General features: G+C 37.3%; 1 protein-coding gene across 1 annotated transcript; it reads left to right on the top strand.

Moving 5' to 3' along the window:
• The first annotated feature begins 22751 nt into the window (after positions 1-22751).
• On the top strand, positions 22752-53093 carry TMEM47 (transmembrane protein 47). The gene is made up of 3 exons (XM_002831504.5): positions 22752-23268; positions 40763-40903; positions 49678-53093. Exons 1-3 carry the CDS (start codon positions 23043-23045, stop codon positions 49854-49856), a joined length of 546 nt encoding a protein of 181 aa, XP_002831550.1. The 5' UTR covers positions 22752-23042; the 3' UTR covers positions 49857-53093.
• The last annotated feature ends 18996 nt before the right edge of the window (positions 53094-72089 follow it).

The raw sequence follows: 72089 nt of genomic DNA, 5'->3' as shown, positions 1-72089 counted from the left end.
ATCTCATCTCCAGTTGTAATCCCTGTGTGTCAAGGGAGGGATCTGGTGGGAGGTGACTAGATCTGGGGGCAGTTTCCTCCATGCTGTTCTCAAGATAGTGAAGGAGTTCTCATAAGATCTGGTGGTTTAAAAGTGGCAGTTTGCCCTGCACTCTCTCTCTCCTGACTCCTTGTGAAGAAGCTGCTTGCTTCTCCTTTGCCTTCCACTATGACTGTAAGTTTCCTGAGGCCTCCCCTGTGAGTCAACTAAACCTCTTTTATTTATAAATTACCCAGTATCAGGTGGTATCTTTATAGCAGTAATGAAAACAGACTAATACAGAGGCATTCCTCATTCTTAACTGCCTTAGTTAAAAAGTGACTTAGGCTACTCTCACTCATTGTCTATTGGCCAGAACTAGCCATACGGTCAAACCTAACTGCAATGCAGGTTGCAAAATATAGATGGGATAACTATTGAGCACCAACAGTTTCTCACCTACCCAACCTCCAATGTTTCTGAAAAAGTCCATTATGGCTCAACCCCTTTGTCTTATCATACTGAATCAAGGGTCTTTGTTATGTGATTCCATGATGCTTTTCATAAATCTATTCACTGTACCTATGTAATTTATGTTTTTGTCAGTCAGGCTAAACTACCACCCAACGATCTCCTTGAATATAGAGAAAATTTTTATTTTTCTTTTAATTTCAACCTTTTAGTTTTAATTTTTAATAAAAATTATATATATTTAAGGTGTACAATGTGATATTTTGATGCAGATATTCATAGTGAACTGATTACTACAGTCAAGCTAATTATCCTATTCAACCCCACATAGTTAGCATTTGTGTGTGTGTGGTTTGATATAGTCCCACTTGTTTATTTTTGCCTGTGTTTTTGATGCTATATCCAAAAATATTTGCCAAGGCCAATATCAAGGAGCTTTTCCTCTGTTTTCTTGTAGGAGTTTTATGGTTTCAATGTATTGTATTCTGAAAAATTGCTAAGATAATAGATATTAAGTGTTTTCACCACGATAAAAGATAAATGAGGTAATACATATGTTTATTAGCTCAATTGAGTCATTCCACAATACAAACATATTTCAAAATATCATGCTGTACACAAAAAATATATACAATTTTTATTTTTCAATTAAAATTTTAAATAAATACATAAATGTATAAATGCATAAAAATGCAAGGATCCAGTTTCATTTTTTTGCATGTGGATGTCCCATTTTCCCAAAAGCATTTATTGAAGAAGTTATGATTTCTTCATTGTGTCTTGTTTGTGGCCTTGCCAAAAACTGGTTGACCATATACGCTTGGGTTTATTTCTGGGCTCTTTACTCTTTTCCATCGGTCTATATTTCTATTTTGGTTCCAATACCATACATTTCCGACTATTATTGCTTTGTAATATAATTTGAAATCAGGAAGTGTGATGCCTTCAGCTTTGTTTTTCTTTATCAAGTTTGTTTTGGCCACTCAGGGTCTTTTGTGGCTCCATCCAAATTTTAGAAGATTTTTTTCTATTTCTGTGAAAAATGCCTTTGTAATTTTGATAGAAATTGCATTGGATCTGTGTATCATTATAGATAATATGAAATTTTAACAATATTAATAGATTTTTCTTATTGAGGAGCTTATCATTATTTTATAAAAGATTATTATTTTCACCGATATAATTCTATGCTCTTTTAGGCATATATCCCCTGGATGTCAGAATGGAAGTCAATGACTTGACAGAAATTAGAAAGAAGTTCAGGGATTGCATTTTCTCCATCTCTCTTTCATAGTACCTGTCCAATTACCTAACATTCCTGGTGAAAGTTAGAAGAAATATAACCCTAAAATAGAGATTATATTGTGTCGTTTTTGCTTATAGCTTTCAGATTCCCAACTTGGAAAATGGTTGTCCACATTTTATATTAATAACTGTGGTTTACAATTGGCTGGTTTCTAGTAGACTTGGGTGATAATATAATGGAATATTTTTCTGTGACATACTAAAATATTGTTTGTTTCCAATTTTACCAACAATTATCAAATTATCAGGATTAATTCTTATCACTGTTTTCTCTCTTCAAAGTAATCTTCTGGGAGAGGATAAAGGTTATACAATACCTAAACAATACTGTACACATAAAAGAGGAAAATAATGTACATGAAGAGAAAGAGTTTGTAAAGTGGCTCTATTTGAAGCCGTGTGGCTGATTTCAAACCCTGAACATCCCTTCTAAGAAAAACAGCAAAAAGTTGCATAAAATATGAACTTTTTCTTAAATGTCACCACTAATATGGCAAGAAATAAACAATGAAAAAATGACAAAAAAATAAAATGAAAGCATAAATATCAGAATGTAAGAGATAAATAAGTAAGCCTTTGTCCACAGGACATCTGTAAACCTTGGCAACCTTGAGCAGAGCATTATTTGCTGCTACAGAAGGCACAGAGACAAGAGAAGAGTCTAAGCCTTGCTCAAGGCAGGAGTCTAATACAACTCTGAGGATAAAGCTAGGACCCAAGAGGGAAAGACCTTCCATGTAACAGTAATAAAAAATAAACCTGACACACCAATAAGACAGCAAGAAAACTTATTGTCTTGTCATTCACCTTGTACAAAGGGAGGAAACAACCTCCCCTGAGAATTTTTAAACACAAACTAGTCTCATACAAGTTTGCAGCCTAAATTCGTGAAACCAGAAAACTCGAGAGGTGTATTTAAGATTACTGTTCTGAACCCCCAAATGACTGAAATAATAAAACAAATCCTCTTTGAGGGAAACAACTGCAACCCAATTATCAAATAATTTCCAGAGGTAATAATCTAAGGAACATGAGTTCACAGAAACAAAAATACAAAAGCCACAAGAAGCCATTCGCTATAACTGAGAGAGAGAATATGATGTGCAATGAATTCCAATGTTGGAATCATCAAACCCGTAATACAAAGTAACTACGTTCATACATTTCAAACCGTAAAATAGAAGTTTGAAAATTTAAACAATGAATAAGAAACAATAGAAAATACAAAAGCATATTTGAAATAGAATCAAAGGCATTTGTAGAAAGGGAAACCATAATAATTAAAATTAAAAATTTGATAGTGAGTTAAACAGTAAATTGTTCAGTTAAGAAGAAAAGAGATAAATAAAAGATAGATCCACAAAAGCTCTCAAAAATGCATCTCAGAAAGACAGAGTTGGAAAATGTGAAAGAGACTAAATAAATTATGCATGTATAAAGAATGTGTACAAAGTAAACTGAAACTCAATAGAATTTTAAAGAGTTTATGTGCAGAAACAATTCATGACTTGGGCAGCTCCAAACCAGAAACAGTTCAGGAGCTTCATGGAGGAAATACAAAAGGGAGGCTTTTATAGGACAGACACAGAAGTAAAGCAAAGAAAATATTTGATTGGTTAGTTATATGGTTGTCTTATTTAATCTATTCCATTGGAAAGTCCTCAGTTGTAGAATTACAAGTTTGTTGGTTGCTCCTGATTGGTTGAGCTTAAGTTCTGTTTTTCTTTAATATCAGCATTTATAGGAAATAGCTCAACTTAAATTTCACTTATGTTTGCAAATTCATCAAGTTTAGGTCGCTTATGAGGCCTAACTGGTTTTGTCTACTCAGGTAATCTTCAGTCATGGTCTCCATTTTAATTTATTTTAACAAGAGTTTTACAAGGTGAGAAAAACATTTAATTTGCAAGAAGAAAATTATTCTTAACTTATATGTGCCTAATAATATAGCCTCAAACTATATAGAGCACATATTGACAAAATTAAATGAGAGACTTTAACATATATCTGTATCAACTGATGAATCAAATAGACTGAAAAATTTAGCAAAATACGGAAGATTTGAACACCACAATGAATAAGTTTGATCTAATGAATGTATATGTAACACTGCATTCAGTGATTGAAGGATATATGTTTTCTGCAAAAACTTGGAGAACATTGTAAATGTTGACCGTGCTCTAGGCCACAAAGCAAATGGAAATATTGTCTTTTTGCTTGCTTTTTCCCCACATTGTTTATTCTCAACTCCACAACTATAATGATCCTATGAAAATCTTAGCTGGATGAGTCCTGCCTCTCTTCATATTCCCTCAGTGGCTTCTGGTTTTGTCTCTCTTACCTCATCATGTCGTCTCCTCCCCTCTCCCTTATTCAGTCTGCTCCAGATACACTGGCTTCTGTTGTTCCATTACCACATTAAACCTGATTCCACCTCTGAACTTTTCACTTGCTATTTCTTCTGTCAGGACCCTTTCTGAAAATATCTGAACACTCACTCCCTTGTATCCTTTAGGTCTTTTACAAAAGTTTTTTTTGTTTTGTTTTGTTTTGTTTAACTGAGGCCTTCACCAAACACCTTCTCAATAACTCAATCTCTATCCCTCATCCATACTTTATTTTTCTCCAAATCATTTCACACCATATACAATATTACATATCTTATCATCTGTCTCCCCTCTCTAGAATGTAAACTCCCAATTCCTATAGTTTTCATTCTGCTATATTTACTGTTATATCACTAATGACTAGAATAGTTTCTGGTACTTTCTATGTATGTGACAGATACTGGTTGAATAAATAAAAAATGAATGAATTTTGCAATTTAAAGCACCATTTTATTAACCTTTGAGTTAGAAAAAAATCATAAATGAAAAAACCATAATGAAATTATAAGCTATTTCAAACTAAATAACAAAAATTATACACATCAAAATTATAGGATATAGCTAAAGTTGTACTTAGAGAAATTTTTAAAGCCTTCAGTATGTATATTGGAAAACAATAATCATTTAAAAATAACTAACCAGGTATCCGACCTCAGAATAAAAACAACAACAGAGTAAACCTCACCCACATAATAGGGAATAAATAATAAAGATTATTTAAAAAATTAGAGCAAAAGAGGCCAACAAAGCCCACCAAAAACAGTTCTTTGAAAAGACTAATAAATCTTTAGTCATAATAATAAATCAAACAAAATAGAGAAGACAAAATAGACTATTAGAAGTGAAAGAGATGAAATAACCACATATACTAAAGTGATTAAAAAGATAAGATACTATAAATAATTTTGTCAATAAATTTAAAATATTAGATGAAATGGGGAAAATTTCTAAAAAAAATATAACCCACCTTAACTGGTTCAATTTTAAAAAAAATTAAAAATCATTAAAATACAGCGTCAATAGTTTATTCTACCAAAAACACAGACACACACACACACACACACACACACACATACATACACACACACACACTAGAATCAGATGGTTTTACAGGTAAGTAAAGAAAAAAAAGGAATACTTCAAATTATTCAATGATTCCATAAAAACCTTAATAGCAAAAATTTTTAAAGAATAGTGTATTAAAAATGTATAGGACTGGGCTTCCCTGAGAAATAGTTGATTCTAGGACTTGGGCTAGAAATGTACAAGATGAGCATAGAGCATCTTGTAGTGCTAGAAAGTAAGGAAGTATTTGAAAAAACAAAATGAAACGAAGTACAATGATTGTGATGTGTGAAAGGATCACAGGAACCAACATTTGAGCAACAAAATTATGTAGCATTGGATTGTAACCCAAACTATAAAATAAATATCTATGAGTCCATAGCTACATAAATAAGTGATTGAATAAATATTTGGAAGAAAATAAATAAATCTCTTGTGCAGAAGATTTACAAATAACTTATGTAAATACTCATCCTTCAAGGAGGTAGATCATAACTCTCCACTCCTAAGTGTGAACCGTGTATAGTGACTTCCTCCCAGAGTGTGAGATGCAAAGTTACAAGAACATTTCACGAATATAGATGTTTACTCATAAACAAACTAGTAGCAATATGAATATAGTCTTGTTTATTTTAAAAAATCATCATTATCAAATTGCTATCTAAGGAATTATTTAAATAGTAATAAAGTATTAGTGCAACTCACTACTTTAAGAGACTGTAAGAGGAAAAACCCAAGATGAACATATCAATAAATTAATAAAACACATTTGATATAATTCAACATCCTTTCCTGATATGAATTTTTTTTAAATTAGAAATGAAAGGGAATCATTAACCACTATTATTAACTATGGAAGGCAGATCCGCCATTGTCAGAAGGTTATTGACTGACTGCAAGGGAAAATGAGGAAACTTATAGAGTTGATGAAAATATTTTATATCATGATGAGGGTGGAGGTCACATGACTATACATTAGTAAAAATTCATTGAATTGTACTCTTAAAGTTAATTTTACTGTATGCATATTTTATTTCAATAAAGCTAATAAAAATAAAAAGAGAACTAATAACTCGATAAAGGATACCTATAAACGAAAAATAACACAAGAAATATAAAAAAATTTTGTACTCTCTTGTGTATCAACTCTCATTTCATCCCCTGCTTTAGCAACTGCTTCCATACTGTCTTTAATGAGCTTGCTCAGGAGTTACCTTAAAGAGCTCCCTCTCCTGAGGGTACACCCTATACCTCTCCTTTCCAGAATCCATGCTGTCTATCGTTGCCTGCGTGAACTCACCTGCATTCACATATATGAAACCTAAAACTACAAGGTAGTTAGTTAACAGCCCATGAGTCTATCTTCACCAGAAGGGTAGAAGAACCTGTGGATCAATCAGTCCTTCCTTCCTTCTTCCCCCAGGTGGACAATTCTGAGATGTTATTGCAAAAGCTTCTCGATAACTCAATGTTCATGAAAACATGGATCAACATAAAATTTATTTCATGCAGTACTGGTAGAAGTATAAATTGGAAAACAGTTCACTGTTGTCCAATAAAAATAAATAAGATTATACTTTATAACCCATAATTCCACTCCTGAGTATGTAATGCTTGCACATACACCCTAAGCAATGCTTACAAGAATATTCTTAGCAGCATTGTTCTTAAAAGCAATAAATGGAACTAGCTCAAATGGCCTTCCACAGAAGAGTGGACACATATTTACTCATTGTATGAATATACATTGGAATATTATACAACAGAAGAAATGAATGGATAGCAACTACCTGTATCACTATGGAAGAAACTCAGAAAAGGGTCACAGAAAAATGCGTGCTGTAGAATTACATTCATGTAGCACTAAATGAAGTAAAGCTAAATAGCACATTGTTCTTGTGGGAAAAATACAAAGTAAAAGCAAGAGAAAATTAATATAAAATTTTGTACTGTGGAACCTCTAAGCTGAATAGAGAGGGGAAGATGAAGAAGAGCATACAGGTGCTTTAAGGTGCTGATAATAATTCTATTCTAAATGTGGGTTGGGCACATGAGTGTTCCGTTAATTGTTGTTGCTTATATTTGTACACCCTTTGTTATAAGTATGCTGTGCTTCTATTAAGAACTAATTGGGAAGAAATATGGCTTTAAAGTTGGTAATTTGCTCAGAGGCAGAAGCTGCCCAATGTGAACTTGCTTCTTTGGTGTGGAGGAACTCATTTACCATCTATATGGTGATTTGGTATAACAACCTCTGAGGACCTACCTACACCAGGTTGCAATACCCATCCCAACCCCATCCCACGCCCAATGGTGTTTTCACAAAGTTAGAACACTGTGCATGAACCCAGTGGAAACTGAAAAAAAAATTTCTTCAGCTGAGAAATTACCCACCACTGTCCAAGCTATGTGAAAGCTAGTGACAGCTCCCTCCTGAACAAGTGTGAAGCCTTGTACATCTTGTAAAAATCCATGGCAGCTACTGCTTCTTCTCAGAGGATTTGTCAGTATTCTACCTCTCCACTTTTCATTGTGGACCCTCTAGATATCATCTCATTCCTTCAGTCCCATCTGGTTGCCATAGGCCTGGATTTTACTTCCTGGTCTGCATCTTAGGGTTGAAAATCTGTTGATGTGTTTTGCCGGGTTTCTCCCGAGGATGCAGTCCCTTACATGTCTTCAATTAGCTGCATTCATTGCACTGCTCATGAAGAAGTAATGCTCTGGCCCAGTGCCAGAGCTCTCTCATACTTCTTTTCCTTCTTTTTCATGAGGGAGGAAGGGTTATAAGCACCTGCTTTAGCTTAGGTGTTTTAACTACATATTTACAGAACATTTATGAAGCTAAAAACAAATAACCTGGATGGAACTAAGTACAAACATTGGCTCACTGCGGTAGCCAAAGCAAGAAAGTCTATGTTTTAACTATAAAGAATGTTTCTAGGGTATGTACCTATAAGTGGAATTATTGGATAAACCAAAAGCAAGAAAATAATGTTAAATGCAAGACATTATACAGGTTGAGTATCCCTTATCCAAAATGCTTGGGATCAAAAATGTTTCAGATTTCAGATTTTCGGGGACTTTAGAAGGGTTGCATTATACTTTAATGATCATCTCAAATCCAAAAATACAAAATCTGAAATGTTCCAGTGAGCATTTTCTTTGAGCACCTTTTTGGGGCTGTTCAAAAGTTTTGGATTTTGAAGCATTACAAATTTCAAATTTTCAGATTTGGGATGCTCAATCTATAATTCTTTTTTTATAAAATCATTGTTTCTCTAAGTCTGTATCTTCTTCCATTTGCAAATAAAGTGATACTAAATAATCTTTTGTAAAGATAGCTAGATTTACATTCAATCTAATAATATGTCCTAAAATCAGGTTTAATGTGTACAACCTTTTTCAGTAGGTTGAGATGTAAACACGGTCACATCTCTTTTATTTTTCCAGTGCATTGTTTAAAACCTCACATATCTTTATTAGCAGAACATCCAGTTTCTTCTTTTTAAGCCCTTTAGTTTGCAATAAGCAAAAAGATAATTTGCTTGATCCAAATAAATCCGTTTTCCTTTCAAAAGTTATCCTTAGAGAGGGCTAGAAAGTCCTGTTCTAATGCCATTGTGTTGTTGCCATAGGGATTCTAGTTTAACTCTGGTTCTCTAAAGTCTGATGGTTACCTGACCCAGGCCTTTGGTGATTTGGACCCTTCATGGGACACAGGGGTACCCTGACAAGGGCTCCAACTTTATCTTTGGGGTGTGTGTGTGTTTGTGTGTATGTGTGTTTGTTTAATGTCACACTCAAACATTCTCAACCCTTGTTCTTCAACATAAAATAAGACTTTCTCAGAGTATGAGCATCAACTGACAAATCGTGTGATACAAGCGCAAGAGACTTCCTTTGAATAAAGGTCCACGGATAGAAGTTCCTTAATATCTTTCATGAATCAATTATTATCCTTTTTGTTCATTTGTTTGTTTGATTTTTAAGAAGAAAGAAAATTTAGATCATTTGGAGTTATTCTGGATTTGGGCTGCATCTAGATTTTTGTCCAATTATTTCCAAAGCTCTACCATTTCTTTTTCCACAGTTAATTTAACAATTACTAGAACATGTGCAACATCACAATGCGGTATCACAACAAACACAAACCCTTCCTGGTAAATATCTCCATACGTGAGTGGGCCAACAATAATGTGGTCTACTAGCCACGCGTCTTGCATGAGTATGTCTTGGCTTGCTTTACACACAGAGTGCAGAATATTAAGTTGGCGAGTTGGATAAGTACAAATAGATTCCTTACATGAGATCATGATACATCAAAATGATATATAAAGTATTATAGTACAAAAGAAATCTGAACTAGGAAACAATAGTGTACTGACATCTATTATCTCTCACTTGAGACACATCCATTCATCTCTGGTTAATATACAGATTAAGCATCCTTAATCCAAAAATCTTAAATTGAAAATGCATGAAATCTGAGTCTTTTTGAGCAGCAACATGTGACCAGAAGTGGAAAATTCTACTCCTGATATCGTGTGACAGGTGACAGTCAAAAAGTAGTCAAAACTTTGTTTCATGCACAAGATTATTTAAAAACACTGTACAAAATTACCTTCAGGCTGTGGGTGGAAGAGATATATACAAAACATAAATTAATTTCATGTTTAGACTTGGGTCTCATCCCCAAGATATCTCATTATGTATATGTGAATATTCCAAAATCTAAAAAACAATCCAAAATCCCAAACAATTCTGGTCCTAAGCACTTTGGATAAAGGATATTAAAACTGTAGTAGTCTTACAAATTTTTTCTTTGTATGTGTATTCAGATCATGCTTTACATAAAATTAACTTGATGTGTGTTTTTTTGTAAATACTGCTTAGTCTAAAAGACTCAGTCTCAAGGTGGAAAGGCAATTAGCAATACCAAGGCGAAAAGGGGGAGTGATGGGAGTCAGTCCTGAGCTGGTCTACTATAGTTGTAGGAATAAAACAAAAGGCAATTAGCAGTGCTTGTCAATCCTTGTTCCCTCTGTATAACATAGCTTTTATGTTTTATCAATTTCAGTTTACATAAGATTAAAATTTCAGCTTTACTACTTAATTATGTGGCCTTAGGGAAGTAACTCAAACTTTGTGCGATTTGGTTCCCTAACCTGAAAAGAAGGGCTAGCATCTAGTGTACTTATGTTCGTTTAACAAATATAAGCACCTGTGTAGAACATCTAGAAAATGATGGCACATAGTAGGCATACAGTAAGTTATAAAAAATGATATTAGTAAAATAACGTGCAGTAAAATCTTATTAGGAGCTATTTAGATCTCACATGATGTTATTAATACACACCTGTGATAAGATTTAAATCTCTGACAGTTCTTCACCAGCCATCTGAGTGATGTTCATACTGTCCCCTCTCTTTTTCAACCTCCTGGCCAAGTTTGGCAGCACATTGTAACTGGGTGTCATAATGGAACTCCCCTTTCCTCAAATTTAAGTGAGGTGCCAAATAGAACAGATACCAAGACACCAGAGTGTCTTGATAAAGGTGAAACAGACCCCCTTTTTCCAACTGCTGAATTTACAAGCAAAACAAAGTGGGACCAATTTCATATTTATTGAACCCCTCAGCCTGATCAAAGACATAAAAATATCCCTAGAAGGGAAGCAGCACCCCTTAAAGAAAGGCTCAGCTTTATATGTCTGACCTGGATCAGGCCTGAGCTACAAAGAAGATTTAATGCTAAATCAAGTTTGAAGTTTTGATTAATGTATTGCAGCTAGCTATTCTAATCACTGAATTGAGATTGTATTTGCAAACTAAAGTGATCATGGGACTCTATTACCTGAGAGTGAACAGAACCCATGAGCTCTGTAAGAGATTTCAACTAGGAGTGTAGAAAAATTAGCCCATACTAAAAATGTTTAAAGTGACCTTGAGAGAGAATGAAAAATAAAGTTGCCTTTTGAATCAGGTTTTTTTTTTTTTCAAACAGACAGATTACCTAAACATTGTGGAATCATTTCCAACTCTTCACTCTTTAGCATTCACATATCTTGATTGTTTCCAAACAGGCTTTGCATTTTTTCCTATGCAATGCTTTTCCTAATGTCTCATTCTTATAGAATTGCTACCAAATCAATTATTCAGTGTTCAGTGAACTCTGCCCAATCTAGACTAACTTCTCTACTTCTGGCCTCTTTGCATTTACATCATCATTAATGATCACCACCAAAATATCCTCTTTTATGCACATATTCTACTTCTATCTTACATTATCCTTATTCTTCCCAGAACGGATGATGATAAGGCAAGACTTCCAAGACCAAATAGTGCAGCATTAATGCGTATGATGAGAAACTTGGGCATGGTCAGAAAAACATTTGGAAGTGTGAAGGCAAAATGGAGTGAGGACAAAGCCATTTAAATGCTTGGCTTCAATGGTAAAGAAGTTTGAGAGGAGAGATCAACGACAGAGTGAACATTTTGCACTGCAGATTTAGCAATCCTATGTTGCAAATTTGGCAAGACATGCCTGATTTTTAATATTTTGTCTAGTTGTTCCTTCGGAACACCTTGTCTAGTTTGTCACACCTTGTGTCCCAAATTTGTGTTTGATAAACATACTGGTTGGCATGGATCTGACTTGGTAATGGCAAAAGAAGCACTATATTCAGCAAAATGGCAGTAGAAATATTATCCCCAAATATGCAGATAGTTTTTAGTTTGGTGAAATGTGACTATACTCCAGAGAAAGATGGTTCTACATCTTTCCTGGGGCAACACAAGAATATTCACAAGGATGGGCTGTCACAAAATAATACAGTTTGGTCTGTGTGTATGGTGTATGTGTGTGTATATATATATATATGTGTGTGTGTGTCCGTGAATGTGTGTGTGTTTTCACACAATTTGATTTACTGCTTTCTTATTCCAAAAAAATGTGGATCATGCGAGAGACTAAAATAGGAGCAGAAAAAGAAATAAAAAGTAGTAAGATTTTTTAAATGGAAAAATTGTAAATTTGCATACGTACTTTAGGAATGCCTTTTGATTGTTTTTATCTCTTTCTGTCTCTGTTTCTCTCATTTTGGATTTGGAAAATGGTAGTAAACATTGAAAACTATCAGGAAAATACCATAAATGTAAACTGATATCATAAATGAATATAGAATTAAGCATGGAATAACTAAAACTATTTTGCAGCAAGTCTATAATTATAACCATATCCTTTAAAATAATCACCACTTTGGTTTTGCTGACTTTAAAGCAAAACTTTAATGTATTTATTTTCTTTTACATTATTTGATCCTGCATTCAGAAACTTGAGCAAATAATGAAAAACAGATTTGTTTTTTTCTCTTAAGAGGAAGCCTGTTTCTAAGAAAGAAACATATTCCAGGGAAAGCATGAGCAGTGCACATTAGTTCAGTCACTGAGAAACTAATGTTGTAAAAAATAAGAAGACTGAAGGCGTGCATACACACACACACACACACACACACACATATTATGTGCTCCCCTTCCCGAGAACACTCAAAGTATTAAAATGCATGACCAAAGGAATGCCCAGAGGTTGAAATGAAAGTGACAGTGAATTGATAAAAAGATTCAAAACCTTATGAGAAAAATTGTAATTGGCGTTGAATAGAATATATTGGAAAAATGTATTTCTCTGAATATATTTAAGAATCTGCTTTATCTGTCTAGCTTTATCAAAATTGGTGATATCTTGTCAAGAAATAATAAATGGTTATCAGCTATCACAGCTTTACTTAGTTCACTGTAGGGCAGTGGTGTCAAAACACAGAATGATGGTGTCAATCATCCTGATTCAATGTCAGCCATGAAAAGTTGATCCCTCCAAAGGTAACTAGCCTGTCCTTTAGTCTTAATTATCAACTCTAGTAATCAATGTTTTATTTCTCTTCTATTTTTTCTCCTAACCTATCAACCATTTATATATAATTGAACTTTTCTAATTCTATTTAAAGTAAATTTTACTTGGCTTCCACTTTAATTTTCTCGCCATCATTCTAAAAACCCTATATTCACTATCTCTGTACATCATGTCACCTGGATTCATTTTTCCAAATGCCATCTCTAACTTGCTTTGGCTTCCATAAGCAGCTTCTATTCACTGCACTGTTCATGGGCACACCATTTTTTGTTTGTCAATTAAGAAGACTATCCTAAAATCTGACAACTGGGTTGGCTAAAGATAAGGGATTTAAAAGGAGCTCAGAGAGCAAATGTCAACGTGGCCACAGTTTGAAACCACAATGCAGCTTCATCCTCTTACTTTAACTAGAGATATCATTTCCAAGTCTGTGACCCTTCCTATTTGATAGTCTTTATCAGTGAGGATTAGCAGCTTTTTTGTACTTTGTTTCATGATGTTCTTTCAGAGGACTTGGATAAATGAACTTTTGCTTTTTACTTCTAAATTTCTAGTAGTTTATTTATGCATTGTGAAGCTGTATGAATGTCACAAACTGAATTCACAAGAAGCCATATGTCACTCTTTTTATTCCTCTGTCTTAAAAGTTGGTGTTTTAGGTGTACCTAGAGAGACATCCTCATTTATCTTATCAGCCAATTAATACATTGTCAGAATCATGGGTTGCACTGAGAATCACAGCCCCCAGTAGTGGGAGCATAACAAAACAAGGTGGTTTAGAACAATTGAGTGAAGGGTACACTTATGTCAGCTAAAACAAAGCTGACTCATCATTGTCAACGGGACCAAAATGAGTGACAAATAGAGCCTGCTGAGAAGTGGACATGAAAGAAACACCATTCACCTGGTCACCGCATAATGTGTTGAAAGGTAGTGTATAAAATAGCGAATTTTTATTCTCTTAACTTTGATACAGCTACTGGGGTAGACGTTGAGCCCTAAGAGGCCTGAGAAGATGATGTGGATCAGCACTTTTCAATCTTTAACCTGTGCAAGAGTCACTAGGAATCCCGTTTAAACTACAGATTTTGATTGAGTAGGTCTGAATTTGTGGTGGGGCCAGAAATCTGCATTACCATCAAAACCTCCAGGTGATGCCAGTAATGATGGCATATGCACTTCATGTAGCAAGAGTTTATAGCACTAGCGATGGAAACTACTGAATGAGCACTGGGGAGAGAAAGGAGGAGAAGGCTGACAGAGAAGAGGGCGCAGATGTGGGTTCTGATGAGCCAAGCAAGATATGGAAGTCTTTCCTCTTCATTGTGTAGCAACCCTTTCTTATGACTTCTCAAGCAGTCAGAAAAGTCTTGTATTAACTCAAAACTAAATAGTGCCGTTTGATTTGTTTTTTTCCAGAAATTGGCAAAGGGGCTGGCATTTGCACCTAGGTTTTCAAGGGGAAGAATTCAGTGTAAGATGCAGAACCAAATAACAGAGACAAGAAGAAGTAAGAATTTTGGAAAGGACTTTGTACTCTGAAGGATCATAAAATTGGAGATTTGAGCAAAGTTTACCTAAATCTCCCAGGGACCAGGAGGCCCTCGTTGACATCTGGATTATAATAATATAATAATCATGGTTCGTGCATACCACATGCCAGACACTACATCTTATGTAAATTACCACATTAATCCTCACAACAGCCCAGTGACGCATCATATCATTTTATAAAGGAGGGAACTGAGGTTCATGGCGTGCTCAAAGCCATACAGTCAGTAGGTTCAAAAGTGAGTATTTCAACCTTGGTCTTGATGAATTTAAAGAGATTCCTATTCTTATTTACCAAAGATAAGAAAGCTTGAAAGGAGAGGGGGAAAAGTGTGAAACACGTAGACTAGAGAAAAGTCGAAAAGAAAATGATTCAGAAATGACATAAGCACAGATCTTCATATTGTTCTAACATTTTTCCACCTATGTTTGTTTGGACATGAATCAACTGACATTTTGAATTTTGACAGACTGTAGACACACCACGCAGTAATACTCACTTTACAGACTAATATTAAAAGGTGAAATCTAAAGGTGAGAGCTACACTGAAAAAAAATTCCTAAGAGAATCTTTATTCCACTATCCTCAATCCCCTGGTACTGCTGACATTTAAGACTAGCTTTTGGAAACTCAAGAGCAATAGCTTAGCTGCATTCTTCTAAGTTGGAATGTGAGTATAAACTGTTGTAGGTATTCTTTCTACTAAATGCTTTTTAATTTCAGCTTTTCCTTTAGTTGACATTGAGCCATCACTATACTTTAGATGTATGATTTGGGGTCACTTTTGACCCCATTGTACATGTGAGTCCTTCAGACCACAAAAGAGAGGAGGTACCCATACTTCCTATGAAGGAGAATTTTCTGACACTACAGATACAGTGTCCATCAGGAGAACACTGGGGAAGGGCTCCCAGCTACAACAGTTTTGAGATTTTCTATATTACGAAAAATAAGCACATGGCAGCGAATACAACAGTGCTGGTCATCTTGTCAATCAACATCTATTGCTAACGTGGGAAACTGACAAAATAGGACTCAAATTCAGGAAGGGGGTGTCTAAGCTGGAAATTCTTAGACTTTTTCCATCTATCTGCAAGCATCTTCCTTCAAAGGCACAAGGGCAAAACGTCTCTATGAAGACTGTCTATGAAAATTCACCAAGAAGTCCATAAAGATGGATTTGACTAAAATTTAAAGTCACAGATAAAGCTTAGCTAACCAGCTCCAAGAAGAGCAGTGGGGGAGGGCAAATAACTTCCTGATGCCTTCCTTCTCTACTCTGACCTCTTGATCTGTGTCTCAGTCAACACCTAAGTCATGAGTCTACACTTAGCCCTCCAAGCTCCAGGAAGAATAAGCTAAGCCTGCTCATTCTACCAATGTTTCAGCTATTCAGGGTAACTATTTCTGAGGCTATGGTGTTCCATTTTCCATTTAGTTCCCAAGCACAGGACACTCCAAAACAGATATAGAAATGATGTATCATGATGATGATGTCCAAGGATAACCAAAATTCCACCATGATGAGAGTAAGTTGGTAGACATGCACTTGCTTCAGTGTAACCAGAAGATTCAACTTGTAGCTGTAAAAACAAGGAGACAGAAAGATTAAAACTGCAGTAATGATGTGCTTGATATACATACACCTGGTCATTTCTTCACATAGCTTTAAATGAATACAAATACAATACAAATGTGGAGGAAGAGTTGTGCCTATATGTAACCATTGTTAAGGAAATGAATGCTTGACAAGGAAACGGAAAAGGCATTTAGAATTGGTCCCAATGAGAATAGTCTAAGTTTCCCATATTCCTACCTCCTGGTCATCTGACGCACACTTCTTTCATTACAATGAACATATTTATTTTAAAACTAATCATCGTTTCCCTCTCATATCTTTTAGTGTTTCCAATTCCATGATTTGTTTTCTTTTTTTGTGGACAACTATATTATTATGGTCATAGATCCTACTGTGAAACATCAATTAATCTGAAATCAAAACAGCATCTAATGTGAATAGTAAATTACATGATATTATTGACTGAAATCTAACTAATTCAACATTTTAGTACATTTTTAAAATAGAAAAGACATTAGAAAATAATAAAATTTTGATTTTTAGATGCAGGGTTATTAATTTTTATAAATGGTATTTTTTAAATAAAAGCAGAAACAGCAACTATCAATCACCGTCATTTATGATAATTTTAAGCCAAAAAATTTGCAACAATGCAACAAGAAATCCCAGAAATGAAACAGAATGGACCAGAATCTGGAACCCTCTTGACCTCATTAATTACCATAAATATCAGGTAGGCCTCATTATATTATGGTTTCACTCAAATCACAATCTTTCTGGAGTGGACTTCAAGAATAAAAGTATAGTAAAGAGAGTAAACCTCTAAAGTGCTCTTTTCCATTTCTTATTCCTAAAGTATCTTGTTGACCTTATTACTTGTTCCACTGGACAAGCAATGGGTACAATGGTGTTACCTTATTCACAGTTTTGCTTTCCTCGGTTTCAGTTACCTAAGGTCAACCACGATCTGAAAATATGTTAGTACAGTACAATAAGATATTTTGAGAGGGAAACAGATATTACATTCATATAACTTTTATTACAGTATATTGTTATGATTGTTCTATTTTATTATTAGTTGTTATCAATCTCTTATTGTGCCTAATTTATAAATAAAATTCTATCTGAGGTGTGTATGTATAGAAAAAACACTATATATATGGTTAGGTACTATCAGTGGTCTCAGACATCCACTGGGGTTCTTGAAACATATCCCTGAAGATAATGGGAGGACTACTGTATTTCTAATTTTTCAATGAATATTTAATTGTTTTTTTCTCTCAAGGAATCTGTTTGTCCCTCCATTCAACTTCTTCTCTCTGAGAGCAAAGAGGTCTAACCAGCGCATGTCTGGATGTGATCCCAGTGCTGAAATCTACAGTGTATGAACAACTTTCCAGGATCTGGGAGGAGAAGCACAACTGAAAGAGCCCAACCAGGTGGCCCTGTACCCAATGGACAGAGCCTACTCTATATGGATGGAAGTCGGAAAAACTGGAGGATACCTTCCCACTGCCCATCTAAAAAACGGGCTTAAGATTGGCAATGACCAGTGGCTGCTGTGACAGTGACAAATTGGGAACTTGGACAATGTATGAGATTTGTTGGGCTTGAAAACAGTAAATAATTTTTTCCTTCCTAATTGGTTAAGTCCTTAATGGTTTATCCCACATGACTGAACTTAAGTAGTTGCACATTTCAACTGTTAAAAAAACACAGAGATGGTGTACTTGCTGATAGGCTATAAGCTAACAGCATGACAGTAAGTTCTCTTTATTTTCTTAAGACCAGTTCAACATCTGAAATGTGTTCCCCACATCTCTTCCACACCTTCTACCTCCAGCTATGACACCTTCCACTTCCCTGATGAACTTTCCAATTTCTTCCATTTGACCTCAACCTCTCACATTACTGACCTGTTTCTGTGTCCTCAATGGTTCAAGCTTGGAGATTATCTCATCCTTTATTTCAGGGTTCAGAGAGGAACAACTTCCTGCCTTTCCCTGGCTACACAACTCATACACCCAATTTTCATGGAGCTCCTGTACTGTGTGACTCTAGTTGTAGCCTTTGCCCCATGAGGTCCCAGGACAGGGGTGATCATGGTGATATGGTGCCTCAGCTAGCCTCAGGTAAAGGAGGTGGCTTCTGGCCTTTGTGTGATGTGACAGTGCAGGGCAACAAAGCCATCCCTTTTAAGAGATCATAAATCTCCTTGGCTAGGGACTTGAATTTTCTTCACAGTTCAATCTCATTTCTCAAATCTGGGCCTATTTTAATTTTTGTTTCTGCCACACACACACACATATACGCACACACACACACACATATTCACATATATGATACATACATAAGATATATACATAAATCTTAACTGCTTCCCACCCCAACTACCACCCACTTCCAGTCAGATACTTTTTGGGGGGTAGGTTTTCATTCAATGTTTGCTAATTTTGGAATCTCCCATTCTACTTTTCCCATTTTATCTTTTTTTTTTTTTGAGACAGAGCCTTGCTCTGTTGTCCAGGCCAGAGTGCAATGGTGCAATCTTGGCTCACTACCACCTCTGCCTCCCGAGTTCACGCGATTCTCCTGCCTCAGCCTCCCCAGTAGCTGGGATTACAGGCATGCACGACCACACCCGGCTGATTTTTGTATTTTCAGTAGAGATGGGGTTTCGCCCTGTTGGCCAGGCTGGTCTCGAACTCCTGACCTCAGGTGATCCACCTGCCTCATCCTCCCAAAGTGCTGGGATTACAGGCATGAGCCACTGCAACAGGCCAAGTCTACTGTCTTTTATATGAAACTTTTGGGGCCAGCTATGTTGGGCAATTCATGATTTTTCAGATATTTGAAGAATACTATGGTGCATACACTGTAAATTTTACAACAGGATCTCTGCCTACATATTTCTTCACACTAAATGGATAAATTGAAACCATAGATAGCCTCACATCAGTTTGAAATATGTTTTCCCACTGTTGGGGATCAGAAAGCTCTAATCTGAGAAATAGATGCCTCTATATTAGCTAATATGAACCCTATGGTTAAGGAAACAAAATGACTTATGGGTCTAGGGTTCAGGGCCTAGCTAGCATGGCCAATTTCCAGATTCCTACTGTTCTGAACTTCCAAACAATAGGAGCTATCAGACTTCTACTAATTCTAAGTTACAACCTAGACCACTGCAACTCTGGACATAGTATGGGCCTTATAAACATTCTTTTCTGATAAGCAATTACAGACCTTAAGCCAGTTTCAGCCAGCTTATAGAGGCTGCATAGAAACTGTCTTTGTGTCATACAGTTCACCTTTTGATGTAAAGAGCCAAATGCCACCTCATTTTAGTGCTAAGACCCTGCCCCAAAGTGAACATGGGATGTTACATACATGTTTACCCATTGTGCATGCTTTCTTCTCCTCTGATAAATATGTGTAGCTTTTCTCCCAAACTTGCTGAATATATATGATTATATTTTGTAATATGGACCCCGTGAGGCATAAAACCCAACCTGTCCTTCCCCTATTCAAAGAGGGAGCACCTTCAGCTCCTGCCAGAGACCTTCTCTTCCCAGTTTGAAAACTAATATCGACAATAAAGCTCTTCTTTCTAGTATTTAGCCATCCTGGTGGTCTTTTGGATGATAAAACAAAACCCCCAAATATGGTGCTTTGACATACTGAACTCAAGAATCAGCCTCAATGTCTCTCTCTGACTTTTCTCTGCCTCTCTGTCTCTCTGACTCTCTTTGTTTCCTGAAGCACCAGGAGGAATTCCCTCTGGAATTTCCTTATATAACTAAGAAAACTCCCTTCCAAAAAAATGCAATTATCTTAAGACCCCTTCCCTTGAAATCTCTTCAAATAACCAGGAAAGATTAACCACCCAGAAGAGACTGGGAGTTCTCACTATGTCAGGACCAACTTTTCATCTATTCTTTCCGGGGCAGTTCAGAAATTACCTGGGAGGCTCAATCTGCATAACAAGACAACCTTTGTTCACAGTGACATTCTGCCCCTCACCTTACTGCCACCTTCCCCAGAGCTCAGAAAAACTTTGTTTCAGGCCATGTTCTTTGGGCCCAGTTTCCCCTGGCAATCATTTACTCCTACACCCCTCATCTCTCTTTCAATGAAGAAGGATATATAAGCATCTGGACCTCATTGTGTTATTGGGTAATCACACTCCTGTGATTTTTTTCCCTGTGCACATAAAATAAGTTTTATATGCATTTTTTTCTCCAATTAATCTGCCTTTTCTCAGTTCATTTTCAGTGAACCTTCAGCAGGTGGAGAGGAAGTGTCCCTGTGCCCTTGAGTTTGCTACAAATATATGAAAAGAAAAAAAATACCTTTGAGAGTTTGTTGTATTTTGAAATTGAGGATTAGGGATGGTTGATGGGCCTATGTTGTGCAAAAATTCTATAAATTATTAATAGAGGAATAGAGTTTTTTAAGGAAAATTTGGCTTTTTGTTAAAAATGGTTTACTTTTCTAGTTTTGGAGACAGCATAGAGACAATTTTTTTAGATAGTATAAAGAAGGATGGAGTAACTCAAGTAAGCAGTTGAGAACAAGCCAGAAAAAATTAAGCAAAAATGTGGGTAGAGGTGGGGGTTGGGGTAGGGGTAGAGGGAAAAGAAAGCCTGCATTGAAGAGAATAAAGAAAACTATTGGCTAATTGGAAAATAAACTTATTAAAGAGAAGATGATAGAAGTTGGAGGCAAAATAAAGATTTCTTTATATCTTTGATAGCATACTCAAGACATTTTCTTATTACTTTTGAATACACATTATAAATCTAGATAAAAGAACAGTCACACAATCCTGGTCACCTATTAATTGTCCCGGTTTGTAAATTTTTCAGTGTTCCCTAATTTTTTAAGGAGAATATGCACTTAGGCTTCTTTCTAGTTGAGAAGCCAAGAAGCCCTTTGGGATTCGGAGGTTAGTGAGCTCTGGATGCTCTGGGCATTCTTTGTTAAGGGTCCCGCAATAATTAGCATGGTAATGATTGAGAGGTGGGAGAAAAGTTCCCGAAATTGTAAATATAAGAAAAGCCCGGGCGTTTATTTTACATCAGGTTCGTTCTCATTTGACACTAACTCGATTGTTTCTTAGCCCAAAATGTTGCTGCAGTCAACATGTGTTCAACCTATGGAAAGATGTGGTTGGGGGAAAATAATTTTTATCAACCAAAAGTATGAAATCTTGCAACATTGAGGATTGTGTTTCATAAAAGAGAGAACATGTTTCTTGCATTCTTCAGCTCTTAACCACTGTTTTCGGAGTCTCACCAAGTTTTTGGGATGACTAAAGATCTGGAAACATCGTCCCTCCTCATTAACGTATTCAATAAATTATTTATTTTATAGAAAAGATGGAGATGAGTCAAAGAGCTACAAGAGACAGATAACCCACCAATCACATGCTGAACCAGGCAATTACAAAATTTCAATTTCAATTTCAAGAGGTGTTTAGTCCTCACATAAGGGGGAAAATATGGTGCATCTACTTAAGAACAGGACGATGTCCTATTGTGCTGAATCCTTAGCCCTTAGATGCTCAACAAATATTTGTAGATTGCTTCGTTTACCATGCAGGAACTATACACATCACTTTTCCTATTGCAGGTCCTGGGCTAGATCTTGCTAAGGACAAGGACATCCTAATACCCAGGAGGGGAATTAGATCCAGCTTGGCATAATGCAAAGCGGAATTAATAAAGGTTTTAGCCAACACCTAAAGGGCAGAGCAGTGGAGATGCAAATAAGATTTACTTCATATTTTGCAGGAGCTCTCATTTCCTTTTTAGCGCCTGCGTTTTCAGAGCAAATGCCCTTCATAGGGGGGCGCAAAAGCAGATGAGCCCAGAGAACACAAGTGGCAGCAGGCTAGCGTAGAAGTGAGGAAACAGGGAAAACCGGGGGACTCCTGGGCCCGTCCTGGTTTTGAAAAGAGGGCAAAATGCATTTAGTCACTTTTCTCCTCCGTCCTGCAAATCTCTCAGGATGTGAAATTGTCCGGGGAGGGGCGTGTTACATCACTGAGACAGAGGACCTGTCCTTGCTCCAAGAGGCACAGCTTAGGAAACCTAGGAATCCACCTCTGGCGCCTTCTAGAAAACGGCCCACTCCTGCTCCCTAAGAAAAGGAAACCCACGTGACTGGGCGAAGGGGCAGAGCCCGGCGACCTGGAGCCAGCGAGGCTGGGGGCCGGGCGAGGGCCGGGCGAGGGCCGGGCTGGGCGCGGGGCTGCTTCAAGGAACTGCCGCGCGCTGCGAATCGGGGGCGCGGGCTGGCACTGGGCTCCGCCCGCGGGCCAGAGGCGGGGTAGGGGCGGGACAGGCGCGAGCCTCCGGCACTGGGAACTGGAGCCGAAGCCACCAAGTGCTGGCCCTCCGCCCCTCCCCGTTCGGCACCGCCTCCTGCAGCCCGGGGAGGGGCCGGGGCGGAGCGAGCCCGGCCGAGCCGGGCGGAGCGGGAGCGGGCGCTGGCAGAGCGCGGCGCGGGGCCGGCGGCGAAGGTCCGGGGTGGAATCGACGTCGCTGCGGCTGCCGACTACCCACACCCGGCCGGCCGCCTCGGCAGACCCACCTTGGCCGCGCGGCAGGGGGCGCGCAGAGCCCCGAGGGAGCGAGTCCCCGCGCGTGGCAGCTCGGCGGCTTCCCCCCTCGGGAGGTCCGGCTCCCGGCTCTTCGGACCCGCCTGGCGTCCTCGCCTGCGGCGGGGCGGACGAAAGCGGCGCCCAGGAATGGCTTCGGCGGGCAGCGGCATGGAGGAGGTGCGCGTGTCGGTGCTGACCCCCTTGAAGCTGGTCGGGCTGGTGTGCATCTTCCTGGCGCTGTGTCTGGACCTGGGGGCGGTGCTGAGCCCGGCCTGGGTCACAGCTGACCACCAGTACTACCTGTCGTTGTGGGAGTCCTGCCGGAAACCCGCCAGCTTGGACATCTGGCACTGCGAGTCCACGCTCAGCAGCGGTGAGGGCCTGGCGCGCCGCGACCCCTGCTTCCCGCCCCGGACTGCCCCGCGCCCCACTGCCAGGACAGTCACCGCCTGTCCCCACGTCCTCGCATCCCCTGCCCTGGCCCGTCCCACCCCGTCCAGGCCCTTCTCTGATCCTGGGGCTCCCGCCACCTCCCTGGCATCCACCCCTCTTCCCTCCCCATCCCTGGTCGCCAAACCTAAAGCGACAGCCCACGCCCTCTCCCTTCCCCGTGGCCATTCCTCCTGTTCTGGAGTAACACGTACGCTATTTTGGGTATTTGTTATCATTTGAGGCGAGAGCCATGTGGCTGTGTAAAAAAAATGCGACGCCTTCCACACCCCCGTTAAAAAAGAAGCAGGCAAAAACTCCCCAACTCCACCGAGATGCTGCGGGGGTTCTCTGTTCGGTCTTCCCCACTCTTTTTCCCTCCTCTCTCGAGGACGAATTTGCCTAGTGTTCACATTTCTGCCGGTTCCACTCCACCTTATCTGCGTTTTCACCAATGTATTTCGGTTTGGATTTTATTTCCTTACGTTTTTGATGGATATGAAGAGTTGAGAGAGGGACAGGCTTGTTTTCCTTTCCTTTTTTGGTGACGCCGCCGTTGATTGTGAGTTGCCTTTCTTTCTCTGCCACTCTAAGTAACTCTTCTCTCCTCCAGACCTTTCTTTTCTCCATGAGCTACTCACAGATGCCTAGAAAGTTGTGCTTTATTCCGCCAGCGCTGAAAGCTGCAAATGGATAAGATGGGGGTGGGGAGTGGAGAATAAGGTATCTACTGAGGCTACCAGTCCCAGGGGGCTTTACTGCTTTACCGCCTCCCTGACCTTCCAGTTGCCTTCCCCGGCGCCCCAGTTATGCCCTTAGCAGAAATCTGTCAACTTATGATTTCTCGCTACAAACCCCTTCCTTTCTAATTTTGATTCTTCAACTGCTGGTGTCAGCGAAGAGAAAGGGGAATAAAGAGAGAGGACCTGCCGGCGATTTTCTTTCTTTCTCTCTTTCTCTGTTTCTCTCTCTCTCTCTCACACACACACACACACACACACACACAGACTGACACACACACACATAGACACCTGAGAAACTCATTACATTCCTTCCAGTTTCATGTTTTCTCTGGGACTATTTATAAAGCTTTCCTGGAAACCTTTCAAGTTGTAACAAAGTTGAAATAGCACAAAAAGCCACAAAAATCTGATTTTCTTTTGTCTTTGGTTTCCTGTTATAACACAGGAAAATTTGACTAAGTTACTTCTGTAAATATAATTTTGTGTTTAAAAAAGGCTTTTTCTTTGATACTACCTCAAAATTCCCATTGAAGGGTTTCCTCTTTGTTGGTTAATTCACTGTGGAGGGAACTGGTTGGCAGCAGGAGGTCAACATTTAGGTCCTTCAATTCCTTCAGCGTTGGCTGTTTACAACTAAAGATAAAATAAATCGGCAGAATTTCTTTCTTCGGTAACCAGGGGATCCAAATAAACTTTGGCGAAAATATCTCCTTTCCCCTCTTAAATAATAAAATCTATGTAGGAATGACAGCTACTGCGCGACTCCTTGGCAACGTGAATGTTTTGCCCCTTTCTCTCTGTCTCCTGAAATAATAGACCCCTGATTGCATAAAGACTTTTCAGATAGGTTAGAGAAACCAGTTTCAACTCACATTTGCTTTTCAAGCCAGTACCCTTTTTTCTTGGCCAGGAATGTAGGGAATGGGGAGAAGCCAGCTCGAGTTTGTAGAGCAACATACAGTGTTTGCTAACCTTTTCTTAATTGCCTCCATACCCATTTATCTCAGCTTTTTTCCTCTCTAGTCAAGGAAATATGGAGACGCAAGCTTAATGCAAATATAGCGGTAATAGCACTCTGCAAAGTAAAAATCAAAGGCAGGCCCAGTTGGGGATTTTTCCCCGTTTATTCTACTCCCTTGCTGAAAGTCCTAGCCCAGCGTATATTTGTATTTGGATTTCTGAAAATCAGCTTTCATCTTATCTTGCCTTAAAAAAAATAGTTTTCAGTCCAGATAAAGTAGAATTCATAAGCAAATGGGTAAAAAGTAGAGATGGTTTTGTTAGAGGTTTTCTGGAACAAGTTCTTGACTTTGTGTATATATAATAGCAGTTCATTTTTTGCTCTCCACGGTGATGGTGGGACACAGGGCGGGGGTGGAGGAAAGGAAACAAGATAAGGAAAATTGCTCTGTGTCCCCACTTTACAAAATGTGCTTTCTTATGTTATGTGAACTTGAAGCTTCTGTCCACCAGTGTTTTGAAAGGAAGGGGAATGCCCGAATCAAAACCAGCAGTGCTTTTCTTGTCTGTTCCAAAGGGCAAGCAGCTTTTTTCAGTCTGTTTGCTGTGTGGAGTAGCAGAAAACAGGGAGGGAAATGTCTTCTCTGAAGATTTTGAGAGATCCACATCTTTGTCTTTCAAAATAAATTACCTTGGGAGGAACCACCAAGGACAATTTTACTGAAGGCCCTTCACCAGGCTCTTTAAGGCTTAATTAAAAGTGTTTGTCTTAATTAGAATTAAAACTGCTGTGAAGAGGCAGGCCTGTATTTACTGAAGGAGCATTTCAGGAATGTTTCTACTCACAATAGTATGCCCTACTGAGACCCAGTTTCTACTGAAACTTTCCCCTAAGCCATTATTTTTAAACTTGCATTTTAATTTTGGTACCAAATGTGCATCATTTGCTGTTTATAACCTGTTTTATGATTTTAAGCAAAAGTAGAACCATGCCTCTTGTGTTCTGGTGTATTGAAGGTTGCGTCAGCTCTTCTAGTACGAACCAGTAATCCGGTTGTCAGTCAGCCGTAATGCTTTTCTCTGGTGTTCCAATTCAATGTATGGAGGACAGTTGAGGCACTCATCTTAAGTTCTAAGTGTTCCAGAAAGACATATGAGAAAGCGGCTAATTGACTGTGATTAATGGTGGAAAGAAAAAAAAATAATAAAGTGTGCTTATTAGGAAGTTTAGAATACGCAGTACTCACATGGCTGCCGGCCACAGAGTTCTTTCTAAGGGTAGTTTTCCCCAGTACTGTTTTGGGGAATGTTTTAATAAACCTTAAATCTTACACAGATTATAGTAATATTTTAGACTTCTGCTTAGTCACATTTAGTTTGCTAACTTTATTTCTAGGATATAGTTGCTAGGATTTCACAGCAATTACAAGAATCCTTAGTGTAAATAGGATTGGCACAAAGTGTATACAGAATGCTGATGCCCTAAATTTGATATCAAATGTGCTGTGTAACCTCCAAGGAGACTTTACATTTCTTCTTTAAAATGTATAAATACATAGCTATTTCATATAAAGCAGATTGCTTTTTGGTGTCTGTGTAATTTGTTGACTAAGGAAAAAGCAAGGACATACAGATGACCAAATGAACACTTTTACTAACAGTAATTTAGGGATATAACAAATTCATTTTTCCGTTTTTTCATCCACAAAATACTTGATCAAATAGTACCTTTTTTCAAGGGATATTGTTAACATCATTCACATACTATCCTAAAAATAGCTGCATTTGTAACGTGAGTCACTGGTAGTTTTGAAATGGCAGTATACCATATGCTAATAACAGGTGAATATTATCATTTCTAATTGACAAGAAATTCTTTTTAAAGTGCTTTGTATGTAGATCTTTTTTTAACTTTAGTATGAAAAGCTACTTTAAAAGGAATTTATAAGAAAGCCTATCTTAGGTGTTAAAGATAAATGGAACTGCCTAACCACCTGCACGTCTTAGCAAATCTGAGATATAGTGATTCTGAGTTCAAACATGTTTCATCTGTTCATATTTTGCATTTATTCCTTAATTCAAAAACACAGTTTCATTAGGAAACCTCGCAATGTGATTTGCTCCGGGGAAGGTTCAGCTTGTTGCTTGAAATGTGTTCATATTGATGCATTTTTACAAATAGCTCCGCAAGCCTGGAAGTCACTATCGTTATACCCACTTCTGGCTTCCTTGAAAAGAACATAAGAGGAATAAATGCAGTTTTGTTTAACCTAGACATCATAGACAGGTGGACAGTTAAGAGTACCAGAGAGCACCAAAACTTTCTCCACTGATAAGCCAGAGAAAACCAAGTATAACTTATTTCAAGATCTTCCTGATGACTTTCTCTTAATGTCTTTTAGATTTTCAAGTTCCTTAGATTTACTTTTGCAAAGGACATTTTAATTTGTGAACAGATATAATTTCTCTTTTGCTCACATTCATAGAAGGATTATAATCCCCAGGGAGCCACTTAGATCAGTCTTGGCAGCTAAGGGATTTGATGGGTGTGGGAAAAGCCTGGCCTTTCGTAAAACATTTCAAAACAAAACAAAAACAAACAAAAGCATATCTCAAGCAATAGATTTTACTTGCTGTCGGGAATACATTTCAAGAAATTTCCTGCAAGTTTCTGTTTAATAGTAAGACCACTTGCAGAGACCATAGATATAGTCAGTGCTACTAGACATGTTAGTGAAAGGAATATAGATGCTTCAAAATGTGTCTCTGGAATACCTAACCTAAATACCACAGCAGGGAGCTCTCTGAACCACTTCTGGTTCTGAGGGCTACCCCAAAATAACTAACCGAATAAATAAATAAATACCACAACAAACTTCCATGTGAGCTATGCTACATTGTAATGTAATTCTGTATCAGAGTAGAGTAGTATTTTGGAGAATAAATGAGACATTGGATTCTAACTGACCTGAACTTGGCCACTTACCAATCATGTGACCTCATACAACTTAATGTCCTCAAATGGTTTATCATAAAGATTAAATATATGAAAGTGCCTGTTTGTTAGTTTTATGTTTCTTCCTGGTTATATATTCAGAAAATCCCAGTGATACTTTTATCAATAATTGAAGATTTTTCCTCTTTAAGTAGTAAAATCTCTGCACTGCATAATGCATTGCATAATGAAGTACTTAGTTAATTTCAAATTTAAATTTTGATATGCATTACCTAACATTTAACAATGCTCTTGGTAGATCATGATCACAAAACTATTATCCTTTTATTCAGTCCTATTACAGGCCAGACACCTCAGTTATTCCCAATGTCACAATAAACTTGCAAGGTAGCTAAAGTTATCCCTATATATTATTGAGGAAACTTTGGATTTTTGTTAAGATTACCAAGGTCTCAATTAACCGGTGGTAAAGACAGATTCTTACCAAGAGTATTCCAGTTGCTAATGCTGGGAAACTAACCACAACAAAAGTTAGTCGTGTAAAATAACCATTTTATTATACTCATGAATTCTGTGGGTCAGGAATTCAGATAGGACATAATGAGGATGGATGTCTGGAGCCCTTGCGGAAGATAACTTGAATGGCTAGGAACCAGAACGTCTGGAACTGTAGGGTCATTTTCCAAATGATTTCGCTCACAGGTTTGGCATCTTGGTGGGGAAAGCTGTGAGATACTGGGCAAAGCTGTGACTCTCCCTGGAATGCCTACAGGTGGCCTTTCTAGCACTGTGGTCTTAGGATATTGGAATTCTTACAAATTGACTGGGTCCCGCAGGACAAGAGTCATAAGAGCCAGACTCTCTCTGAACTAGGCTGAGAAATCACACATCTCTTCTACCACATTCAGTTGGTTACAAAGGAGCCATATGGCCAGCTTGGATTTAAGGGAAGGAGAATTTAATACCATCTTTTGATGGAGCAGTGGCAACGTCACATTGTAGAAGAGAATGTGGGATAGGAGTTGCTGTTGGGCCGTGTTTGGAGCACACAGTCTGACACTGAGTCTAACTGCAAATCTGCATTCTTTATTGCCTTTGAAGAACAACAACAACAAACAGCCAACCAGTTTGTCTTTGCTTTGTAGCTTCTGTACTTAAAAACTTTGAATTGATTATATAAATAATGTCTGACTGGGACAAAACCTTCCCTCAGCCAGCATATGGCTTTAATGACTGGTTACTTGTACTTTGGATATGAGATGGAATGAACTCGAGAACCTAACTTTTCCACAAACAGAGAGATACATATAAAACCTTCCAAAATCTTTGGTTTAGTCTCAAACAACCAAGGCTCAAACTGATTATGAATCTGGAATGTAATTTGCTACTTTATGTTGTATGATAAAATTTTATTCTTTTTTTAGAAAGTTATGAATGCATCTGATGATATGCTTGGTACATGAACACTAAAACATTAAAATTCCAGACAGGAGCCAAGTTTTATAGTGCTAGAGAAGTGTTGGAGTTAGAGTTATTTTTTGTTTGTTTCCTTTTCCTTTGTTTTAATAACATAGCTCTTCTCTTAACTACTGCCCATGTATTGAATCTCAGAGTTGTATGTAACATGTTTAAAATAGACAAGATTTTTAACATAATCCAGTCTAATCACATTTATTACATGATTAAGGAAAATGAGGAAGGATATAATGTTAAACACTCAATAGAGAGGGTACATTTTGCCATAGTATTTTTGGAGGGTTGGTTTTTAAAATGTTCTGTAATATTGTAGATAACTGTCACTTGGTGTTTGAAGGATTGTTGAATGATGTCATGTATGGAAGCTTGGATGAAGAGGTGAAGGACTGCATGTGAAATAGTTGCCCACTTTTTGTAACATTATTTATCATCCATGATTTGATTTCACATAGAATTAAAGTCTGAAAATAGAATTATATGTGTTGATAAATACATTTCAGATGTTTATTACCATCAAATTTACATTTTAACCATGACTAGTGCTTAAAAATAAACACTTCTACTTTAAGTTTCTCCATGATGGGGTACGTTAAAACAACGGCTTGGGGCCCGGGCGTGGTGGCTCACGCCTGTAATCTCAGCACTTTAGGAGGCCGAGGTGGGTGAATCACAAGGTCAGGAGTTCAAGAACAGCCTGACCAACATGGTGAAACCCTGTCTCTACTAAAAATACAAAAAATTGGCTGGGCGTGGTTGCGGGCTCCTGTAGTCCCAGCTACTCGGGAGGCTGAGGCAGGAGAATCACTTGAACCCGGGAGGCAGAGGTTGCAGTGAGCCAAGATCATGCCACTACACTCCAGCCTGGGCAGCAGAGCAAGACTCTGTATCAAAACAAATTTGAAAAAGCTTAATTTTTTTTTTAACTTTTATTTTAGGTTCGGGGTACATGTGCAGGTTTGTTATATAGGTAAACTCATGTCACCAGGGGTTCTTCTACAGATTATTTCATCACACAGGTATTAAGCCTAGTACCCAATAGTTATTATTTTTCCTGATCCTCTCCCTCCTCCCACCCTCAACCCTCAAGTAGACCCCAGTGTCTGTTATTCCCTTCTTTGTGTTCACGAGTTCTCATGATTTAGCTCCCACTTATAAGTGAGAACATGCTGTATTTGGTTTTCTGTTCCCGCGTTAGTGTGCTAAGGATAATAGCCTCCAGCTCCTTCCATGTTCCCACAATATGCATGACCTCGGTTTTTTTTCTGGCTGCATAGTATTCCATGGTGTATATGCACTACACTTTCTTCATCCCATCTGTCACTGATGGACATTTAAATTGATTCCAAGTCTGCTATTGTGAGTTGTGCTGCAAAGAACATTCTCCTGCATGTGTCTTTATGGTAGAACAATTTCTGTTCTTTTGGTATATACCCAGTAATAGGATTGCTGGGTTGAATGGTAGTTCTTTTTTTAGGTTTTTGAGAAATCACCGTACTGCTTTCCACAATGATTAAACTAATATACACTTCCAATAACTGTGTGTAAAGTGTTCCCTTTTCTCCAAAACCTTACCAGCATCTGTTATTTTTTGACTTTTTAATAGAAGCCATTCTGACTGGTGTGAGATGGTATCTCATTGTGGTTTTGATTTGAATTTCTCTAATGATCAGTGATATTGAGCTTTTTATGCATATGCTTGTTGGACACATGTATGTCTTCTTTTGAAAAGCGTCTCTGTTCATGTCATTTGCCCGTTCTTAATGGGGTTGTTTATTTATCTCTTGTAAATTCGTTTAAGTTCTTTATGGATGCTGGCTATTAGATCTTTGTCAGATGCATAGCTTGCAAATATTTTGTCTCATTCTGTAGGTTGTGTACTCTGTTGATAGTTTCATTTGCTGTGCAGAAGCTCTTAACTTTAATTGATCCAATTTTTCAATTATTGATTTTGTTGCAATTGCTTTTGGTGACTTTGTTATGGAATCTTTGCCCGTTCCTATGTCCAGGATGGTATTGCCTACCTTGTCTTATAGGGTTGACAACGTAGTTTACAGTTTATGGTTTTGGGTTTTACATTTAAATCTTTAACCCACCTTGAATTGATTTTGTATGTAGTGTAAGAAAGGGGTCAATCTTCTGTATATGCCTAACCAGTTATCCCAGCATCATTTGTTGAATAGGGAGTCTTTTCTCCATTGCTTGTTTTTGTCAATTTTGTCAAAGATCACATGGTTGTAAGTGTGCAGCCTTATTTCTGGGCTCTCTGTTCTGTTCCATTGGTCTATATGCCTGTTTTTGTACTACTAGTACCATCCTGTTTTAGTTACTGTAGCACTGTTGTATAGTTTGAAGTCAGGTAATGTGATGCCACCAACTTTGTTCTTTTTGTTTAGGATTGCCTTTGCTATTCGGGCTCTTTTTTTGGTTCCACATGAATTTGAAAATAGGTTTTCTAGTTCTGTGAAGAATGCCAGATAGGAACAGCATTGAATCTGTAAATTCCTTTGGACAGTATGGCCATGTTAATGCTATTGATTCTTCCTATCCATGAGCATGGAATGTTTTCCCATTTGTTTATGTCTTCTGTGCTTTCTTTGAGCAGTGTTTTATAATTATCCCTGTAGATCTTTCTCCTCCCTGGTTGGCTGCATTCCTAGATATTTGTTTTTTTTTTTTGTGGCAATTGCAAATGGAATTGCCTTCCTGATTTGGCTCTTGGCTTGGCTAACAATAGCTTAATTTTAAGTTGAAAAAGAATTTCCAAATTATGTGGAAGTCAACCATGTAAGTTTCTTAAATTGATTAAATGAATATTAATTTTAATTCAACAACTTAATTGCATTCTGGCTTTATTAAAAATATGTATTAATTTATCAAAAAAGATTGAATATTCTTTCAGCAGAATTTCAACCTCACACATTAAAGGCACTGACAATTAAATTTTACTAATCTTTTCAAACTATTGGTTCACCTCCCTTGAAAATTAGACAAGGACACCTTTCCTTAACGTTTTTACTCCTAAGTTTGTGTGTGATTTGGGGAGACTCGTAGATCATCAATTTTCTATTCTAATCGTGGGCACCAAAGACTCTCACTTAAAAAATGTACAACAAAACATCCATGGTCTTCCAAAGAACTGGGAAAAAATATCTATATCACCTTTGTCTCTATCAGCTTGTTGACTGTTATGAGGTTTAAAATGATATTTTAATGAGCCATGTTTCAAGAGATCACATATTTATACTTTCTCTTCAAAATGTATGTTTATTAGGCAAAATAATGTTAAAAAAATAGAAGTTGAGACCCCTGAATTACTTATTCTCTGTACATAAAAAGGGACAGACACAAAAGAACTCAAATTTTCATCAAAGAAGATTTTATTGCCATCGTGTTTAAGGTCCCTAAACCAAATATTCACCAGAATGCTGTCATGATGCTCTGTGAATGAAGCCTAGAATCTATTCTTAGCTCCTCTGGGTAACTTAAAGGGAGGTACATTCGAATGCTTCCCTCTATTTTCCCATCTTCTCACATGTACTCAATGAGTTAACTTCATTGAAACGTAGTCATTGATTTTCTAGCAGAGGGTAGACATTATTCTGATACAAAGTCAGCCAGTTAGTCTGTGTTCCAGGCATCGTGGAAGGTAGTGAGAATAAAATGATGAGTGAAACAAATGGTGTCTTTTAAACAAATTATTAATAATTAAATAAATGTGCAAAATGCTGTGAAGGAGGAAACAAAGGTTCTACTTCTGCAGCGGGGCATTAAGAAGGAGCTGGTGGGAGTACTAGCTTTGCCAATTTTATTCCTCCATATTTACTAAAGGGATATCTTTATACTGATCGTGGATGGCTGTCTGGCTTTCTTCATTCTACTCTTTGATTAGTCTTAGCTCCCCTAAACCCATTACAGTAACTTTAGTTGCTTAGAGGAAGTTTCACCCACTCCTAATCCTGGAGTAGTAGGTTTTCTTTGTGCTTTTCAAAATAATCAAGTTTTCCAAGTTGTAACCTAATTAGGTTTTTATTCAAAGAGTGAAAAAAGAACAATGTTCAAAATACCAGAGTCATCACAACTTTGTAGAAATACCATGATTAGAAATTATTATTGAAAAATACCAGTACCTGTTAGGTAACACTAGTTACCATCAAATGCTAATGAAAGCTTTCAAAGATGGTGCATGGTAAGAAACAGCAGTCATTAGGGGTGATAGTGTCTTTCTTTTTGTCCAAATACTGGAACTTGCCTTAACAGCAAGGCTCTTTGCTAAATACTGTATTCAAATAGTTTTATTTGAGGAAAAAACACCATATGTTATTGTGTTTAGATTATTAATTACATTTCCACTGAATTGTCTAAGACAGAATTCTATGAAGCAGCTAAAATGTTCCATTATTTGTTAAAAATAAAAAGTATGTGTGTTTTTTTTCTAACATCAGCATAAAACAACTCCAAGATCTTGAATGAAATTGTCATTGTTAAACACTAGTAACCCATCTGGCATTTTGGACAACTGGGATTTTCCAAAATTTGGCAAAATTAACACGCATTTTGGTCATTAAGGTTATTGCATCATCTGTTTGGATGGTTACCTGGGGTCATTTATGTCTGTAGTTTAAAATCAGGTTAGCACTGTACTTTGGAGGCAGTCTTTATCTGTGAATGGACCTAAAGGGTAGTATTCGAAATCAAATTGTTGCCAACCTGATTACTACTATGGATATCTAACATAGTTGCTTTTGCAAACATCTATTTTGCTTTGTGTGTCACAACACACATAGTATTTATATTGTAATTGTATAAAATACATATAATTACTTGCCTTAAATTGGATAGAAAGGCAGTATCCTCATAGACAAAGAAATATTTCTTTGCACATGAAAAATTATAGTTTTGATATCAGTTGTTTTAATAAAAGAAGTGGTCATTTTAATTATTGAAATTAGACTCAGAATTCATTTGGCTGCCTTTCTTTGTGTCTGCATCACAGAGTGGTGGAAAATTAATGCAGTATTGACAAATTTAGGTCAGAATGCAACTTCGCCAATAAACCAAGATTTAAACTGCCTCAGTAACGGTTTCAGTTTTCCGCTTCATTAGCCACATGCAGACTAACTTTTAAAAGTTAAGTAGATCATTTGATACCTTTAGAAGTAGTTAGGCTAAGTTTATAGTTCTACACAAAATAGCATTCCATTCTTTGTGTATGAGGATACAGCCTTCCTATCCAAACTCAGAAATGCGTAGCATTAATATTAAGATAAATTCTTTAGTTACGTTTCGTGAAAATAATTAAATGCCATAATTTCTGACAAAGTGAGCTAGTTGGGAAAAAGACGTAGTCTTTGGTGAATAGATGGATAATTTAGGGAATGTGAGTTTGAAATATTCTTCTGTATCTGAGCTTTCTTTTTTCCTTTAGTACTAAACCATCCCACTATTTCCGGTTCCTGATGATAGAATGGGATTGGCAATACTAACTTAACTATGTTCTCAACAATGTAATTTAAATGTTTTGCTATAAATATGTCCTACAAATGAATACAAGTATTTAGAAAAGCTGAATGTTTGCTGGGAATGAGTGAAAATAGTCCAGTCTGTTTGGGTGAATTAGGAAGAATTTGTATATAACTTATAATTCAAGATGATAGGTAAAAATCACTGTTCCAAGTTGTCTAGTGAATTATTTTATTGCAGTTATAGATATAATTTTAGTTAATATAATTTCCTTTTGGAGGGGTTCAAAAATGAAAATACAAGTGCTAGTCTGACAAATGTGAATGTGATTTAAAAATCAGTGTTTTAATTTGTGATGAGAATTATGGAAAAGTGAGAATCGTCCATAAAAACAATGGAATACATTGAGGGAAATACTACCCACCTAAACAGTAGGGCTTCTGTTTATAAGGTTAAAAACTTGTTTTTCCATTGCTTTTTAATTATATCTAATTTTCTAAAGGAAATAGCCATTATGTGCTCAGGGATTTACATATAGTAGAATGAATCTCAGCATATAACCAGTAGCTACAGAGGTAAATAAATTAGCCAGTGTTTGACAAGTGAAAGGTTTCTAAATGAGGTGAGTGGAGGCAGAAAGCTTTAGGAACTGGTTTTGTGCATTGCCCTTGGCTCAAAAATATGGAAAACGTACCCTTGTTAAAATTTTGTCTTTTCTGAAAATTGGAAGTGACTTTTGATCATGAATTCTCTAAGGGAATGATAATTCTCCAATTGGACAGTTACAATGTGGTCCATAGAATTTTCATAATGCAGTGGCGATTTCAGGCCAGTCTCATATGTTACACTGCTAAAATAAGTCAGCACAATTCTGCAGAATACTAAACCACTTATAGACATTGGAAACTCTGATGCCAGCTAATAAAAATACCTTGAAAGAGGACTTGAAATCAGTTCCTGAGTTGCATCTTAATGTTAAACTTGATGGTGTAGTATAGGGACTGCCTGATTTTTATCCTGTAACTGCGAGGGGAATATAACATTATGTGTATACATTTTCCTGGAGTTTTTTTTTTCTTTTTACTTTTTTTTCTTGTTATAGAAAACACTGGTAGAGAAGCATACACTTATCTTGAGCCTCCACTTCTTTAGGTGCAGTTTGAATGCCCCCAGTGTGTCACTGTGTCAATTTTGCCAAAATTCTCTTGAGAGAACCTGACACGTAACATGGCAGCCTGATTTCAGGTTTGGTTTTCAGATCCGAAACATGCCTCCCATCCCATTCGAGCCCTCACCAATTTATCAACCAAGGATGTATGTTATTTCCTCAAAACTGATTATCACCTGTTCTCTGTGGTCTCAGAAACCAAACTCAGATTTCCAATCAGCTGGCCCGACATTGAACAATGGCGCATTTTAATTGTGCAGAGCACTGCAATTTGTAAAACAGTACCATGGTCATTGATGTTCTGCAGGTCTGGTGTATGTTTACTGTTCCACTATAGTATTGGTATATTATTTATAAAAAGGTAGAAAACTAATGCGGAGTAATAAATCTTTACAGACTCTTAACACCTCATCTGACTAAATACTGTGAAGGCTATAATTGGACAACTAAGATTGATATAGAAATTAACTGATTGTGAAAACTTAAAATGCATGACTTTTTTGAAGAAATGGTGCTGGAAACAGAGAATTTTATGAAATTTTAATTTGTTTTGCAAACACTGACTGTAGATTAGCAAGTATTTGTGGCATGCAAATCTTTTGGTGGAAAAGTCAGGGTAGACCAAGTTTTCTGGTCTCATAATATTACTATAAAATTGTCCAAGTCATGTATATATTCTTGCTAAATCTAGTATTGGACTTCGGATGGTAAGTAAATATCTGTCTAACTGTGTCAATATAAAGCCCAGCCTATTATTTTAATGGCCATTAGTAGGTGTCTATAAAATATTTTTCACTTTTTTTTACTCCCCATATCTTAGTCTTGTTCAGGAAGAGAGAGGGAAATGGTAACTGGCTGATTTACATAGTCCTTGATTTTAGTTCACCTCTTAGGCTGGCACTATTATTTGGACAATGGATTCTAGTTGTTTACTGAAAGAGATAGGATGCCACAGGCCCTGTTTGCAGCTCCAAAGTACCCACACTGAACTTTGAAATGCACCTCAGACCTCCTTGACTATGATAGCCATATCGAACCACTTTTTCAGCTTCCTGATTGAGGTTAAACTGATCAGCAATTTAAAGTTTTGATTCTGGGCAACTGGCCTGAGTGAATCATTCCAAATGGATATAATGACAACAATTCTAAAACTTGGCACCATTCGCCAGGGATATAGTCTCAATAATCCAGTCTAAGCCCCAGGTTTTGGCCAGAACAGTGGCAGTCATGGCCCATTTCTAGTTTCTTTTGGAAAATAAAATGGCTTTTCTGTTTGAGCAGGCATATCTCTGGTTGTGGACCAAAGGAAAGGTAGAAATATCACAACAGTGGTAATGCTGATGATTCTCCTTGTTGGCTTTACATCTAGGATAACTTTGTCATTAGCCACAACCTCAGTGCTGAAAATAAACAGAGGACATTTAGAAGAAAATCCAGAACTGGTTATGTTTATCTACTTTTTAGAAGTATTTCCTATGCTATAGGAGGTTCTTTTTCTAATTAGGTTCTAGTCCCTTTTACTTTTATTCTCCTGGTGCTTTCTACTATAGCATTTTACTGGTTTTTCAAATGAAATGAAGAATTGCTATATTGAGGAAATGTAACAATATGCGATTAGGAATTTTTTGGAATTTTCTGTCGCTGTATTGGTTAAGCATCACTTTGCATTCCTGTATTATTCATTTATTAAATTAACTTCATTGTGTGTTTTGTAGTTTAAAAGATCTTTACCTAGAAAAAAGTTCAACATTTGAAATGCTAAATGAAGTATAATGGTTAGCAAACAGCAGCTCAGCCATGGAGTCCAAACCAACTCACCACCTGTTTTTGTAGATTAAGTTTTATTGGGGCCGGGCGCAGTGGCTCATGCCTGTAATCCCAGCACTTTGGGAGGCTGAGGCGGGTGGATCACTTGAAGTCAGGAGTTTGAGACCAGCCTGGCCAACATGGTGAAACCTGGTCTCTACTAAAAATACAAAAATTAACTGGGCGTGGTGGCGCATGCCTGTAATCCCTGCTACTCGAGAGGCTGAGGCATGAGAATCATTTGAACCCGGGAGACGGAGGTTGCAGTGAGCCGAGATTGTGCCACTGCACTCCAGCCTGGGTGACAGAGTGAGACTCTGTCTCAAAAAAATAAATAAATAAGTTTTATTGGGGCACAGCCAGCTTGTTTACACATTGTCTATGGCTGCTTTCACACTATCATGCAGAGTTGAGTGGGTACAACAGAGACCATAAATCATAAATCCAAAAATATTTCTCATCTGGCCCTTTATATGGAAAGTTTGCTTATCATTTTCTACCTTAGACTGTCTTTAAAAAATGCAAAACGTGTATTTTAACTATTTTTTTGAGGATATTTAAAATAGAGAAAAGTGATCAAAATTAATTCCTCTTTGAATTATGGCTGGAAGTGAAGAGTCAAATGTGTGGCATTTTTTTCCACATTGAGCTATGTGAAAGAGCTGATCAGGAAAAAGCAATCTATTGCACTTTCATTTTAAGATATTTTATATGGGTAGATATTTAGTTACATTTTGATTTAAATGAAGCCAATGCTTTAAAGTTTTTACTTATGTAAAATAATTTAGGGAAAGTTGCTAACAGTAATAATCATTCTATAAAAGCAATAGACCAACTAGAACATATTCAGCATAGGCTTTCTTAATCAAGCTCTCCAGGAATTGGATGGATGGATGGATGGATGGATGGATGGATGGATGGATGGATGGATAGATGGATGGATGGATGGATGGATGGATGGATGGATGGATTTTATTTTTTTCATTGTACACTTTTATATAATTAAACTTTGATTTTTTTAATTCAGAAATTTCAATTTACACACCTGTTTTTAGAAGGCTTTCCATCATGCCAAAGTGCAATATAATTGTGCACTTGTGTAAACTTTTCCCAAGAAATTTAGAGACTTCAAATGTAAGGACTATTTTTTTTTTTGGCTTTTTAATTCAAAGCTACATGCTGTTATGGAATAAAAAAGCCCAGTATGGCTATCCTTTTAACTTCTAGTTAAAAGCCAGATCTACTTTTGTTTGAAGTTGTATGGCTTTGTTACAAATAGATGGCATTAAAAAGATGCTCTCCACTTTGTTGTGACTCATCTTTATATTTTAAGAAGTTTGGATTTGTTCTATTTTCTCCTTGTTTGTTTGTTTCTTGATTGCAGTGCAAGTTCTAGTTGAGAGCCTGTGAAGCTTCCACAATTTCGTAGGAGGAGAAGATGTGGAAGAGGATGCTTGAGGCAGGGATATACAAATATAAATAAAAGAAAATCTTAGGGTATTGGCAATTCCTCTGCTCATCGTTTATCCTACCGTAACAAAGAGTGCATTTTGGAAGCTTTCTGGGGGGATAATTTCAGAGGGAAGCATCAAAATATCATGACTTCTGTACTTAGGATAGAATCCATCGCAATTTAATGATAGGTTAAAATCCATTTGCATTTTCTGCACTTACATTAAACTGAGGGCCAGAAGAGGCACTTGGGGCTTTTAAACAACTGCTGCTCTCCATAGCATCGTTTTATATGATGTTTCCCAACCTGTATAGTACTTTCAGAGATTCACTTTGTCTCTTCTGAGAGAATGTTTTACCATTCTTATGAATGGAAAATGAGCCAGTTTTTCATCATACTATTTCTACATTTTTGTTTTATAAGAAATGAATGCATTTCAGTAAGGTTTATGTGTCGCTAAGAGTGTGAGAAACTCTTTGGAAGTATCTGTGAACAAAGGCCTGCACATAGTAAGTGGTCAATATATGCTTACTGTTTCCGTGTATGAATGAAGGGGCCGAGCAGCCATTCAGAGTCCATTCTGGCTCCCTGGGAATACTTAATTTTAGAAACCACACCCGTGATGGTAAATACAACAGTGAGACTAGAATCAAATAAAAAAGAAGCGGAAAAAACAAACAATATTCATGATGCTAATTTGATGGGGAGTTGTTTTAGAGGGAGTGGAGGAGAGACAAATAAAAACTTTGGAGATTTTTATATGGTTAAGGAAGGCTTTCCAAGAAATATCAATAAAAAAAAGAATATACTACTGTCACATGCAACAGCATGGATGAATATGAGAAACTTAAAAGTCAGACACAAAATAGTTTATACCGTTTATATGAAGTTTAAGAATAGGCAAAACTCAATCTGTGGTGACGGATGTCCTCAGTAGCCCAGGTGGGAGGGTCATTATTGACTGGGAGGGGGCGCAAGAGAAAAATCTGGGTGATAGAAATGCCCTGTATTTTAATCTGGATGGTGTATAAATATCTATAAAAATTCATCAACTTCTCTACTTTCTGTACTTAAGATTTGTGAACTTTATTGCTCAATCAAAATTTAAATCATAATAATATTGAAAATAGGTCATGGAGGGGACACTTGATTTAACATGAATGCGTAATAGAGTCCTTGGAAGAAAATCCTAGCAAACCCCTGGTCTAAAAACTCTGCTGAGCTTAGCATAGGAGACTTTTCTGAATAAGGACATTTCTTATTCATTTTTTTGCAAAATATTTCAAACCCCAAAGGACGCTTAGCATGCAGTAAAATCACATCTGTTGAGCCACTGCAAGGTGAAGGCTGCTGAACATAGTTCTGTTGATTCTTTGAGGACTTACTACTCAAAAACAATTTCTTTTTTCTTTCCAGATTGGCAGATTGCTACTCTGGCTTTACTCCTGGGCGGCGCTGCCATCATTCTCATTGCATTCCTGGTGGGTTTGATTTCTATCTGCGTGGGATCTCGAAGGCGTTTCTATAGACCTGTTGCGGTCATGCTTTTTGCAGCAGGTAAACAGATTCATTACTTTCAAATGAGTATTAAAGTTCCATGAACCTTTCTACCATCCTCCTTTCTTATGCAGAAGAGGTATGTGTTTGCTGCATTACATAAAAATTGAGAGGCATTTACTATATTTTTAAGGTAACTTGGCTAAAGGTTTATCAGATTATCAGTTTTCAGTGTTAAGCATTTCAGAGAGCACAATGGCAGCTTCTAAACCTCTGACTAAAGCATGAATAAATAATACTGCCTGACAGGGCTATTACCTTAGGAATTGCAACAGGTGTATTTACTAACAGTCTTTTTTTACATCCAGTTTTTTCCCCTTTTTTACTGCTCCCCTGGTGATCTTAAGGCAGCATTATTTTTTCTGATAAGGAACTGAAAACAAATTCCAAAATGTTTACCCTTAAAGATGTATATCTCTTTGAAAATAAACATAGTTATCCTGAAAATGTGTGATGTATGACTCCAACCATTAGACAAGTCAATTATATGAAGTCAATTGTATGTTAATTAATTTATCAACCATCATTCTATGAAGCACAGCTTGGATTAAAATATCAACCAATGAAATGAAAAGACAGGGGACTGTTTAGAAAAGGGGCTTGCAGACTAAAAGCCCAATACATGATTCAATACATGATTTGATGTGAGCTTTAATTTTCATTTATAAAAATACTTTTGAATATATTGTTCTTTTTGACTCAAACTGCAATATTCTGTGGTGCCTTCAATTTGCCCTGTCAGTCATACCTGATTTGAAGACTGCAAAGTAAGCTTCTGTGACTATCAATAATGAAGACACTGACAAAACCATCTAGGCTGTTAGATGGATTTTTAAAAGCTGTTTCAAGATTGGAGTAGATTACATTTATCAGGATTTAAAGGGTAGTTTGAGCTAAAAATACAAAACAGAAGTGTTCTGCTGCCCCCTACTGTTTGTGTTCATTTTCTTATACCCATGAAGGCTGGTCAGAATTGGGGGTGTCATAAAAACGAAGGTCCAAAGGGCTGAAGGAATCCAGAAGTACATCTAATTCAAATCTTGAAGTGACTTGCTCAAGATTGCATAGTAGCTACTCGCAGACCTGGGCCTGGGAGGCTTCTGAATCTTAATCTAGTGGTTCGTTAACCACTGACTTCCTCACTTATTTATGCAACTATTTCTTAGGTGCCTATTACAGGCTAAACACAGTATTAGACACCTATAAAACTGGCCACAGTATCACCACAGATACTCACTAATAGAGTAGAAAGCACGATTTCGAAACATATTTTGAAGTCTTAGTCCCAGTTATTCGGGATGCTGAGATGGGAGAATCACTTGAGTCTGGGAGCTCGAGGCTGCAGTGAGCCGACAGCACACCATTACACTCCAGCCTTGGTAACAGAGTAAGACTCTGTCTGAAGGAAAAAAAAAATAGAAGTCTTTTTTTCTGCCGAGACATGTGCAGTACATAAAATCAAAACTAGACACATTACTACTACCGCTTGGAAACATCTCTATCCGAGACTTCACACTTACTTGATTTAGTACCGTGTGCTATGCCTGATACTCATATACACTCAATAAATAGTTTTTGAATGAATGATATGAAAATGACTAAGGCATGTAGCTTATAATCTGGTGGGGTAAAACAGGCATGTAGACAAACAAGTAACTGTAATTAAGGGTTTTTTTTAAGCAATTTCTCTTTTGGGGTCTTAGGAAGCAGCTAGTTTCACATGACTACAAAGCTAAGACCAAAAGAGCTCAAAAAAGTAATAATTATCAAAAGGATGTTTTTTCATATATTTATGTTTTTATTTATTTAATAAATATGTTGGACACTTACACTATACAAGTAGACAGTCTTGGTGTTATACTCTAAGGGTTTTACTGAAAACTGATAATTAAGTCTCATAAAGATAGCCAAACAGATTATAAAGATTTTGTCTTCTTTTTTTTTCTCTGAGGTCTTTTATTTAGGGTGGGCTTATTACCTTCTTGAATAGTTGCTAGAATAGCTAAGAGCTAGCCATTGCTGTAGCCCATCTAAAACACTGTCCTTTTTTCCACAACTCTCTTTCTCACCAGTCTTATAAATCTAGACTTCAGAATTAGATATTTTTATAATAATAATGCTGATGAGAATGATTAATTAAGCACCTGTCGTGTGCCACAGTGCTAGACACTTAACATACACTGTCTCTGATATAACAATCTCAAAGTTAGATATTTATTTTCTCCGTATTATCAATGAAGAAACAGGTTCAGAAAAATTAAGTAATTTCCCAGGGTCATTTTAACTAGTAAGTTGTACATCTAGGGTTTAAATTCAGGATACCTATCTGACTTGAAAGCCCGAACGAGGATTCCCCAGTTATCTTTACTTCAGTACATATCACATATTGGAAAAATCAGTGCAGAATCAGCCTTGATTTTGAATTCAGTTGCCAGCTGTGCACTACAGTTGGAGTCCGTCCTGTAACTCCAGTTACTCCGTTTCTCGGGAGCAACACCTGAAGGCATTCAGTACCTTGAGATGTCATAAAGATCACAAACTGATCGATGCAGCATGACTGAACCATAGCACATAATGAAAGTTGTGCACATTTCCAGTACAGTTGACTACAGCATATTTCTTTTTGTGTAACTGACAGTGATAGGTAATATATGATGTGATTCTGATAACTGGCATCCAGTTCTCACTAAAGACTTGGTGAAATTAGAGGGACTGCCTCTTGCCAGGTTCTCTTCTTTTATTGCCTGGTTTTGAACTATCCGCAGGTCATTTGTATGTCCCACAGGAATGTAGGATGAGTGTTTTCTTTATTTCCAAGTCCTTTAATACAAATTGCAGAAAATTCTCTTTTATAATTCGATTTTACATACAGAATCCCCATTTATTATGTTATTAAGGATGATTCCTTTATGTTATATCTGCAGAAAGCCGCCTGTAAGGATTGTTTTTATAGAAAGGTGATTTTTTTTTCAGGGTCCTGCAGCTGATTTCCATCTCTGAGCTATCTCTGATTAGAGGCTTGTGTTTTACAGCCCTCATCACCATCCTATAAGTCACAGTGAGATAGCTGGAACCATTTCAAGTCTAGATTTTGGTAGAAAAATCAGTGTCCAGTTTAGATTTCAAACTAAAAGAGAGTTCTTCTATTCACAATATTTAGATTACGTGTTAATTTCCCTGTACCATTATCAAACTACACTTTGGCTAGAACAATTTATAGTATCACTTTCCAATAATTAACTTCATACTGCTGCCACTAGTAGTTACAAAAAATTTTAAAAAGAAAAGAAATTGATACCTTCATATTAACCTTCCACTGGCAAATGCTTTTTATTCTCCAAATCATTGTTTCTTTTATGTCAATTTTATATTTAGGGACCAACCTGGCTGGTAGGGCCTATCAACCTTTGCGTTTAAATTATCTCCTAATTTTATACCTTTTTTTCGTACACCATCGTTATTGCCTTAGTCGAGGCCACAACTTTTCCCTAAATGGAACGTCTCAGTCCCCAAATTTGGTCTTCCCCCATTTATTTTGTTTTTCTATGGCAATATCTGACTGTTTTAAGAGGTTTATGTGACTCCTTTCTTTTGCCTTGTTGAGTATATAGTTTTTCAGTTCTTTCTTTTAGTCTTTCTTTAGATTCCCTGACTTTTCTTTCCCACTGATGACACCTTAGTCATCACTGCCTACAGGTCCCCACACACTGAATGACCTTCTAGGGGCCTGTCCTTCTCTAATGTCTTCCCCATGTAATCTGTCTTGGATACAACACATGAGGTCTCCTTGTGAAATAAACATCTGGTCTTGTCACTTGTCCCTTTGATTTCCTCAGAAGCAAACCCTGAGACGAGAAATCAAGTGCATATACTTTATTTGCAAGGTAAAAGAAGGGATATGATAAGGAGTATGGAAAATGAGACAGGGATGGGAAAGCAGCCATTAAAAGGTTACATTATCAAGCCAGTTGTCACTCGAAGCAGCTGGAGCTTAATCTTCTTGGGGAAACTTTAAAAACCGATGTAGAACATGCACCTCGAGAATTATCTCATTCGGAGGACTACGGAGCTGGAGTATTAATGCACCAAATTTGGAGAGTCATTGGTTGAGAAATGTCGGTTATAATCAAGGGAGAGCAGTGTTAATTTTCTGGACCTGGCCTGCCCCATAGGCAGCTGAAGTGGCTTTAGTGGCCAGAGGTAACTCAGGCAAAGAAATGCAGGTGCTGACAATTGGAAGTCAGGCTAGCATCTACTGAAGTGGTGAAGATAAAAATATATGGATAGGACACCAACCGCATATACAATTACAACAACCTCTCAGATGGTCTCCCTAGAGAAACAAAAGTTTATTACTTTATGAAACACTATGGTATTATAGTATGAACTATACAGCCTTGTGCATGCGCCCTTCATTTTACCCATGTGAACTGCTTCTAGCCATACTCTCTTATAGCTGTAAGCACTATATAATCTGCTTCATCTTCCTAGAGGTCTTTTCTTTCCTCTGCCTCTTCTGACCAACTTTCATCCATCCTTTAAGAACCAATTCAAATGATGTCCCTCTGAAACCCTCCTTTCTTTCTCTAAGCTGAATCAGTACTTGGCACAATGTTTGAGCTCAGTAAATGTGTGTTGAACGTATTATAAGCAAACATGCATGCCTCTACTATTGCTGTTGAATGCGTTGATTTATAATTACTTGTGTGCCTGTCTCCATCATCAGAGTATGAATCATCAAAGGGCGAGGGCCATGTCTTATCTGTCTTATCCCCTTCATCTAGCACACAGTAGGCACCCAATATATGTTTGTCAAAATACTGAAATGTCCTCCTTAGAAGAAAATATTGAATATTTCAATATCAATGCTTTGAATATTTTAATATTGAAAACACTGAAAAATATCCCCTTAAAACTAGAATAAAACACAAGAATTAGTAGGTCTACATTCCCGTCATGCCTCTGGTCCACACAGTTTCATGGTTAGTAGTTTCATTGCCTGTTTTCAAAAAAGTGCAGGGGGCATAAAATGAACCCCAAATCTCTTAAGATTCTAAAATGTTCCAGAACTGTACCTCTGTTGTCTTTGAGGTAGAGCATAGAGAATACCATATCCAATGCCTATTTTGTTTCATTGATTGGTAGTAAAATAGAAATATAGTATAATGGCATTTTCCTGACTTCTGAACTCTTTATGTTTTTTTTTTCTTCCCTCTACAGCATCTATGAAAGGCAAGGAGGCATTTTTACCTACATCTGTGAATTTTATTACATGGAGAAAATTATTTACAAATGCAGAATTATATTTTTCTCAGTTTTGCTATTACATTCATTTTTCTCTGTGATTCCAAAGGGAGTCGAATAATTCAGAGGCATGAAGTGTTTTACAGTAATTTTTATTGAGCTCCAACACAATAAAAGTCTAAGAAAGCTGTTCGGGAGAGTATGCCAGTGGAGCCTAATGGAGTTGTATTTCCATTTCTCCACTAGAGGGAAACTATATCATTATATTATACCATGGAGGCCAAATATTTGCTAAATAAAACACGTTGAAATGAATATTAAAAGCAGTGTAGGTATACACCTCACTCCAGGGACTAGTCAGTTCACAAAAGAAGCGGTGTAATCATTTTAGAGTAATTCAGATTAGTTATTACTTCTCTGCTCAAACTCTTCTACCAGCTGCCTGTCACACGTAGAATAAAATCTAGACCCTAGCTATGGTTCACAGGCTGTCCATGAACCACGAAAGGCCCCTGCTGTCTCTTCCATCATATCTCATGCTTCTCCCTCCCTGCTCTCTGTACTGCAATCACAGCCTTCTGACTTCTGTTCCAATGCACCAGATGTGCTCCTGTGACGGGAGTTTTGCAGTGCCTGTGCCTTTCACGTAGGAATGCTCAGTCCCCACTATGTTGTTCTGCACCCCCAATTCATTCAGATCTGTGCTCAATATCTCCTCCTCAGAGCAGCCTTCTCTCACGATTGATCTAAAAGAGCAGCCCTCATCCCTGTGTTCTGTCTGCTTTCTTGCATTTCTTGTCTCTTAGCAATATGTGACATTATATTCTATATTTGTTTACTAATGGACTGACTACCCATGAGAGTAGCAGCTTTGTCTCTTTTGATAGCAATAATGCCTTAAACTGTATCACTTTAGAAACACTCATATTTATTGAATGGATGCATTTATTGAATGAGTAAATGAATTACTATACCTAACTCACATTCTTGTTTCAGTCACATCCTGGTAGGGTCAGTACAGGTTTGATGAGTGACCGGAGTATAGAAACCTAAGGAGAAGTGCCTTTTTTTTTCAAATGTACTTGGCAACTTTGGAATTTTCTTTTCTGTAGTTATGGTTGATAGTAATTGACTTCTTGTTAGTTTTAAGACATTTAAAACATGAAAGCTCCCTTTTCCTCACAAAGGCACAGAGCCAACTGGGCTTTTTTTTTTAATTAATGCACATTTTAGCACTTACTACCTGGAAATAGATGAAGTGTGGGTCATATAATATGCCGTCAGCTGAGTCCTAACAACAAGGACTGATTTCTGAGAAGGTCTGATTTCTATTTTGGATATCAGTAGAGTATCCTCTTATACAAACTTACTTGTGTATCCACTCTCAGTAGTAATGGTAGGCAAAGTGCTGACTAAGAGCAGTGTTGTGCTACACGGCAGAAATGTTGGGTATTTTTATATCTAGTTCCAGGTAGGTCCTTTGACACCTAGCCAGAGCCTTATAGAAAGAAATTTTGAGGAATCATTTCCTCATGAATTTGCTATATTTCATCAGTTTTATGGGAGAGAAAGATGACTGTTATGTAGACTTTCTAGGAATCTTCATCATACTGGTAATAATCTTTTACATGGGCTAAAAATAGATGAGAGTACATTTTAAAACATAAAATTCCATTTTAATTAAACACCCTATCCATCCTAGTGTTCTTTTTAAAAAATGTAAGCGATATCAAAACTATTTATGTATATAGTTTTACTGTGTCAATTTGTTCCCTCCTTTTCTTTAATTATTCACATTTTTGTTCTTTTCAGATGATTTAAACAAAAATTATTTTATCCCCTAAAATTATTTCATATATCAGAGGTTAGCAAACTTTTTTTGTTAAGGGCAAGAAAGTAAATACTTTTGGCTTTGTGAGCTGTGTGGTTTCTTTTGCAGCTTCTCAACTCTGCCATTGTTGCATAGAAAATATGTAAATGAATGAGTGTGGCTGTGTTCCAATAAAACTTTTTCAAAAACAAACAGCAGACCAGATTTGGTAGTTTGCCAACCCCTGTTAAATATAACTGTACTCTGTATTTTTTAGGGAAAAAGATTGTCTATTTCTTGAGGATGGAAGTTGTCCTATGGTAGAGAATGAAGCTGTAGTTAACTAATTGTAGTTAAACTAATTAAAATAAAATTACATAATAATTGATCTAATAGGAAGTTAAGAATTTTAAGTGGAAGACATTATCTCTTGTGCATATCCACAAGATAAATTTCATTTTATTTTAGATAGTAAAAACAACACAAAACAAAACAAAACAAAATAAACATTCCCTTCCTGATTATTTTGGTTTGTTTTATTCGGTATGACTAATCATATTTTCCCTTTAGCCCTGAGAGAAGTAGGATCTCACCAGGGACTAAGAGCTAAGTTTTGACCTCCATTATGGTAGCCATAATTGGCCTAGGTTTTCCTGTACCATTATCTCTCTTGCCTTTATAGACTTAATTCTTTTTTGAAAGTAGGTGGAAAACAGATATGAAAATATCATCTGTTAATAACTTTTAAGCCACTTTTTAAAGACAAGAGGCATAGATTGGATGAGAAGAAAATAATGAAAGTAGCTTTGGATCAGAGTAATGTAAGCAAAAGACATCATGGTGGGACTTTCTGGCGTATTGGGCTGAGTTAGTATTGCAAAGCAGCAACAACATCAAAAGCACATTATCACTCACAGGTTGACCAGTTGCATCAGTAGAAATTAATTTGAATTTCCTAATTCCTTAATAGCATAAATAAATAACAAGAGTTTCAATTGGCTTTGGGGTCACTATTCTTTTTTTTTTTTTTTTTTTTTTTTTTGAGATGGAGTCTCGCTGTCACTCAGGCTGGAGTGCAGTGGCATGATCTCAGCTCACTGCAACCTCCTCCTCCCTGGTTCAGGCGATTTTCCAGCCTTAGCCTCCTGAGTAGCTGGGATTACAGGTGCATACGCCACCACACAGGGCGAATTTTTGTATTTTTAGTAGATACGGGGTTTCACCATGTTGGTCAGGCTGGTCTCGAACTCCTGACCTCATGATCCACCCGCCTGGGCCTCCCAAAGTGCTGGATTTACAGGCGTGAACCACCGCGCCTGGCTGGGGTCACTATTCTTGAGGAGCTACTTACACGTTTTAGTAGTGGCACAATTTAGTTTAACTAGTACTACTTGCCATAATAATAATGATAATTATATTTGTAAGGTGAAAATCACTACTTTGTATGCTCATATAAATTATTATATTGCACTAATTATTTCATCTATACTAATAATGATTTACTAATTAATGGGATAATTCTTATATATTGGGAGAAGTTATTTAAACAAAAAATTATTAGTATTTTAAAGTATACCATCTAGAACAAGCCATCTTTAAAATTTTTGGCTTTTATGTATATTTGATTACAAAGTTACTCTCATACATATACAGTTATATATTTATATTATTTTATTTGCTGTAAATAACATTTTCTAATTTTGATTTGCTTTTCTTTCAGTTGTTTTACAGGTTTGCAGCCTGGTCCTTTACCCAATCAAGTTCATTGAAACTGTGAGCTTGAAAATTTACCATGAGTTCAACTGGGGTTATGGCCTGGCCTGGGGTGCAACTATATTTTCATTTGGGGGTGCCATCCTTTATTGCCTGAACCCTAAGAACTATGAAGACTACTACTAGAACCAATAGTCTCAAAGTGAAAACAACCACCACCATCCAACAAAAGGATTATGTCTGCATCTTTTCTAACTTACTATTTTCTAAAACACTTGTGGAGCATCAAGCAGTTTGCTCAGTTGATTTAATCTTTTTTGCCTTTTGGCTGTCAACATCATAACCAGCTTTTACATCCATTTTAGAAATCTGCACAAATTAAGAGAGCTGATTAGACATAGGCAAATGCTGCAAACTTCCAATATGTTCATATCGTTTTTCTTGACAAATGAAGGGTCTATATGACAGCAACCATTGTGAGAAACTAGTTGGAATGAGATTTGCCTCAAGCTCCTATTGTCTGCAGGGGAGCAGTTGGCATAAGCAACATTTAGAAGTTCCTTTGCGCTGACAAGGATTCCACTGTTAGAGTCCTTACCGCCTGCTTATCCTACCCAATGACTACATTGGCTGTTGGTTATTTGCTTGAGTGAGCCCTTGAAAAATGAACTGCCCTTCAGCATCTAATGGGAGTTGTGAATGTAACTGGTTAATGGTACACATTCCACCTTCAGGAACACTCTTTTTAATGGGAGGTTATGCTTTGGCAATCAGCATCTCCCTGGGAAGAGAGTCAAGACTTGGAGACATGTGCTTCTCATTATGTGGTTAGAAATTGGTGCCTCAGCCCTATCTAGACTGGGGAAAAATTGAGGATCTCTGTTTTTCCTGGGGCAAACAGAAAGAAGTCTGCATGAGTTGCTTTTGTACCCTTTAAATCATTTGCCAAACATTGCAGCAAACAAGTGTGTGTATGTAACAAGCTTCACTGTTTTTATAGAAGGTGAACCATTAGTATAAATGGTAATTAGTTGTTCCCTAACCCTCCACATACATTTGCCTATTACACGTAAAATTAATATTTACTCTAGTGAAGTGGTTTGAGCACTAACCTTGTACACATTGTTAAGAGGCTTAGATTGGTATTCATACTTATTTACCATACAAAAGTATGGTACCTTAAAGCTTTTGCTCTATGTTCTTTACTGTTTCACTGGAAAGTGTCAATAGAGTTGCCTAAGAATAAAAATTGAAATGGTGTTAATCTGAAAATTAATGATTCTCTGTAAGCATTGTAGTTGAAAAGAGAGTAGCAATTAGGATGATCATTTTGTGTAAAATTCATTAAAATAGAAGGCTGCTATTTTTTGCAAGTATTTTAAATGTGTTCATTTTTTTAAAAAAGGAATAGCGATAGATTTATATAAATATCTAAATGTCTCAGTAGAGGAGTAGAATTCATCTGGTTATCACCTGGTCCTCTGAAGTTAACTGATGGGCTAACCGATTTGTGCACACACTTAGGATGGATTTATGCTAAGGGAATTACTTACTGACTGTTCAATGGAAGGAAGTATTAATAATAGGGAATAAGTTTGCAACTAATCTCATGCTGCAAACTTGTGTTAATTCTGTTTAATATACAAATTTGGATAGCTTAATTATAAACATATTTTTATATCAAATATACAGTTCTAATATAAAAGTTATAAATAATTATTTTTGTTAACAAAGACACTAAAACAGTATGTTCTGGTTTTGGCCCTCTTGCAGAAAGAAGCATTAGAAAAATTACTTTAAAAGTAGCTATATGTTACCGTATTGCAAAATCTGTTAAGAGCAGGACCACATCGATAGTATTTAATAATTTGTTTTACCTCCCAAAGCACAGTTCTTCTTTCAGCTTGTCTTAAGAATGGTTGCCAAAAACAACAGCCAAAAAAAAAAAACCTATTTTATTATCCAAATGCTAAAAAACACACTTATGAATTTTCTATAAAATCACAAATATGAAGTACCAGGTTTAGTCTTACTTTAGCAATGACAGACAAAAGCGAATAAATACATCAGACAGAAACCTTTATAAAAATATATGATTCTATAAAGAATCATTAGAAATTATGAGTGGAAATTTTCCAGAAAGATAGTATTATAGAGTCTTTTGAAGCAACTTTTTGAGAAATAGTAAAATCTGGGGCAGACTGTCTTGCAGTTAATTGCATATTGTCAGAGCAGCATGAGAAATATGATGTTTGGATAGGGATTTCAGCAACTAAACATTCTCTGTTCTGAGATCTCTTTATTCCTGAATAATGAAAGAATAGTACTTTGGTGCTGACACCAATAAGGCACTTCTCTTGGTCCTAGTAGAGGATGCAGTGTACTGTTAAACCAATATCACATCTCGAGTCTTATCAAGTTTTCGTTCTCTGTCAATATGACAAGCTCAAAGTGACAGACTATGGTATAGGTTGAGGCACACATATTTGCAGTTTACCGAAAAGTAGATTTCTTATGTGACTTTTTTCCCTTCCCAGCAAAGAGCCCTACACTATATTTCTACCATCACTAATATTTGGAAGTGTTTCGTTACTAACAATCTCAGTACAACATGAAAATTGTTGCTTCTCATCTAAAATACAACTTTGTCTATCAGAATAAACACAAGTGAAATTTTCACCTACATTAACATTATGTCTTTGCAGCTTTAGGTTTGTTAGATGTGTTCTTAAGCAGAATTTTTAGCCACAAACCCATTGTTAGATAGATATCTATGGATATAGATCTACATCTATAGATATAGATATACACACATATATATACTCACACACATATAGCATAAAATACTCAGCAGGGCTAGTTATTCCGATTTCTTGCACAATTATTTAGCTTTTTGTAAGTTCAACATGTAAATTTTAAAGACATAAATATAGAGAGACTTATGTGTTTGAATATAAATGATATATATGGATTAGCATGTACCTGTATATTATTAAACATGCAATGAACTGACTGGTAAGTGACGTCTAATTGTATGGCTAGCAATGTAATTTATTCAGACTGTATTTTTGTACAGAGCAGCGCACTCTAACCTATGCCTCTGTGTCCTCTTTAATGCCTAAAGCTGTGCCTAGAAATTTCATCTGTCTTAAAAATGAAATATACTTCATGCTGTTTATGCTATCAGTTTCTGTACTGCTATTCTATATTTATTATTTTTAAATATATGACATGTTTACTACTTAAACATGAATTCGTGGTATCCTGGTTATTTTTTTTTAAAGTCATCTGGGGGAAAACCTGTTTATCACTCCAGTGATTTTGAGTTTGCAGTTTTACAATCAGTTCTTCATTTCATGATTTTTGTAGTTGACATGAAGTCATCTATGTGGAAAAAAATAAAAATAAAAGTGATTTCACGGATGTGGTTTGACTTTGTGTCTTCTCTGTTGTGTAAACTCTTTAGACAAGGCTACTAAATTACATATGTTCATTACATTTTCTCCTTCAAAATATATATTATTTAGAAAACATCTTAATACGACATGCTGATTTTACTTGAAAACATTTTTAAATTTTTTATTACAAATTATCTCCCAAGATCCTTCTATTCGCCACAGCCTTTACACGGTCAGTGATAAAGGAATACTATTAAATATCTTTTTTAACCTTCTGTTTTAAAATGTACTCAAAGGAGATGTAGTGCAGGCTTCCATTATTCGGACTCTAATCACACAACTGGAAATGATTAGTCAAAGGGTTTGATATGGTATTTTGTTCTTTGTGTAGTTTTCAATGTTTGCAGAGTGTTAAAGCCAGCTTGTCTGTATTATGTCTTTCTTAGAAAGACCAAAAATTCAGTGTGTATGTGTGCATGAGCATGTGTGCATGAACGTGTGTGCATGAGCATGTGTGTGTGCAATGTGCATTTGTGAAGAAACTGATAAAGTCAAAATTCATCACCCTTTGATGTATATAAATGGTGAGTATATGTGGAAAAGCAATTTAAATTAGACATTCAATAAAATTCACTTGCATGTATGCCAATTTTTTTTTTTTTTTTTTTTTTTTTTTGAAAAGGGGTCTCACTCTGTCACCCTGGCTGGAGTGCAGTGGCACAATCTCAGCTCACTGCAACCTCTGCCTGCCAGGTTCAAGCGATCTTCCCACCTCAGCCTTCCAAGTAGCTGGGACCACAGGCACGTGCCACCATGCCCGGCAAATTTTTTGTATTTGCAGAGATGGGGTTTTGCCATGTTGCCCAGACTTGTCTCAAACTTTTCAGCTTGAGCTATCTGCTGCCTTGGCCTCCCAAAGTGCTGAGATTACAGGCGTGCACCACTGCACCTGGCCCCAAAATTTTTCTTGAAGATATAAATAGAACCATAGTTGAGCAAATTTTCTTGTGTTGATAAAATCAGTTTGAATATAAAATACATATTTGTCATCAAGACGTTTTTTCATGTCTCATAGGAACCATTACATTTTGCAAGGATCACAGTATATTTGTTTTGCTAAGAAGAAAATATTACAAATCCCCTGTAAGCCTATGATATATTTAACATCACACTTTCAAATGTATGCATACTTAAGTTATAACTTCTAACCTTTTCACAGTTTTTCTATCATTTTAGAAATTTTCCTTTTCAGTGGCCTTATTCTAATTTGATGGAGTAGCAGCATTCATTTGATGTATTTTCAGTATAAGTACTTTCATTTTTATACAGCGTACTCTTGAGTAAATCACCTTTACAAACATGGCTTGCCTAGTAATTATCCATGACCCAGTCTCTCTGAATTTGGAAGACATGGAGACATAGTTTCACTAGAATTTGACAAGAAAAAATCCTTTGCCTTCAGAGCTTTCATTGTGAACATAAAACAGAAAAGCAATTTCAAAGCAATTTCAATTTACTTTTCCATAATGGCCATATGGGCTGTTGCAGTTTGAATTATGAAATCAGGCACATGCTATGTCAACACTGTTCCATTTTGATGGTTTTTAAGTCATTTTGGTTACAAAGTAAATTGACAGTGAAATTATTTTGTATTCTGTAGACTAAACCACTGAACACCTAAATTATCAAATTTTCATGCTATTATTTTCTGTTCATAGTTTTTCAGAAGTGTGATGTTAACTAAGATTAAAAGAACACAAATTAGGCCTGGCACGGTGGCTCACGCCTGAAATCCCAGCACTTTGGGAGGCCAAGCAGGTGCATCACAAGGTGAGGAGTTCGAGACCAGCCTGACCAACATGGTGAAACCCCATCTCTACTAAAAATACAAAAAATTAGCCAGCGTGGTTGCCCGCGCCTGTATTCCCAGCTACTCAGGAGGCCGAGGCAGGAGAATCGCTTGAACCCGGGAGGTGGAAGTTGCAGTGACCCGAGATCGCACCGCTGCACTCCAGCCTGGGTGACAGAGCGAGACTCCATCTCAGAAAACAAAAACAAACAAACAAAAAAAACCACCAGAAATTAGAATTAAGTGCTTAAGAGTATTTTCACAGGAAGCACTAATTTATTTGACTTTTTAACTTCTATGTCAAGTATTGGGTCACGGTACCATGGCACCTTAATCCCAATAAGTTAAAATCAGACTAGATAACAAAACTCCATGTAATAAAATGCCAACAGTTTTTCCTATATAAGGCAGGCTTGGGGACCGTAAGAAGTCCTCACATTTCTAACAGCTACTGAATGATGTCCTGGGCAGAGTGTCCATATAGATATATATGTAATATATGTACACATACGTGGAAAATCTTTTTCCAAAAAGTCATCAGCTAGGTGACTCACATTTGTATTCTACAAGTAACTCTCATGGTTCCAAAGTATAACTAAAAGAACAGGAGCTGAACTGTTCAGTTGGGAAGGAAAATATGTGGTGTTTCTAAGCCAAGATTAACAGCACACAAAGAATGGTGTTCTTTGTAAAACTAAAGCTGTGTTGAGTGGTTCACCAGAGAAACTCAGTTTTGGCAAGCAATTATTTCCAAGTTGAATGACTTCATAGAAATAATGGTTATAAAAGAAGCTTGGAACAAGTATTGGAAAATCATGCCATTGAAGCACCAGAAACCTTGAATACTTCAATCTTTGCATGTGACAAGGATTAATGAAGAAACTTGTATCTAAAAAGTAATTCTATATATGCTACATTTGCATGTATGAATCTACATCTATGATGATGTGAAGGCACTCTTATACTAGATGAGAGTGGTCAGTCATGGAATTAAGCCTAAAATACTACATATATGAAATGATGGTACCATAGGCTACCCCTCAGTTTGCTTTGAATTTGTCATCATAAAGGTAAAATAAATGAAAATCATCCCTACATTCTATTTAATTTTTAAAGTAAAATATAGTTAACGAAGACATCAAAGGAATTGTTTTAAACCTGAGCAGGAAACATTTCTCTTAAGATTCTTATGAATGGAGAGTTATATCGTTAAGGGTTAAATGGAGAAGAAAGACTACTTTGCTAGTCCTTGATACTGTATGTCAACAAAGAGGCAGATAATACTATCATGTTTGATAACCTCTCCCAGGCAAAGTTCTGCTGTATCAAAGCATGTTTGGAGAGTAGGTCCCTCTTTGTCCATATCAGTGCTCAGTGGTAATGTGACAACTTCTGACATCAAACACAAGTTTTCCTATTTTTAACTTTTAGGTGATTTCTCTCCTTAAACACTATCTAGCTATTATGGTTGTGTTAATTCTTTGAGGCACATGGTTTGTGTGAAGGCAGCAAAATAAGTTGTGATAAAACATTTAACACTTATAATCATGAAAAGTATGTTTCTCGTTTGACCACAAGGTACAAACGCTGTTTCCCATTTGAACCCACTGGCATAAATTTGACAATATAGAAATCCTTATAGGGACATAATGTTTCATTAAAAATTTCCAGTTATATTCTTTGAAGACATTAGCGTTTTTCACTGCTTCATAATGGAGAGGAATTTTGCAAAATTCATTGCTCAGTATATTTCTCTGTGCAAACCTCAGTATTTAGCACTTATCTTTCCAGCCAACTTGTGAGACATGGAATATTTTGAGTTACTTTCCCCCATTGTTCAGGCTTGAGTAAAAATAAGTTTTCCCTGTCTGTCTCAGACAGTCAATAAACATTAGTACATATTTAGCCAGGCATTTGAGCTTTGAGGATGTTACAAGTATGAGCCAAAATACAGCAAACTACTGCTACCAGTGATTGCATGACACCTTTGAATCAGAAATGCTCTAAAAGATGAGACAACAATTAAGCCCTCTTATGCTCATTCAAACCAAAAGTGCTGTTTGGCTTCAGTTAGGCTTGTTTGACTACTGTGCTGTTTGGATGGAGAAATCACTTGCAATATGCTATTTTCCTGAAGTTGGGCTGGTTTTTATTTATAAGTATAAATATGTATAAATTGCATACATTTATATACTTTGAATGGTTTGTATAGTATCTATTTTGAAATGAGAGCACTTTTAAATTTGTTTGTAACTTATGGAAATACAAAGAGTAAGAACTGGGGGAAGTTATTTAATAGGAAAAGGAAGTCAAAGATTTGGATCTTCCAAGTGCTGCCATTTAGTCGTGATTGCATGCTGTAAGAGTGCGCAGGTATGAGAAAACGTAGAAATCTGGCCGAGGCAGGTGGATTACCTGAGGTCAGGAGTTCGAGACCAGCCTGGGCCACATGGTGAAACCCTGTGGTAAAACCCTGTCTCTACTAAAAATATAAAACATTAGCTGGACGTGGTGGTGGGTGCCTGTAATCCCAGCTACTCAGGAGGCTGAGGAATCACTTGAACCCAGGAGGCAGAGGTTGTAGTGAGCCTAGATTGTGCCATTGCACTCCAGCCTGGGCAACAAGAGCAAAACTCTGTCTCAAAAAAAAAAAAAAAAAAAAAAAAGAGTAGAAATCTGACTGGTTGATGGAATTGATTAACTTTAGAGTTTATGCTCCACTCATAATTATTTCTTAGAGACAAACAGAAGATTTGGCAGGCAGCCACATTTTACCACATGACCCTACACCCCTGGTCAAAGATGATTAGACAGAGATAGTTCCTGCCTTTAGCTAGCCACTCTGTTTCTCTTGTCTATTAATTTGGAATTGGTCTCTGCACTTAGCTAGTAATAAAATGCGTAAACTACAGGGCTTTGGGGTGTGCAGAGATGCAAAGAAAACAAACTGAGAAGAATAAAGAAATGAAATAGATATGCACAGAGAAGTAGTCAAGAGAACAAGAGTGGGTGGTCTCAGTTCCCAGTAAGGTCAAATTGCCTTATATTCCATAAAATACTCCTGTGTTCTTCCAATAATTTCCTGTTTTGATTAAACCAGTTTTAGTTGGATGCAAGAGAATCTTGACGAAGACCCTTGTTTTAAATGGTTCGATATTCATGTTGTGCTAACTCTCCAAAAAGGAATTGAAAAGTACACAAAGATTTGTTTACAAACTTCCTATCCCACCCGGGAGTGCCAAGCACTCCCTATTGCCCCATCAAAAATTGGTTCCAATTGTCTTACGGTAAAATATAACTAAGTAAAAAACATTTTAGTATTAATTCTCCATTTTTGTGTTTGTTTTTCTCTGGATCAAAGTCATGTGCTAAGGGGAGAAAATCAATCATTCTCAGATGACATGAAAACTGTCCTGGAATCTCTGAAATCACTCATGGTAGTTTCTTCTCCATCTTATCTTTAGGATACATCGGCATTCTGCATTGGCCTATAAGAGAGCATCATTCATGGGTGTTCTTCAGTAATGCTAGTTTAGTTGACTGTTTCTTTGTGCTTATGGCTGCTCTTGAGGATTTTACAGTAATGTCTCACACAAACAACTACCAAATGGGGTTTCTACCGCCTTCACTCTAGTGCCACTTTGGGCTCAGGTGAATCAAGCCCAGGTAGAACCAAACTTGTGGAAGCAGACATGTTAATTGACTATGGACAAAGATTCTACTCATCCAAATCTCTGGTGACTTGACCTACATGACTGCTTAAGCAAGTCAGCCTAACAGTTACAACTATTGTTAAATCATCCCTTGGCTAACATAGTGACTGTGCATATGAAAAAATGATTATACACAAGTACGGACAACTGAACCCAAGGTCAGGACCTAGTCTCTGCATTTGTGTTCCCAAGTCAGCCTGGGGTTAAATAAAAGAAGGGAAGTAAAATCCCCCTTTCTTGCTATCAGGTTTCCTAAAGGCAAATCGGCTTATTCTTTTTTGTGTGTGTGAAAAGATTATGACTTGTAGGTATTTCAATCTCAAGTGCACCTGTGACACAGATAAAAACCTTCAAATAAAGGACAGCTTCCTATGACATAGATAAACACCTACAAAAAAAGGAAAGTTTTTTTTTTTTGCAAAGAAACAATAAAAGAAATCAGATGTTTAAATGATGTGGTAGAATGATTTTGATAACTGTAATCACAGTGTATTACAGGCAATCAAATTATCTGTCATTTCCACAGCTTTTTTCTGGGGCCAAAGAAAAGCATCCACTTTGAGAAGTTTTTTTATTTTTTTTCCTCCACTTTGAGAAGTTTTAATTCCAAAAAACAAAGTTTTATTGATTGATGGACAATCAAGCTTTGATGGATATTTTTCTGATTCTGTATGACAGAAGATAGCCTTAGGCCCTTAAGACAAATTGATTCATCATCATAAGTGTCCACTGGTATAATACACCATCCCTAATTTGTTGTAAACAATATCTTCAAGTTTGGTAGCAAAGCCGCATACACTCAGAACGCAAGACAAAGGAATGATTTTGACAACTTTTGCCATGGGAAGAAGAGGCCTATAAGACTTGATTGACAGAAAAAGACTTGAGCAATATGGTGGGACCTCTGACAGGCCATTTTAGTTCTGTCAGTATTTGATATTACTATGTAGTCTACATTATAATTTTCTCATTTGTTTATATTTCTCAAGCCTTCAAAAGACTCTTGGACATATATAATGAAAATTCTAACCCTTTAGCCCATTCCCTTTTCCTATGGCCTGAGTAGCAAAAGCTATTTGTTTTTGAAATACTAGGAAACTGTCACATTTCCTGGGTCAAAAGAAAATACGTGCCTTGTTATTTTCCATTCTTATTTGGATCTTACAATGTGGGGCAAAATAATTTTGCATTCCTGACTCCTTCATCAGGAAAATGACATAAGAATCCACATAACAAACATAGCATGAGGCATTTAAGAGTGCTGTATTTTACACACTATATTTAAGTGTAGCAGGAATAAGAATAGAGTCTTAAAAATATATCCGGTCAAGACTTGCTTCCTCCTTTCTCCACAATCTTTAAATGCAAATACATGCATACTGACAGCTCTCAGAAAAATAGGCCTAATGAGAACTCTCCCTTTCCCAAGGGATGCCCTCTGCCACCATCTATTTATGGAATAATAGCTGGCTCCCTACTTCATTCTTACATCGTACGTTTAAAAGAGCAATTTCCATTTTTGAAGTATTGCTGAAAGGAAAGAAGTCATCTTTTATCACAGTCAGGAAAGGTCAGCAAGTCAGTAATCCTCCATTCGCTTACTGAAAGAAATATCCTCTTTTCTTCCACAGCAGACCAGAAAAGTGATTTATCTGAGATTGGCATTAATACATAAAATGGCCAATGCACCTAGCTATGCCAGAGCAATCTCTTACATGGTCCAGAGGCTTCTTTTATTACCTGCTAAGGCTGTGAATTGAATCTGTTGGAGCAAGCATTGTAGATAGGATTTCCAATCTCCTCCCAAGCACTCTTCCATAATATCAAATCCTGGCAAGGCCAAAACATTTTCATAATGAAGATCGACTCAGAAGCTGTCTTTGCTCTTGTGTCCTGATATTGACCTTTTCTTTGCATTCAGTTGTACACACACACACACCCCCACACAAATTTACAGAAGTTTTTGTGTTTCTTACAACTGTATTTCATTTCATATGTTCATTTTTCAGCTCTCCAGCCATTCAACAAGTTTTATTGCATCTTTAATACGGGCCCAATACTGTACAAGGCAGCAGGACATTACTAAAAATATAATCTTAGACTTCTAGGGTCTTAGAATTCAAGTTGGGAATGCAGTATGCACACAGAAATAATTATTCCTTATATTGTGGTATTACTTACAGTTCTCAAAATAAGTTCACTAATCTTATTGTAACCTGATACTTTTACTAACAATATAGAGTATGTAGCAAGATTTTGATCAAATTTAATGTGTGCTTAAGCAAAATGATACATGTAAACATCAATCTGAGTCTTCCTATCCAATTCTGGGCTAAATATTTTCTTTCGGAAACAAAACCAAATCTCTAATTACCTGTAACCTGTATTTTGTATAAACTAAGGCACCAGTGATTGTGAGATTTTATGTACCAATAAAAAAGAAAAAATGCAGCCAAGATTTTGTGGAGAGGTGATCAAACAGGAACTCCCTAAATAAAACAGGGACAGCAAAGGCTATACCTTCATTGCAAGACTGCATGACCCAATAGTGTGGCCACAGAGAAAGAAATAAAAAGGGAACTTTCAAATCTCAACCTTGGCATAAGATGGAAAATTTTAACCACCAGTTAGTATTTAGGCAGGTTTAAGGTCTGAATTCACATTACCAGTGTGACCCAAAACACCTCACTCAGAGAATTTAATTTAAAGTGGTCTCAAGTGGCTAGTACCTGAAGTTGGCTGGCCAAAGCAAGTGAAAATTCTCTCTGAAAGACCTTGACTTCAATCTAGGCTGACAGATTATTAAGCATATTATTGATTATAAGATGCACTCTGATTTCATTATGTAAAAATATGTTTTAGAATTGATGAAATATAGTTATTACTTATTTTTAAGTAAAGGACTTTCACTTCACAGTTACCTCTTAGGATTAAAATATCTGAGATTTAAGTACATCGGCCGGGCTTGGTGGCTCACGCCTGTAATCCCAGCACTTTAGCAGGCCGACACTGGTGGATCACCTGAGGTCAAGAGTTCGAGACCAGCCTGACCAACATAGTGAAACCCTGTCTCTACTAAAAATACAAAAATTAGCTGGGCGTGGTGATGCACACCTGTAATCTCAGCTACTTGGGAGGCTGAGGCAGGGTAATCACCTGAACCCGGGAGGCAGAGGTTGCCCTGAGCCAAGATCGTGCCATTGTACTCCAGCCTGGGCAACAGGAGTGAAACTCTGCCTCAAAAGAAAAAAAAAAAAAAGAAGTCAATTGTCTCACATATCTTAGTCCTTATTTTTAAATGCCTTTTATTTTAGAAGACTTATATATGAATCTTCTGAAAAATGTTTCCAGACTAGCATTTCCAAGCTAATATGTCATTTATTAAAAAAAAAAAAAAAAGGTTAAAAAACAGATAAGACTTTAAGCAGTTTCTTTGAAACATTTGCTCTTTATAAAAGCAACCATTTAAAAAATTATGATGTTTAATCGCAGCTTAGGTTCAGGACTGGAGATGAGCTGGAAGACAATCTTGAAGGGGTCCTTCCCTACATGACATTCTGATTAGTGTTTTTTAAATCTTGTTATTGTAAAATAAAACACAAACAAAAAAGTGCACAAATACATATGTAGAGCTCAGTGATTTATCACAAAGTGAACATTCATTTAACCATAACGAAGATCAAGAAACAGAAATTGCCAGCACCTTAGAGATCTTTCATGCTCATATTATCACTGTAGTTCCATTTTGCCCATCCCAGAGATAATCATTTCCTTGTCCACCTTTTAAAAATAGCTTGAGCATGTAACTCTTCATTTCTATACATCAGTTTTATTTAGTCAGTCTTTTGAACTTAGGAAAATGGACTCATGGAGTATTTGTTTTGTGCCTGTCTTGTTTTGCTCAACATTATGCTCTTGAGCTTTATCTTTGTCATTGCATATAGCTGTAGTTTGGTCATTCTCATTGATGTACAGTTTTCCATTATATGTAGATGCCACTATTTATCCACTTTACTGTGGTTAGACATACAGGTTGCTCTCAGTTTGGACTATTACAAATATTGATGTTATAATTATTCTTGAATAGGTCCCTTGATAAAACTGTAGATACAGTTCTTTTGCATATTTAAAACTTGAAATAAAATTGATGAATAATAGGAAATTTACATGTTCGGCTTAGCATGTTTCCAAGCAGTTTTCCAAAGTGGTAGTACCAATTTGCCTGCTAACTATCTATATAATAGAGTGCCAATTTTTCTGGTTTCTTTTGTTTTTTATATTTTAGTCATCCAGCCTGTTGAAAATTTGTTCAATGACTTTAAAGAATACATAAGAATTTTTAGATAGTATTATAGGATTATAGCCTTGGTATTAAAAATTATTGACAGGATAAGACAATAAAGCAATGATGGTTAGGTAAAATTCAGTAGGAGCAAAACAAAGTTACACCAGCTGACCAAGTAGAGTATGAGGAGACTAAGTGGTACTGAATTTCACTTGAAGAAGGTGATGGAATATTACTAAAGTGTGGTAGTCAGAAAAGAAAAGTGCTATCTAAATCTAATCTAGCAGGGTAAGTTTTCCCTAAGTAGAGCTTGTATATGCCAACTCCCAACGAGAAATGAACCTTTCACTCAGTAGATGTTTGTTAAGTTGACAAATATGTGAATGAGTGAATGCTTTGTGCTCAAAGCTGAATATTAAAGAATGTAAAGACACTCCAAAGCAAAGCTCTTCTGCTCTCTTTCTCTCTTCCCCTTAAATTTCCTTTTTATTTAAAGAACAGAAAAAAGTAGGTGACAATTACCAGAGAAGCAGATGATTAAAATAAGAACCAGTTAAATCAAACCCAAGGTTTTTTGGAAACATTTATGAAACAACAGGTTGTGTATAAATCATTTAAGTCTCAGTTACCCTTTCCAAGCAGAATTTTCTTTTCCTATTCTGTCGAATACATTTCTTTTGGGTTCTTTTTTGTTTTATCTTCTCTCTTCTTCTTCTGCATCCATTTTTGTCTTTCTCCCTTTTAAAAATGGCAATTTCAGTGTTTACTTTTTTTTTATAGAAGAATACTGCACACAAAAACCTTCCAGATCAAAAAGTTCCTCTTCTAGTCAGGCCCTGCTCGGCTTGGATCCCATACTTCACCAGTCATGCTCCTAATTACTCATTTCACTCAGTGCAGAATTCTATTTTTATTTTTTTCCAAAAAATAATAACTCTGGGAGATTTCAATACAGGAAACATGAAAAATCAAATGGAATTTTAAAAATTCATGCCCAAAGAGAATATTCCATGTAAATAAAGTCACAGCTCATAAACTTAATGCCTATTAGCATCTCCAGACCTTTCTTTTTTATGTTTATTCCAATTTCAAGGCATAATCAGCTTTTTGTTTTGCATCATTTGTATTTGCATGCCTCCTCTAGGCTGAGGAATAAACGCTTTGTTTCATTACTATTCCCTGAGGTTATTTTGGTTCAGTGGCCTGATGTGTGTAACGCTTCATAAAATTAAGAAATATCTTATTAATGCCTTCATTTCCCCTTCAGGTTTTTTTTTTTTTTGTCTATATGATCTATATCACAGATTACATTTACTGTAAACTTAATCTATTTTTAATGACACTTGCCAAGAAAACCATGGCTTTATTTTTCTGTTTACTTGGTATTTGCCTAGCAAATAGCAGCGGTCTATCATTGATTTGGAAGGAAGGTGGCATGTTAAATTTCACCATTTATCAGTTTTTTCTGTGTAACTGGCATATCAAAGAACAGCGCATTTTAAATCATCTAGTGCTTGCCTGGGGTTTATTTTTTTATGAGATAAAGAAAACACTTAGCTGGAATTTTACATCCTTGAAAAGGAATTGCAGCCTCATAATGATGCCTTATATTTTTAGTGTGCTTCAACATTGACAAAGTACTTTCAAAAAATAATCTCATTTCGTCTTCACGAGAACAAAGCTATGCAGTGTGCTGGTTAGAATATGGTCTCTGGAGCTAGGCTCCCTAATTTCATCCCTGCCTCTGTCATTTACTGTCTGGTAATATGACCCAGGGTGGTTTACTAAACTTTTCTCTGGGTCTCAGTGTCTTCTTTTGTCCAATGATGATAACATTGCTGCCTACAGATGCATTGGGTAGATGAAATGAGATAATCATTTGTATCCATTAGTTACTTTCATAATAATATGTATAGCAGTGGAGGAGCCAAGATGGCCGAATAGGAACAGCTCCGGTCTACAGCTCCCAGCGCAAGTGACGCAGAAGACGGGTGATTTCTGCATTTCCATCTGAGGTACCGTGTTCATCTCACTAGGGAGTGCCAGACAGTGGGCGCAGGTCAGTGGGTGAGTGCACCGTGCGCCAGCCGAAGCAGGGGCGAGGCATTGCCTCACTCGGGAAGCGCAAGGGGTCAGGGAGTTCCCTTTCCAGGGGTGACAGGCGGCACCTGGAAAATCGGGCCACTCCCACCCGAATACTGTGCTTTTCCGACGGGCTTAGGAAACGGTGCCCCAGGAGAGTACAGCCCGCACCTGGCTCAGAGGGTCCTACGCCCACGGAGTCTTGCTGATTGCTAGCACAGCAGTCTGAGATCAAACAGCAAGTCGGCAGCGAGGCTGGGGGAGGGGCGCCCGCCATTGCCCAGGCTCGCTTAGGTAAACAAAGCAGCCTGGAAGCTTGAACTGGGTGGAGCCCACCACAGCTCAAGGAGGCCTGCCTGCCTCTGTAGGCTCCACCTCTGGGGGTAGGGCACAGACAAACAAAAAGACAGCAGTAACCTCTGCAGACTTAAATGTCCCTGTCTGACAGCTTTGAGGAGAGCAGTGGTTCTCCCAGCACGCAGCTGGAGATCTGAGAACGGGCTGACTGCCTCCTCAAGTGGGTCCCTGACCCCTGACCCCCGAGCAGCCTAACTGGGAGGCACCCCCCAGCAGGGGCAGACTGACACCTCACACGGCCGGCCAGGTACTCCAACAGACCTGCAGCTGAGGGTCCTGTCTGTTAGAAGGAAAACTAACAGAAAGGACATCCACACCAAAAACCCATCTATACATCACCATCATCAAAGACCAAAAGTAGATAAAACCACAAAGATGGGGAAAAAACAGAGCAAAAAAACTGGAAACTCTAAAAAGCAGAGTACCTCTCCTCCTCCAAAGGAACACAGTTCCTCACCAGCAACGGAACAAAGCTGGACGGAGAATGACTTTGACGAGCTGAGAGAAGAAGGCTTCAGACGATCAAATTACTCCGAGCTACGGGAGGATATTCAAACCAAAGGCAAAGAAGTTGAAAACTTTGAAAAAAATTTAGAAGAATGTATAACTAGAATAACCAATACAGAGAAGTGCTTAAAGGAGCTGATGGAGCTGAAAACCAAGGCTCGAGAACTACGTGAAGAATGCAGAAGCCTCAAGAGCCGATGCAATCAAATGGAAGAAAGGGTATCAGCCCTGGAAGATGAAATGAATGAAATGAAGCGAGAAGGGAAGTTTAGAGAAAAAAGAATGAAAAGAAATGAGCAAAGCCTCCAAGAAATGTGGGACTATGTGAAAAGACCAAATCTACGTCTGATTGGTGTACCTGAAAGTGACGGGGAGAATGGAACCAAGTTGGAAAACACTCTGCAGGATATTATCCAGGAGAACTTCCCCAATCTAGCAAGGCAGGCCAACATTCAGATTCAGGAAATACAGAGAACGCCACAAAGATACTCCTCGAGAAGAGCAACTCCAAGACACATAATTGTCAGATTCACCAAAGTTGAAATGAAGGAAAAAATGTTAAGGGCAGCCAGAGAGAAAGGTCGGGTTACCATCAAAGGGAAGCCCATCAGACTAACAGCGGATCTCTCGGCAGAAACCCTACAAGCCAGAAGAGAGTGGGGGCCAATATTCAACATTCTTAAAGAAAAGAATTTTCAACCCAGAATTTCATATCCTGCCAAACTAAGCTTCATAAGTGAAGGAGAAATAAAATACTTTACAGACAAGCAAATGCTGAGAGATTTTGTCACCACCAGGCCTGCCCTAAAAGAGCTCCTGAAGGAAGCGCTAAACATGGAAAGGCACAACCGGTACCAGCCACTGCAAAATCATACCGAAATGTAAAGACCATCGAGACTAGGAAGAGACTGCATCAACTAACGAGCAAAATAACCAGCTAACATCATAATGACAGGATCAGATTCACACATAACAATATTAACTTTAAATGTAAATGGACTAAATGCTCCAATTAAAAGACACAGGCTGGCAAATTGGATAAAGACTCAAGACCCATCAGTGTGCTGTATTCAGGAAACCCATCTCACGTGCAGAGACACACATAGGCTCAGAATAAAAAGATGGAGGAAGATCTACCAAGCAAATGGAAAACAAAAAAAGGCAGGGGTTGCAATCCTAGTCTCTGATAAAACAGACTTTAAACCAACAAAGATCAAAAGAGACAAAGAAGGCCATTACATAATGGTAAAGGGATTGATTCAACAAGAAGAGCTAACTATCCTAAATATATATGCACCCAATACAGGAGCACCCAGATTCATAAAGCAAGTCCTGAGTGACCTACAAAGAGACTTAGACTCCCACACGTTAATAATGGGAGACTTTAACACCCCACTGTCAACATTAGACAGATCAACGAGACAGAAAGTCAACAAGGATACCCAGGAATTGAACTCAGCTCTGCACCAAGCAGACCTAATAGACATCTACAGAACTCTCCACCCCAAATCAACAGAATATACATTTTTTTCAGCACCACACCACACCTATTCCAAAATTGACCATATACTTGGAAGTAAAGCTCTCCTCAATAAATGTAAAAGAACAGAAATTATAACAAACTATCTCTCAGATCACAGTGCAATCAAGCTAGAACTCAGGATTAAGAATCTCACTCAAAACCGCTCAACTATGTGGAAACTGAACAACCTGCTCCTGAATGACTACTGGGTACATAACGAAATGAAGGCAGAAATAAAGATGTTCTTTGAAGCCAACGAGAACAAAGACACAACATACCAGAATCTCTCGGATGCATTCAAAGCAGTGTGTACAGGGAAATTTATAGCACTAAATGCCCACAAGAGAAAGCAGGAAAGATCCAAAATTGACACCCTAACATCACAATTAAAAGAACTAGAAAAGCAAGAGCAAACACATTCAAAAGCTAGCAGAAGGCAAGAAATAACGAAAATCAGAGCAGAACTGAAGGAAATAGAGACACAAAAAACCCTTCAAATAATAAATGAATCCAGGAGCTGGTTTTTTGAAAGGATCAACAAAATTGATAGACTGCTAGCAAGATTAATAAAGAAAAAAAGAGAGAAGAATCAAATAGATGCAATAAAAAATGTTAAAGGGGATATCACCACCGATCCCACAGAAATACAAACTACCATCAGAGAATATTACAAACACCTCTACGCAAATAAACTAGAAAATCTAGAAGAAATGGATAAATTCCTCAACACATACACCCTCCCAAGACTAAACCAGGAAGAAGTTGAATCTCTGAATAGACCAATAACAGGAGCTGAAATTGTGGCTATAATCAATAGCTTACCAACCAAAAAAAGTCCAGGACCAGATGGGTTCACAGCCGAATTCTACCAGAGGTACAAGGAGGAGCTGGTACCATTCCTTCTGAAACTATTCCAATCAATAGAAAAAGAGGGAATCCTCCCTAACTCATTTTATGAGGCCAGCATCATCCTGATACCAAAGCCTGGCAGAGACACAACCAAAAAAGAGAATTTTAGACCAATATCCTTGCTGAACATCGATGCAAAAATCCTCAATAAAATACTGGCAAACAGAATCCAGCAGCACATCAAAAAGCTTATCCACCATGATCAAGTGGGCTTCATCCCTGGGATGCAAGGCTGGTTCAATATATGCAAATCAATAAATGTAATCCAGCATAGAAACAGAACCAAAGACAAAAACCACATGATTATCTCAATAGATACAGAAAAGACCTTTGACAAAATTCAACAACCCTTCATGCTAAAAACTCTCAATAAATTAGGTATTGATGGGATGTATCTCAAAATAATAAGAGCTATTTATGACAAACCCACAGCCGATATCATACTGAATGGGCAAAAACTGGAAGCATTCGCTTTGAAAACTGGCACAAGACAGGGATGCCCTCTCTCACCACTCCTATTCAACATAGTGTTGGAAGTTCTGGCCAGGGCAATTAGGCAAGAGAAGGAAATCAAGGGTATTCAATTAGGAAAAGAGGAAGTCAAATTGTCCCTGTTTGCAGATGACATGATAGTATATCTAGAAAACCCCATTGTCTCAGCCCAAAATCTCCTTAAGCTGATAAGCAACTTCAGCAAAGTCTCAGGATACAAAATCAATGTACAAAAATCACAAGCATTCTTATACATCAATAACAGACAAACAGAGAGCCAAATCATGAGTGAACTCCCATTCACAATTGCTTCAAAGAGAATAAAATACCTAGGAATCCAACTTACAAGGGATGTGAAGGACCTCTTCAAGGAGAACTACAAACCACTGCTCAAGGAAATAAAAGAGGATACAAACAAATGGAAGAACATTCCATGCTCATGGGTAGGAAGAATCAATATCATGAAAATGGGCATCCTTCCCAAGGTAATTTACAGATTCAATGCCATCCCCATCAAGTTACCAATGACTTTCTTCACAGAATTGGAAAAAACTGCTTTAAAGTTCATATGGAATCAAAAAAGAGCCTGCATCGCCAAGTCAATCCTAAGCCAAAAGAACAAAGCTGGAGGAATCACGCTACCTGACTTCAAACTATACTACAAGGCTACAGTAACCAAAACAGCATGGTACTGGTACCAAAACAGAGATATAGATCAATGGAACAGAACAGAGCCCTCAGAAATAATGCCAAATATCTACAAGTATCTGATCTTTGACAAACCTGACAAAAACAAGAAATGGGGAAAGGATTCCCTATTTAATAAATGGTGCTGGGAAAACTGGCTAGCCATATGTAGAAAGCTGAAACTGGATCCCTTCCTTACACCTTATACAAAAATCAATTCAAGATGGATTAAAGACTTAAATGTTAGACCTAAAACCATAAAAACCCTAGAAGAAAACCTAGGCATTACCATTCAGGACATAGGCATGGGCAAGGACTTCATGTCTAAAACACGAAAAGCAATGGCAACAAAAGCCAAAATTGACAAATGGGATCTAATTTAACTAAAGAGCTTCTGCACAGCAAAGGAAACTACCATCAGAGTGAACAGGCAACCTACAAAATGGGAGAAAATATTCGCAACCTACTCATCTGACAAAGGGCTAATATCCAGAATCTACAATGAACTCCAACAAATTTACAAGAAAAAAACAAACAACCCCATCAAAAAGTGGGTGAAGGACATGAACAGACACTTCTCAAAAGAAGACATTTATGCAGCCAAAAAACACATGAAAAAATGCTCACCATCACTGGCCATCAGAGAAATGCAAATCAAAACCACAATGAGATACCATCTCACACCAGTTAGAATGGCACTCATTCAGAAGTCAGGAAACAACAGGTGCTGGAGAGGATGTGGAGAAATAGGAACACTTTTCCACTGTTGGTGGGACTGTAAACTAGTTCAACCCTTGTGGAAGTCAGTGTGGCGATTCCTCAGGGATCTAGAACTAGAAATTCCATTCGACCCAGCCATCCCATTACTGGGTATATACCCAAAGGACTATAAATCATGCTGCTATAAAGACACATGCACACGCATGTTTATTGCGGCATTATTCACAATAGCAAAGACTTGGAACCAACCCAAATGTCCAACAATGATAGACTGGATTAAGAAAATGTGGCACATATACACCATGGAATACTATGCAGCCATAGAAAATGATGAGTTCATGTCCTTTGTAGGGACATGGATGAAATTGGAAATCATCATTCTCAGTAAACTATCGCAAGAACAAAAAACCAAACACTGCATATTCTCACTCATAGGTGGGAATTGAACAATGAGAACACATGGACACAGGAAGGGGAACATCACACTTCGGGGACTGTTATGGGGTGGGGGGAGGGGGGAGGGATAGCATTGGGAGATATACCTAATGCTAGATGATGAGTTGGTGGGTGCAGCGCACCAGCATGGCACATGTATACATATGTAACTTACCTGCACGTTGCGCACATGTACCATAGGCCTAAAGTATAATAATAATAATAATAACAATAATAAAAAGAAAAACAACAACAACAACAACAACAAAATAATATGTATAGCAAAATAAATCCTCAGTGGTCTACAACTATACCTGTGGTTGGCTAGAAGCTGGCTATGCTAATCATGCTTGGCGTCATCAACAAGTCTGTAGACTGGCTGGATATCCATAACCTAAGATAGCCTAGGTTAAGATGACATAGTATCTTTCGCTCTCTTCTATATGTGTTCATTCTCCAGCAGTCCATCCTAGACATATTCTCATGACAAAAGAGAGATAATCCCATTGCATGAGTTCATTTGAAGCCTCTGCTTGAACTAAAGAAATCAAGTTGTTGAGCCCAGACTGAAGGGACAGGGTAAGTCAGCCCACTCATGATGAGAGGACACTGAAAATGTAAGTTGCAAAAAAAAACACAAATACTGGGAGGGATAAAAAATTGAAGCCATCTGATATGGTTTGGCTTTGTGTCCTCACCCAAATATCATCTCAAATTGTAATCTCCAGGTGTTGAGGGAGGGTGGGAGGTGACTGAATCATGGGAGCAGTTTCCCCCATGCTGTTCTCATGATAGTGAGTGAGTTCTCACAAGATCTGATGGTTTAATAAGGGGCATTTCCACCTTCACTTTCTCTCTCTCTCTCTCTGTCTCACCTGCCATCATATAAGATGTGCCTGCTTCCTTTTTCACCACGATTGTAAGTTTCCTGAGGCATCCCCAGCCACGTGGAACTGTGGGTGAATTGAACCTCTTTCTTTATAAATTACCCAGTCTCAGGGAAGTTCCTTATAGCAGTGTGAAAATGTACTAATACAGAGAATTGGTACCAGTAGAGTGGGATACTGCTATAATGATAAACTGAAAATGTGGAAGTGACTTTGGAACTGGGTAATGGGCAGAGATTGGAAGAGTTTGGAAGGCTCAGAAGAAGACAGGAAGATGTAGGAAAGTTTGGAACTTCCTAGAGACTTGTTAAATGCTTTTGACCAAAATGCTGTTAGTGATATGGACAATAAAGTACAGGCTGAGGTAGTCTCAGATGGACATGAGGAACTCTTTGGGAACTGGAGCAAAGGTCACTCTTGCTATGCTTTAGCAAAGAGACTGGTGGCATTTTGCCCCTGCCCTAGAGATCTGTGGAACTTTGAACTTGAGAGAGATGGTCTGAAATTAAAACTTATGTTTAAAAGGGAAGCAGAGCATAAATTCAGAAAATTTGCAGCAAGAAAATGTGGTAGAAA

The sequence above is a fragment of the Pongo abelii genome, chromosome X, assembly GCF_028885655.2.
Source record: "Pongo abelii isolate AG06213 chromosome X, NHGRI_mPonAbe1-v2.0_pri, whole genome shotgun sequence".
NCBI classification, from domain to species: Eukaryota; Metazoa; Chordata; class Mammalia; order Primates; family Hominidae; genus Pongo; species Pongo abelii.
The sequence above is the reverse complement of the archived record's forward strand: the minus strand, read 5'-3'. Positions and strand labels throughout refer to the sequence as shown.

Bases quoted from the DNA above. Each gene is read 5' to 3' on its own strand.
- TMEM47 (XM_002831504.5), top strand. From the start codon at position 23,043: ATGGCTTCGGCGGGCAGCGGCATGGAGGAGGTGCGCGTGTCGGTGCTG. The intron at 23,269-40,762 runs GTGAGGGCCTGG...TTTTCTTTCCAG, and splicing joins CGAGTCCACGCTCAGCAGCG to ATTGGCAGATTGCTACTCTG. The intron at 40,904-49,677 runs GTAAACAGATTC...CTTTTCTTTCAG, and splicing joins GGTCATGCTTTTTGCAGCAG to TTGTTTTACAGGTTTGCAGC.